This window comes from Zea mays, chromosome 3, assembly GCF_902167145.1.
Source record: "Zea mays cultivar B73 chromosome 3, Zm-B73-REFERENCE-NAM-5.0, whole genome shotgun sequence".
Taxonomy (NCBI): Eukaryota; Viridiplantae; Streptophyta; class Magnoliopsida; order Poales; family Poaceae; genus Zea; species Zea mays.
The window spans coordinates 209,427,711-209,488,658 of record NC_050098.1 but is presented as its reverse complement, the minus strand read 5'-3'; the positions used below and the strand labels follow the sequence as shown (position 1 = coordinate 209,488,658).

General features: G+C 45.1%; 3 protein-coding genes and 2 long non-coding RNA genes across 12 annotated transcripts; all 5 read left to right on the top strand.

The window, feature by feature from the left end:
- The first annotated feature begins 19,744 nt into the window (after nt 1–19,744).
- On the top strand, nt 19,745–21,780 carry LOC118476821 (uncharacterized). The gene is made up of 4 exons (XM_035966594.1): nt 19,745–20,028; nt 21,127–21,295; nt 21,377–21,670; nt 21,769–21,780. The coding sequence occupies exons 1-4, from the start codon at nt 19,745–19,747 to the stop codon at nt 21,778–21,780; spliced, it is 759 nt and encodes a 252-aa protein (XP_035822487.1).
- Nucleotides 21,781–21,914: 134 nt separating this feature from the next.
- LOC103645136 (uncharacterized) lies at nt 21,915–22,437 on the top strand. Its single transcript, XR_002268476.2, has 3 exons — nt 21,915–21,970; nt 22,045–22,251; nt 22,319–22,437. It is a non-coding gene; the product is annotated as an uncharacterized lncRNA (long non-coding RNA).
- A 144-nt stretch (nt 22,438–22,581) lies between these two features.
- Nucleotides 22,582–23,096, top strand: LOC109945331 (uncharacterized). The gene is made up of 3 exons (XR_002268475.2): nt 22,582–22,677; nt 22,760–22,872; nt 22,957–23,096. It is a non-coding gene; the product is annotated as an uncharacterized lncRNA (long non-coding RNA).
- A 4,948-nt stretch (nt 23,097–28,044) lies between these two features.
- On the top strand, nt 28,045–30,341 carry LOC100281948 (uncharacterized). Of its 2 annotated transcripts, XM_023301886.2 has the most exons (5): nt 28,045–28,147; nt 28,247–28,444; nt 28,595–28,724; nt 28,978–29,093; nt 29,360–30,341. In XM_023301886.2, exons 1-5 carry the CDS (start codon nt 28,099–28,101, stop codon nt 29,941–29,943), a joined length of 1,077 nt encoding a protein of 358 aa, XP_023157654.2. In that variant the 5' UTR covers nt 28,045–28,098; the 3' UTR covers nt 29,944–30,341. The 2 variants fall into 2 exon arrangements, with proteins under 2 accessions (XP_023157654.2, NP_001148338.1); NM_001154866.1 differs by lacking the exon at nt 28,045–28,147 and having other exon boundaries at nt 28,199–28,444; nt 29,360–30,149.
- A 21,486-nt stretch (nt 30,342–51,827) lies between these two features.
- Nucleotides 51,828–55,741, top strand: LOC100280755 (acid phosphatase). Of its 7 annotated transcripts, none has more exons than XM_008674582.4 (11): nt 51,828–52,337; nt 52,835–52,929; nt 53,036–53,103; nt 53,211–53,254; nt 53,331–53,408; nt 53,513–53,666; nt 54,356–54,508; nt 54,593–54,703; nt 54,850–54,915; nt 54,988–55,157; nt 55,326–55,594. In XM_008674582.4, the coding sequence occupies exons 1-10, from the start codon at nt 52,036–52,038 to the stop codon at nt 55,129–55,131; spliced, it is 1,215 nt and encodes a 404-aa protein (XP_008672804.1). In that variant the 5' UTR covers nt 51,828–52,035; the 3' UTR covers nt 55,132–55,157; nt 55,326–55,594. The 7 variants fall into 7 exon arrangements, with proteins under 7 accessions (XP_008672804.1, XP_008672800.1, XP_008672803.1 ...); XM_008674583.4 differs by having other exon boundaries at nt 51,860–52,337; nt 53,211–53,245; nt 55,326–55,613; XM_008674578.4 differs by having other exon boundaries at nt 54,850–55,157.
- Nucleotides 55,742–60,948: the final 5,207 nt, after the last annotated feature.

Below are 60,948 nucleotides of genomic sequence, written 5' to 3'. Positions count from 1 at the left end.
AGAAGCGACAATGGGACGGAGTTCAAGAACTCTCAAATTGAAGGCTTTCTTGAGGAGGAGGGCATCAAGCATGAGTTCTCCTCTCCCTACACCCCACAGCAAAATGGTGTAGTGGAGAGGAAGAATAGAACTCTATTGGACATGGCAAGAACCATGCTTGATGAGTACAAGACTTCGGATCGGTTCTGGGCCGAGGCGGTCAACACCGCCTGCTACGCCATCAACCGGTTATATCTACACTGAATCCTCAAGAAGACATCTTATGAACTCCTAACCGGTAAAAAGCCCAATATTTCATATTTTAGAGTCTTTGGTAGCAAATGCTTTATTCTTATCAAAAGAGGTAGAAAATCTAAATTTGCTCCTAAGACTGTAGAAGGCTTTTTACTAGGATATGATTCAAACACAAGGGCATATAGAGTCTTTAACAAGTCCTCCGGACAAGTTGAAGTTTCTTGTGACGTTGTGTTTGATGAGACTAACGGCTCTCAAATAGAGCAAGTTGATCTTGATGAGATAGGTGAAGAACAGGCTCCGTGCATCGCGCTAAGAAACATGTCCATTGGGGATGTGTGTCCTAAGGAATCCGAAGAGCCTCTACATGCACAAGATCAACCATCTTCCTCCATACAAGCATCTCCACCAACTCAAAATGAGGACGAAGCTCAAGTTGATGAAGGACAAGATCAAAGAGATGAGCCACCTCAAGATGACGGCAACAATCAAGGGGGAGATGCAAATGATGAAGACAAGGAGGATGAGCAACCAAGGCCGCCACACCCAAGAGTCCACCAAGCAATACAACGAGATCACCCCGTTGACACCATCCTCGGTGACATTCATAAGGGGGTAACCACTCGTTCTCGTATTGCACATTTTTGTGAGCATTACTCTTTTGTTTCCTCTATTGAGCCACACAGGGTAGAGGAAGCACTCCAAGATTCGGATTGGGTGGTGGCGATGCAAGAGGAGCTCAACAACTTCACGAGGAACGAGGTATGGCATTTAGTTCCACGTCCTAATCAAAATGTTGTAGGAACCAAGTGGGTCTTCCGCAACAAGCAAGACGAGCATGGTGTGGTGACAAGGAACAAAGCTCGACTTGTGGCCAAGGGATACTCCCAAGTCGAAGGTTTGGATTTTGGTGAAACCTATGCACCCGTAGCTAGGCTTGAGTCAATTCGTATATTATTAGCCTATGCTACTTACCATGGCTTCAAGCTTTATCAAATGGACGTGAAGAATGCCTTCCTCAACGGACCGATCAAGGAGGAGGTCTATGTTGAGAAACCTCCCGGCTTTGAAGATACTGAGTACCCTAACCATGTCTATAGGCTCTCTAAGGCGCTTTATGGGCTCAAGCAAGCCCCAAGAGCGTGGTATGAATGCCTTAGAGATTTCCTTATTGCTAATGGCTTCAAAGTCGGCAAGGCCGATCCTACTTTATTCACTAAAACTCTTGACAATGATTTGTTTGTATGCCAAATTTATGTTGATGATATTATATTTGGGTCTACTAACGAATCTACTTGTGAAGAATTTAGTAGGATCATGACACAAAAATTCGAGATGTCTATGATGGGGGAGTTGAAGTATTTTCTAGGATTCCAAGTCAAGCAACTCCAAGAGGGCACCTTCATTTGCCAAACGAAGTACACTCAAGATATTCTCAACAAGTTTGGGATGAAGGATGCCAAACCCATCAAGACACCCATGGGAACAAATGGGCATCTCGACCTCGACACAGGAGGTAAGTCCGTGGATCAAAAGGTATACCGGTCGATGATTGGTTCATTGATTTATTTATGTGCATCTCGACCGGACATTATGCTTTCCGTTTGCATGTGTGCAAGATTCCAATCCGACCCTAAGGAATCCCACCTTACGGCCGTAAAACGAATCTTGAGATATTTGGCTTATACTCCTAAGTTTGGGCTTTGGTACCCTCGGGGATCCACATTTGATTTGATTGGTTATTCGGATGCCGATTGGGCGGGGTGTAAGATTAATAGAAAGAGCACATCGGGGACTTGCCAGTTCTTGGGAAGATCCTTGGTGTCTTGGGCTTCAAAGAAGCAAAATTCCGTCGCTCTTTCTACCGCCGAAGCCGAGTATATTGCCGCAGGCCATTGTTGCGCGCAATTGCTTTGGATGAGGCAAACCCTGCGGGACTATGGTTACAAATTGACCAAAGTTCCTCTTCTATGTGATAATGAGAGTGCAATCCGCATGGCGGATAATCCCGTTGAGCATAGCCGCACTAAACACATAGCCATTCGGTATCATTTTCTTAGGGATCACCAACAAAAGGGGGATATCGAGATTGCTTACATTAACACTAAAGATCAATTAGCCGATATCTTTACCAAGCCACTTGATGAACAAACTTTTACCAAACTTAGGCATGAGCTCAATATTCTTGATTCTAGAAACTTCTTTTGCTAATTTGCACACATAGCTCATAAGTATACCTTTGATCATATCTCTTTATATATGCTATGACTAATGTGTTTTCAAGCATATTTCAAACCAAGTCATAGGTATATTGAAAGGGAATTGGAGTCTTCGGCGAAGACAAAGGCTTTGACTCCGTAACTCACCCTTCGCTGTCACTCCGAGTCACTCTCCATCTTTGGGGGAGAAAGCAAAAGGACTTCGTCTTTGGTATAATCTTAACTCATTTATTTATGACCAAATGGGAAGAAAGTACTTTAAGGGCTCTAATGATTCCGTTTTTGGCGATTTATGCCAAAGGGGGAGAGAGTATGAGCCCAAAGCAAAAGGACCGCACACCACCCTAACTTTTAAAATTAATGATTTTCAATTAGTAAATTTCAAATTGGTATCTCTTTGTGTTCTAAAAGGGGAGAAAGTAGCACTTTTCAAAGTTGATATCTTAAAACCCTCTTGAACACTAAGAGGAGAATTTATTGAGGGGAGTTTTGTTTAGTCAAAGGAAAAGCATTTGAAACAAGGGGAGAAATTTCAAATCTTGAAAATGCTTTGCAAAATCTTATTCATTTACCTTTGACTACTTGCAAAAGAACCTTGAAAAGGATTTACAAAAGAATTTGCAGAAACAAAACATGTGGTGCAAGCGTGGTCCAAAATGTCAAAAACAAAGAAACAATCCATGCATATCTTGTAAGTATTTATATTGGCTCAAATCCAAGCAACCTTTGCACTTACATTATGCAAACTAGTTGAATTATGCATTTCTATACTTGCTTTGGTTTGTGTTGGCATCAATCACCAAAAAGGGGGAGATTGAAAGGGAAATAGGCTTACACCTAGTTCCTAAATAATTTTGGTGGTTGAATTGCCCAACACAAACAATTGGACTAACTAGTTTGCTTTAGTAAATAAGTTATACAGGTATCAAAGGTTCACAACAAGCCAATTAAAAGACCAAAGTTGGGTTCAAAATAGAGAGCTAAAGGCATCCCGAGAGGCTCCCTGGTCTAGCGCACCGGACTGTCCGGGGGACCTCGCGCAGAACTCCTCAGCCTCGGGAATTTTCAGAAGCCAGCGCGCTATAATTCACCGGACTGTCCGGTATACACCGGACAGTGTCCGGTGCTCCAAGAAGACGCGGCTCTGGAACTTGGCAGCCTCGGGAAATCATAACGGCTGCTCCGCTATAATTCACCGGACATGTCCGGTGTACACCGGACTGTCCGGTGTAACAGCGGGGCAACGGCTACTTCGCGCCAACGGTCGCCTGCAACAGCAATTAATGCGCGCCAGAGCGCGCAGGCGTCAGGCACGCCCATGCTGGCGCACCGGACACTCTACAGTACATGTCCGGTGCGCCACCGGACATCCAGGCGGGCCCAGAAGTCAGAACTCCAACGGTCAAATTGTAACAGCTTTGGTGACGTGGCTGGCGCAACGGACTGTCCGGTGCACACCGGACTGTCCGGTGCACCATCGAACAGACAGCCTCCACCAAACGGCTAGTTTGGTGGTTGGGGCTATAAATAACCCCAACCACCCCACATTCAAGTGATCCAAGTTTTCCAACTTCCAACCACTATACAAGAGCTAGCATTCATTGCAAAGCACACCAAAAGGATCAAATCCTCTCCCAACTCAACACAAAGCCTTAGTGACTAGAGAGAGTGATTTGTAGTGTTCATTTGAGCTCTTGAGCTTGGATCGCTTCTTTTCTTTGGCATTCTTTCTTGTGATCAAACACTCACTTGTAATTGAGGCAAGAGACACCAATTGTGTGGTGGTCCTTGCGGGAAGTTTGTTTCCCAAGTGATTTGAGAAGAGAAGCTCACTCGGTCCGAGGGACCGTTTGAGAGAGGGAAGGGTTGAAAGAGACCCGGCCTTTGTGGCCTCCTCAACGGGGAGTAGGTTTGCGAGAACCGAACCTCGGTAAAACAAATCCACGTGTCACACTCCTTATTCGCTTGCGATTTGTTTTGCACCCTCTCTCGCGGACTCGATTATTATTTCTAACGCTAACACGTCTCGTAGTTGTGTTTATATTTGTAAATTTCAGTTTCGCCCTATTCACCCCCCCTCTAGGCGACTTTCAGTTGTAATGAACTCAGTCTATTTCCCATCAAAATCCTCTAAGAAAACCTTGAATTTTGATCGTGGATGCTCTTGGTAAAGCTAGTCGAATTCCCTACTCAACTAGCCCCAATTTTGGGTTCAGTTTTTTGAAAACCAACTCAACCGGTTTCTGGACCAGCTCATCCGGTTTTGGCCCTAGTCCACCTTTCTACTCAGCCAGCCACAAGTTTGGGTTCAGTTTTTAGAAAACCAGCTGAACCGGTTTTGCCCTGGTCCACCTTCCTACCCAACCGGTCACTGGACCGAAATCCAGCCTCCTAAAAACCAGCTCAGCCGGTTTCAAAACCGGCTCAGCCGATTTTCGAGCAGAAAAGCCCAACGACCACCAGCTTTTGGGGGCTCCTTTATATACCCCTTTGCCCCCTCTCTCTTGTTGGATCTTTTATGGGCTTGGCCCATTTATTGAATAAACTCTAAGGTATGTAATGGTGGAGAATACCAATAGTACCATATTGGAAGTCCAAGGGTCTTTTGCCTTGACTTATATGGTGGGATTTATTCCACTTAACTTGAGAAGTCAAGAAATGGACAAGGGCGTGCCACACGCGCGCGCGCGCCGCCGCCGCCGGCCGGGCCGGGCGTAGCGTGGCGTGGCAGGCAGGCAGGCGGGCGGGCGGGCGTGGTGTGGTTGTGTTAATTGTGGTTGTGTTAATTTTTAGCACTCACTAACCACGTACATCAGCCGAGTGACCCTGTCTCTTTGTCTGCCGAGTGACCCTGTCTCTTCATCAGCCAGCCGAGTGACCCTTCTCCTTCAGCTGCCGACTTATGGCGTGACTCGGCAAGAGCTGGCCGACTCATGGCATAACTCGGCTAGAGCTGGCCGACTCTTGGCGTGACTCGGCGACCTTTCTCCTTCAGCTTCCCTCTACGAGAGGTTAAATAGAGGAGCACCCCTGTCACTCGGTACACGCGAGAACACTTTCAGAATCACAGTCCAGCCGCCGAGTGAGGGTATTTCCATCTCGTGACTCTGCGCGCACAGAGAAGCGAGAGGGCAGGTGCCTCCGAAGCCAGTGTCGTTCGAGACCTTGCACGGGGATCGGCAATTAGGTTTTTGGGGAGCGTCTACGCGACTGCCCAACGTCTGTCGTTGTCTTCATCGCTGGTTCTTGGTGTCTTCATCTCGATCGGATGACAAGAGAAGTTGGACAAGGATCAGGATCCTCGGAGCGCATGGGAGGGTATGATCAATTCAGTTCATTACAGTTTTATATTCTGCATATTATATATGTCGTATGTAGTTTTGTTCTATCATATTATAATATGTTATATCTGTTTGTCTTAATTTTACAGTCATCCTGTTTATATTATTATCTGTTTATTTCCAGTTGTTCCGCAATAATCCATGAACCATGTTTATATACTTATTTTATTTATATGATTTACATGCTTCATATGCTTTGTGTTCTCATGATCCATATTGTTATGGATATTTTTGAGATCATGTTATCTATGTTTGATTATCTATTATATGTCATCATCATAATGTTAATTTATGGAATTAAAATGGTACGGAAAATGCCTATAATTCTAACAATCCAAAAACCTAATGTTAGGCATTTTTCTGTCAGAGGTTTTGCTGCTGTGCTAAAGCCTGATCCTTTTGATGGTAAAAACTTCTTGATATGGAAAGCTAAGATGGAATTGTGGCTAACTGCAATGTCTTGTTTTCATGCCGCTGAGGGCAAGCCTGCCAACTTACCTCCTGAGGATGAGGCTAAGTTTAAGGCTGAAGACAACCTCTTTCGAGGAGCAGTAATTAGCGCACTGGATACAAAATTCCAGAAAAGCTATATCATCCTTCCCACAGGGAAAGAGCTGTGGGATGCACTTGTCGGAAAGTTTGGAGTAACTGACGCTGGTAGCGAGCTGTACCTCATGGAGCAGCTGTATGACTACAAGATGGTTGAGAACCGATCTGTAGTGGAACATGCTCATGAGTTTCAGGCACTAGCTAAGGAACTCGAACTTTTTCCTTGTCCTTTGCCTGACAAGTTTGTGGCTGGCGGTATAATCGCCAAGTTACCACCTACTTGGAAGGACTTCGCTACCTCTCTCAAACATAAGAGACAAGAGTTCAATGTGGAGGAGCTCATTGGTACTCTTGATGTTGAGGAAAGAGCTAGATCAAAGGACAATGGAAAAGGTGTGGAGACCTCTACTGCTAATGTGGTGCAGAAGAGAAACTTCCGCAAGTTTAACAAGAAGAAAAACCAGAACAAACCAGAGAACGCGAATAAACCTGTTCAAACAGCACAATTTAAAAAGAAGAACAACAATAACAAGGGAAAGGGAGGATGCTTTGTCTGTGGCAGTGATCAACATTGGGCAAGAGAGTGCCCTGATCGCAAGTTCACTCAAGACAAGAAATCAGCTAATGTTGTAACCACTGAAACTGAAGGAGGAACATCTGGGTATGGTAATTCTTTACCATTTGTTCTTTTAGTCTGTAATTCACCTGAGTGGTGGATGGACAGTGGTGCAAATATTCATGTGTGTGCTGATGCCTCTATGTTCTCCTCCTACCAGGTCGGGAGGTCTGGCGCCTTGTTGATGGGAAATGGGTCGCGTGCTCATGTTCTTGGTGTTGGTACGGTCATTCTGAAGTTTACTTCGGGAAAGACGGTGCCATTGAAGAGCGTGCAGCATGTGCCCTCTATCAAGAAGAATCTCGTTAGCGCTTCTATGCTATGTCGAGATGGATACAAAGTTGTTCTTGAGTCTAATAAATGTGTTGTGTCGAAACATGGTACTTTTGTTGGTAAAGGATATGACTGCGGAGGCTTGTTCCGCTTATCACTGCATGATGTGTGTAATAAACTGGTGAATTCTGTTCATTTTTCTGATGAGTCAGATTTATGGCATTCATGTTTTTGTCATGCAAGCTTTGGCTGTCTTATGCGGTTAGCAAATATAAATTTAATTCCTAAATTTAACTTGGTCAAAAAGTCTAAGTGCCATGTGTGTGTTGAATCAAAACAACCCCGCAAGCCTCACAAGGCTGCTGAGGCGAGGAGTTTGGCACCTCTAGAACTTGTTCATTCTGATCTGTGCGAGATGAATGGAATTTTGACCAAAGGTGGTAAAAGATACTTTCTCACTTTTATAGATGACTCCACTAGATTTTGTTATGTGTATCTATTAAAAACAAAAGATGAAGCGTTCAATTATTTTAAGGCCTATAAAGCTGAAGTTGAGAACCAACTTGAGAGGAAAATAAAACGGTTAAGGTCTGATCGAGGTGGAGAATATTTCTCTAATGTGTTCGATGAGTTCTGCGTGGAACATGGTATTATTCATGAGAGGACACCGCCATTCTCACCACAATCCAATGGGATTGCTGAAAGGAAAAACCGCACTCTAACAGATTTGGTGAATGCCATGTTGAGTACAGCGGGATTATCCAAGGCATGGTGGGGTGAGGCGATTTTGACAGCATGTCATGTCCTGAATAGAGTTCCAACAAAGAACAAAGAGATCACTCCATTTGAGGAATGGGAAAAGAGAAGAGTAAATCTCTCGTATTTGCGCACTTGGGGTTGCTTGGCTAAAGTGAATGTGCCAATCAACAAAAAGCGTAAACTTGGGCCTAAAATTGTTGACTGTATATTCCTTGGGTACTCTTTTCACAGCACTGGGTATAGGTTCTTAATTATAAAATCTGATGTGCCTGATATGTATGTTGATACTATCATGGAATCAAGAGACGCAACATTTTTTGAGAATGAGTTTCCCATGAAGAATACACCTAGTGATACAAGTCATGAGACTATAATTCCCCATGAGCACGAACTGTTGATTCCTATAGATCATGCTGAGGATTCTCACGTGCACATCCCTGAGGAGGATGACACTATAGTCACTCGAAAGAGCAAGAGACAGAGGGTTGCAAAATCCTTTGGTAATGACTTTATAGTGTACCTTGTGGAAGACACACCAACTACCATTAGTGAGGCATATTCCTCTCCTGATGCTGACTTATGGAAGGAAGCAGTAAGGAGTGAGATGGAATCTATTATGTCTAATGGAACTTGGGAGGTCGTTGACCGTCCTTATGGTTGTCAACCTATAGGTTGCAAATGGATCTTTAAGAAAAAGCTTAGGCCTGATGGTACAATTGAGAGGTACAAGGCAAGGCTTGTGGCCAAAGGATATACCCAAAAGGAGGGTGAAGATTTCTTTGATACCTACTCACCAGTGGCTCGATTGACTACAATTCGCACATTAATAGCCGTGGCAGCCTCTTATGGTCTTATTATTCATCAGATGGATGTTAAGACAGCTTTCCTAAATGGAGAGTTGGATGAGGAGATCTATATGGATCAGCCAGAAGGGTTCATTGCGGATGGTCAAGAGAACAAGGTGTGTAGGTTGATAAAATCGTTGTATGGCCTAAAACAAGCACCTAAGCAATGGCATGAAAAGTTTGATAATACTCTTACAGCAGCTGGTTTTGTTGTAAATGAATCTGACACGTGTGTGTATTATCGGTATGGTGGGGGTGAGTCTGTTTTGCTATGCCTTTATGTTGATGACATCTTGATCTTTGGATCAAATCTCAATGTGATTGAGGAAGTTAAAAGTCTTCTATCGAGCAATTTCGAGATGAAAGATTTGGGAGAGGCTGATGTCATTCTAAACATCAAGCTTGTTAGAGAAGCTGATGGTGGGGTAACTTTGTTACAATCCCATTATGTGGAAAAGGTATTGAGTCGCTTTGGTTTTAGTGACTGTGATCCTGCTCCAACACCTTATGACCCCAGTGTGCTATTAAGAAAGAATCGGAGAATAGCAAGGGATCATTTGACATACTCCCAGATCATTGGCTCGCTCATGTACCTTGCAAGTGCAACAAGGCCAGACATCTCTTATGCTGTGAGTAAGCTAAGTCGGTTTGTGTCGAAACCAGGAGATGATCACTGGCGTGCTCTTGAGAGAGTGTTGCGGTATTTGAAAGGTACTATGACATACGGTATTCATTATACCGGAAACCCAAAAGTGCTGGAAGGCTATTGTGATGCCAACTGGATTTCTGATGCTGATGAGCTTTATGCCACAAGCGGATATGTGTTTCTGTTTGGAGGTGGCGCTGTTTCCTGGAAGTCTTGCAAGCAGACTATCTTAACGAAGTCTACAATGGAAGCAGAACTCGCAGCATTAGACACTGCTGGGGCTGAGGCCGAGTGGCTTCGTGATTTCCTATTGGACTTACCGGTAGTTGAAAAACCGATACCGGCTATATCCATGAACTGTGACAACCAAACGGTGATTACAAAGGTTAACAGTTCTAGGAATAACATGAAGTCTACAAGGCATGTTAAGAGGAGATTGAAATCTGTCAGAAAGTTGAAAAACTCCGGAGTTATAACTGTGGATTATGTCCACACATCAAATAATCTGGCAGATCAATTCACTAAGGGTCTATCACGCAATGTGATAGAAAGTGCATCGAGGGAAATGGGTATGAGACCCATGTGAGATCTACTCTAGTGGTAACCTGCTCTATGATCGGAGATCCCGTGAAGTAGAGTGGAGAAACAAGCTAGGAGTAGATTGTGAGGAAAGATCCCTTCTTTAACTCATTTCTGATGCACATCTTTCCTATCTGTAAGGCAGGATGGTTTTTATCTTAATGTATTCCAAGAGTCTTATAAAGGTGAGATGTTGTCCTACAGAACATCTTCTGAGGAATACACCTATATGAGTCAGACTGCTAGTCACAGTCTATGGGACTTGGGTAATCCCTAAATACTCATGAAAGGCACTGAAGTGTGACTTATATGCTTCTAAACAGCGGGAATACCCTTTTGCAGCCTAGTATCAGCAAAGGATTTGAGTGAATCTTATTTCGCACAAAACTGTCAATTCAAGGCATAGTCCATTGTTCAGTTGTGAATGAGTGAAACTCTTATTCTAGATGGATGTTCAACTTAACAGTCTCCATCGAAACACTGGTATATCAAAGGATTGTGATTCTGATACTTCATCATTACAAACCCTAGAGTTTGGTGGGGATTGTTGGATCTTTTATGGGCTTGGCCCATTTATTGAATAAACTCTAAGGTATGTAATGGTGGAGAATACCAATAGTACCACATTGGAAGTCCAAGGGTCTTTTGCCTTGACTTATATGGTGGGATTTATTCCACTTAACTTGAGAAGTCAAGAAATGGACAAGGGCGTGCCACACGCGCGCGCACGCCGCCGCCGCCGCCGGCCGGGCCGGGCCGGGCCGGGCGTGGTGTGGCATGGCGTGGCAGGCAGGCAGGCAGGCAGGCGAGCGGGCGGGCGTGGTGTGGTTGTGTTAATTTTTAGCACTCACTAACCGCGTACGTCAGCCGAGTGACCCTGTCTCTTCGTCTGCCGAGTGACCCTGTCTCTTCATCAGCCAGCCGAGTGACCCTTCTCCTTCAGCTGCCGACTTATGGCGTGACTCGGCAAGAGCTGGCCGACTCATGGCATAACTCGGCTAGAGCTGGCCGACTCTTGGCGTGACTCGGCGACCTTTCTCCTTCAGCTTCCCTCTGCGAGAGGTTAAATAGAGGAGCACCCCTGTCACTCGGTACACGCGAGAACACTTTCAGAATCACAGTCCAGCCGCCGAGTGAGGGTATTTCCATCTCGTGACTCTGCGCGCACAGAGAAGCGAGAGGGCAGGTGCCTCCGAAGCCAGTGCCGTTCGAGACCTTGCACGGGGATCGGCAATTAGGTTTTTGGGGAGCGTCTACGCGACTGCCCAACGTCTGTCGTTGTCTTCATCGCTGGTTCTTGGTGTCTTCATCTCGATCGGATGACAAGAGAAGTTGGACAAGGATCAGGATCCTCGGAGCGCATGGGAGGGTATGATCAATTCAGTTCATTACAGTTTTATATTCTGCATATTATATATGTCGTATGTAGTTTTGTTCTATCATATTATAATATGTTATATCTGTCTATCTTAATTTTACAGTCATCCTGTTTATATTATTATCTGTTTATTTCCAGTTGTTCCGCAATAATCCATGAACCATGTTTATATACTTATTTTATTTATATGATTTACATGCTTCATATGCTTTGTGTTCTCATGATCCATATTGTTATGGATATTTTTGAGATCATGTTATCTATGTTTGATTATCTATTATATGTCATCATCATAATGTTAATTTATGGAATTAAAATGGTACGGAAAATGCCTATAATTCTAACATCTCTTCATACACTTCTGCCCATCCACGAATTTTTGGCTGACCAACACTCAAACAAGTGCATTTACTTCATCTCCCACATTCCAAATCACATCCCCTTCAATCATTTATAGGTACTATCTTTTTTTTACTTGGCACTCAATTGTTCAAGTGTATACTAACAAATGTCAAATAAAAAATTGGAGGGAGTACTTTTCATGGAACCTCAAACCACTGAGAGCTAGATGTTATATTGTTTTTTCTGTATATCAAATAACCTACTCCTACCGTGCTACTTGATTAATTCATCATCTTTAGCCAATTATCTATGAGTTGTCACATGTGTGTTGCTGATGATCATGTTTCTAGAAACATCTACTTATCTCACTTTTTCCTCACTTTTTCCTTAAGCGCTTTGGACAACTGTATGTTGGATTCTGTATAGAAGATCCTCTACAACAACAATTATGTATTGTTTGTGTTGAAATTCACCCCTGCCATTTTTTCTGATTTGTAAATGTTGTGTTTACTATTGTTACCTCTGCCATTCTGATGTTCCAATGTTCTAAAAAAGGTTGACTTTTCACTTGCATTAATTGTTCTTTTCGAATTTGGATCTTTGCTAGCAAGATTCTTTTATCATATTGATTTTGTAGCAACATATTGCACCTTACTATATCTTTTAAGGTATATAAACATCCACTTTTAGTGACGCTAATAAAAGTATAGAATAACAATTAGAGTTTTTGTATATCAATGTATTTTATCATATTGATTTCGTAGCAACGCACGTGCATATACCTGCCTCTCCCTTCCGTCGCCGCAGCGTGAAGCTCCATCGGACACCGACCCCGACGCTGCTCTACCGCCCGCTGTGTCGTCCATCCGCCGGCTCCCACGTACACCTTCTCGACTGCGTGTCGCTACTCCACCACCGTCCCTCGGAGATTGCCTCCTTCCCGAGACTGCCACCCTCCACCTCGCGTGCCTCGTAGACGGGCGACCTCGCACCGCAGGCTTGGCGCTCGACCGTGGTCTGAGTTTCGCTTCGACGTCATCCCGAACAGCTCAAGGACACCATCTTCTATCTCATAACAGTATAATACACATTTGTTCATAAGTTATGTAATATTATATGTTTTCATTGCAACGCATGAGCATTGTCCTAGTATAGGTAAAAGTTGTAAATCGAACGTCCCGTATTTCTTTTTCCCTCGATCCGACGAGGGAGGCTTGCTGGTAAACGTGGCCTGCCTATTTTGCATGGAAACCCAAAACTTTTTAGAATATTAAGATTCGCCAGCTGGGCGAATTGGGTAAGAGACCATTCGCCTTACCCAACCTTCTGCTGACCGCAGATTTACCAGAAAAAAATCATCATGGTGACGATGGGGGCGATGGCCGCAGTACTACGTTCTGGCATGCATGAATGCTGGCTACAGCTGGTACTGGATGTGTCACTGGCCGACTTGATGCCAGAAGTTACTGTATCTACAACCACTTGGTCGGACGTGCAACAGCTATATATTGCAGATTAGGCGGAGCGGGAACAGCTAACCGAACTGCTTCTGGCTTCTGCGCACCATCTCCATGTCAGAGGGCCTAGACAGACGACGAGTCCTCCTGCTGCTTCTGCGAAGACGAGCCACGTCGCTTGCTTTCACGGATGATGTACACTCGGTGTCGGTGACCATACCTGCGACGATGGTGATGAAACTACGGGCCACATCTCTTCTCCGGTCGCCCGTGCGCCTTCTGGGAGCTTACTGTTTTTGGTGGCCGGGCAGATGGGATCAGAATCACCAAAGCAACGGAACTGTGGTCTGTGGAGAACCTCCAGTCCTGAAGGCAGTACCTCCACTCCGAAAAAGATTTGGAAGAATTCGGAGTGTTATTGCAACCGGACCACACAACGGGGACGTTTTGGCTGCGTGCAAGGAAACGGCGAGGCTCTGGAGCTGCCGTGTCCCAAAGATCGAGATACGCTGATCGAATGTAGGAATGTAACACTAGGTAGCTAATCCTTCCCTCCGCTCTCAGACTCTTGACTTTTGTAAGAACTGGTGCCGCGCGCTTTATTTATTAGCCCCACTTCAACGATCTGAGTTAGACACTATTTATTTACCCTCTATATTATATAATACAGCTTATTAAGTTGAGAGTTAAATAAACAACATAGGTTATTGAGTGGATTATGTGGTTTAAATACCTAGATTATAATAATCCATAAGCAGATCAATAAATGCTTATATAATCATTCATAAGCTGGATTATATAATCATAGGCCCTGTTTGGCACAACTGCTGCTTGTTGAAAAAGCAGCTTATCTGAGAAGTTGGTGAAAAGCAGCTTCTGCTTATTGGCTGCTTTTAGTGTATTCTGAGAAGCAGCTGAACTGATAAGCTGCTGCAGAAGCTGGCTGTTTGGCAGAACTTCTGCTTAAATTTATGAAGAAGCTGAAAATAAGTTGTGCCAAACAGGGCCATAGAACAAAAACAATCATGGCCTTACATGGACAGATTTTCCCGTTATTAGGTATCGTGTCTTTCGCGCCAGTGTTACGCTGTAGGTTCTAATACAACGAGGGTGGTTGGAAGAATTGTCATGCGTTACAACGAACTAGGGTCGTTACAAAATATATCCCTAAAAACAAAACGTAGGGGTGTTTAGTTTCCATAAACTAATTTTTAGTCCTTCCGTATAATTACATTTTTATTTATTAAATTGCTACATACGAAAATTAATACTCTATTTTTGTTTCTATATTTAATAATTTAGAGACTAGAATAAAATAAAATGATAGATTTAAAAGTAGTCCTAGAAACCAAACTAAAATATATAATAATTGATCATATTAATTATACGTTCCCTAACTAAGTTGTATAGTTTAGCGGTAAACAGTAGGAGAGCAGAGCAGGTGACCATCCGCCGCGTGTAGAAATGGCAATGGGGACCCAATCCCCGATTCCCCGTGGGGAATTCCTCTATTAGGGGACGGGTATGGGACTAATTTAGTCCCCGCGGGGATCTAAATGGGGGAAATTTAATCCCCGTCGGGTTCACGGGGACGGGGACAGGAAACCATCCCCTGTCCCCGTTCCCCGTGTACACCCCTCACGAAATTATTTTATCCAAGTTAGTTAATTTACTTGTTAAATTATAGTAAGAACTCAGTGCATAACATGTTATAAAATAGAAAATTAAACTCTAAAGTAGATGTCTCTTGTAATTTTCAATCTTGTTTATTAAATTTGTATTAATTTGATATAATCAATTTAAATTTATTTTTAAATATTATACTTCTAGTGGGGACAGTTTCACCGTGGGGTTCCCCACGGGGATAAATTCCCCGACGGGGACGGGGATGGGAGAAAAAGCTCCCCCGCGAGTGTTCACGGGGATGGCCGGATGGGAAGCCATTCGGGGAAATCCCCGTTGCCAATTGCCATCCCTAGCCGCGTGGCGACGCGACGCGAGCGGCTGTATCGGCGAGGGGATTCGGCGCTTGTCCAGTTCCCGGCGCCGACTAACGGCGTCGACGACGTTCCTGGGCCCCCTGCAAATGCGACGTGCCGCGCGCTCTCGCATCGCATGGTCAGCCGATCGTGAAAACTTGGCGGGCGGAAAACGACTAGTAGGTCCATTTGCGCGTCGTCCGCCAGCTTCGTCGGGCTTTTGGCCGGCGCGTATAACTAATTAATTAAGCAGTGGCATGCATCATGCATGCACGCTTGGATTTGGATGCGTGGAAGCTGATCGGTGTCAAGCGAAAGCGCTGGGGATTGGGTTGGGTGACATGCCTGCTGGAGGTTGCATCGCATACTTGCATGATGGATTGGGCCGGGCGGGCCGGCCATATATACGTGATAAGCCCAGCCCGCTGCATGTGGCAGCCAGTGCTCACGCTTTATTATTATTATTATTATTATTATTATTATTATTATTATTATTATTATTATTATTATTATTATTATTATTATTATTATTATTATTATTATTATTTATTTATTCTGTTCTAGTCTCGCCTTTTGCAGTTTCGTGGGTAAAAAGTTGACGCGAATGAAGGCTAGCCACGCCCACACCACAGGCGGAAACGAAATTATGCGGCGCGGTGTACTTTCGGTATATCCACTCCACTACTAGCTAGCTGACCCCGGCCGGTCGAGATCGATTCCTTCTTCTTGACCTGTTGTTGCGCTGCGCGCGTAACATGCATGAGGTTGTGAGTAGTTAGTTGTTGTCCCAGCACCGAACAACTCTTCCATTGTCAGCTAGCTCGTCCCTAACCACTACAGGAAAACGCAATTTTTCCAACGGCCGACACTATTTTCGACGGTACTTAGGGTACCGTCGGAAATAGCGTTATTTCCGACGGCCCACGACCAGCCGACGGAAATAACGCTATTTCTGACGGCCCCGGTAGTGGCCGTCGGAAATAGGTGGAGGCCCTAACGGCCGTTACGTACCGCGCGGCCCCCCGGCCGCACACACACAACGCACACACGCTAGCTTACAGCGCCGCCGCCGCGCCCCTGCAGCAGCCGCCGCCCGGTTTTCCGCCGCCGTCGCCCGGTTTGCCGCCGCCGCCGCCCGGCCGGGGCTCGCCAGAGCCGCCGCCGTCGCCCGGGGCGCGCGGACGTCCCCGCCCCCCCGGTTTGCCCGCCGCCGCCCGCCCGCCCGGGGCTCGCCAGAGCCGCCGCCGCCCGGCCGGGACTCGCCAGCGCCGCTGTTGCCCCTCGAGCCGCCCGCCGCCGCCCGGACGGAACTCGACGCCGGCCGCTGCCCCTCGAGCCGCCCGCCGCCGCCGGCCGGGGCTCGCCACAGCCGCCGCCGCCGCCCGGGCCCGTCGCCCCCGCGTGGACGTCCCCACGCGACGCCTGCCGCTGCCCCTCGAGCCGCTCGTGCCCCGGTTTGCCCGCCGCCGCCGCCCGGGCCCGTCGTCCCCGCGCGACGCCTGCCGCTGCGCCACCCGTCTCAGGTTTGCGCACCCATCACATAATCTTACTAGGTAAATATAATAGTTTAAAGTAGTCGTATATTAAAACACTGATGGACAATTAAAATCTTACTAGGTAAATATTAAAACACTGATGTACCGTCTCTAATGATTATATTTAGACTTGGAGAGTTGTAATCCAAGTATAAAAAGTAGACAATTGGATATCCTATTGTCTAAAATCCATTAGGTCATCAAAAGAAAAAAAATCCATGTCACAACCTCTACCACTGGCAAGGGTGAATTTGGACGAGAGACTCCTATTTGAGACGATTGCGCCAAGTTGCTCTAATATGGCTTGTATAATATGTTGGTGGTGCATAACATAGTATTAGTAATAGGTCTATAGGCGATACTATACTAAAATAGGTTTAAACTTATGCGTCACCCGTTTCGGTCCAACACATTGCTTAATAAAGTAGTGTGTTGTACCGAAATTGTCCCTTTTTGGACAGCCTTAGAGTGAACGACATATCAAATATGATTTATGATTAGTCAATGAGTTTGAGCGAGATTTCGACAGCATAACCCTCTTGTTCTCCGTTGCACCATTACGGGCGTGCAATGGAGAACAACGGGGTTATGCTGCCGAAATTTCGTTCAAACTCATTGACTTATCATAAATCTGTGATATGTCGTTCACCCTTAGGTGGGTTTAGGACCTATCCTTTCCTATAATTGTAGGACCACCGGCTGATAATATATCTAGAAATTAATGAACTTGTCTTGATCTTCAATTAGTCGAACGATGGGTGATAGTCGTCGCTGGATGTATGAAGGCTGGCGAAAAAATGATCCTTCGCTTGAGTGGATACAGAAAACCGAAGATTTTATCAATCGTGTTTTTTCTTCGTCAAGAAATGGTCGAGTGTGGTGCCCATGCAGTGTTTGCAAAAATTATCAACGTCAAACCAAGAAAGAGATGTCTGGTCATCTTTGCAAAAATGGCTACGTGCCAAATTATGAAGTTTGGGTGCATCATGGTGAGGAGCTTCCCCGTGGATATGCTCCAGAAGGTCACGACGATTTTGACCCGGATTTAGACCGAATGGAGGAGATGGTTCAGGATTTAAGAGAGGATCCCGATTTAGTGTTTCCAGATAATCCTGAGGATCCTCAACCGCCGGAAGTTAAAAAATTCTTTGAACTTCTCAAGGCAGCAGAAGAGCCGTTGCACGAACACACGAGAGTAACCATTCTTGCTTTTGTGACGCGACTTATGGCTATCAAGTCTAAGTTCGCATTCTCCATCAACTGCTTAAATGAACTTTTGAATTTGATCAGCGACGTATTACCACCAGATCACAAAATGCCCAAAGACGTGTATCAGTCAAGAAAGTTACTCTCTGGCTTAGGTATGGAGTATCAAAAAATTGATGTTTGTCCAGATAACTGTATGCTTTTCTAGAAGGAAAATGAAAAATTAGACAAATGTTTGAGATGCAGCAAATCAAGGTTCATTGAGGTCGTAAATGAAGATGGAGATAAATTGACAACAGAAGTAGCAAAGAAGCAACTTCGTTACATGCCTCTCACGCCTCGTGTAAAACGGTTGTTTCTCTCAAAAAACACCGCTAAGCAGATGAGATGGCACAAAGAACGTGACCGCGAGAACCCTCAAGTTATGATGCACCCATCTGATAGTGATGCGTGGAAGGCGCTTGATGATTTTGATTCGAATTTTGCTAGTGAAGCTAGAAATATTCGAATCGGGTTGGCGACGGACGGGTTCTCACCTTTCAATATGACCGCATCGCCGTATTCTTGTTGGCCTGTATTTGCAGTTCCATACAATCTTCCACCTCACCTTTGCATGAAATACGATTACATGTTTCTGTGTCTAATCATTCCTGGACCAGAACACCCTGGAAAACATCTCAATGTAATGTTGGAACCTTTAGTCGATGAGTTGAAAAAATTGTGGGAAGGAGTCGAAGCTTACGATTGCTACAAGAAAGAGAGATTCAATCTTCGAGTTGCGTACTTGTGGTCGATTCATGATTTCATGGCCTACGGTATTTTTGCTGGATGGAGTTGTCATGGAAAGTTGACATGTCCAATATGTGGTAAGGATACAGATTGTTTTCGTCTTGAGTTTGGTGGGAAGATCTGTTACTTTGATTGCCACAGATGTTTCTTGCCTCTCGATCACCCGTTCAGATTTGAGGCAAATCAATTTCGAAAAGACACCATTGTTACCAAAGGCCCACCGAAGCGTTTGAGTGGCGCAGAGATTCATGCTGCGCTCGATAATTTGAAACCAGACGGTACTGGTTACCTGGGATTTGGAATAGAACATAATTGGACACATAAATGTTCTTTGTGGGAACTCCCTTATACGGAGGCTTTGATTCTGATGCACAACATTGATGTCATGCACCAAGAGCGGAATGTTGCTGAAAGCATTATTAGTACATGTATGGATTTTCCCGATAAAACCAAAGATAATATGAAGGCCAGAAAAGATTTACAGAAAATTTGTAACCGACCAAGCCTAGTCTTGCTTCAGAGTGGTGCTAAGCCACGTGCGTCATTTTGTCTAAAATCTAAGCAAAAGAAAGAGGTGATGGTGTGGTTGAAAAACTTAAAATTTCCAGATGGGTATGCCGCGGGATTCAGAAGGTCCGTGAATTTGAGGACAGGAAAAATGAATGGATTGAAGAGTCATGATTATCACATTATTATGGAAAGATTACTTCCTGTAATGTTTCGGGGTTACTTGAATAACGATGTGTGGAAGGCGTTAGCTGAGTTAAGCTACTTCTATAGACAACTTTGTGCTAAAGAAATTAAAAAAGATGTGATGGAGAAATTAGAGAAGGAGATTCCGGTCCTTATTTGAAAATTGGAAAAAATATTTCCCCCTGGATTCTTCAATCCGATGCAACATCTACTTGTACACCTTCCATATGAAGCTAAGATTGGGGGTCCTGTGTAGTATAGATGGATGTATCACATAGAAAGGGCACTTAAGAAGCTTAGTGCAATGGTTGGCAACAAGGGAAGAGTTGAAGGGTGTATTGCTGAAGAATTTAAATATAAAGAGATATCAGCCTTCACGAGTGTATACTTTGCAGAAGAACACAATGTAAATGCACCTACATTAAGGTATAATGTTGATCAAGCTGGTCCATGCAGTAAACTCAAAATTTTGTCATTCGAGGGAAAGACAGTTGGAGCATCAACTGAATATCACATTGGACGTGAAGAAAAGTTGGATGCATTACTCTACATGTATGAAAACATGGAAGAGATGACTCCATACTTCAAGTAAGCATAGATTTTCAAAATTGAAGAGCAACATGTGCTCATTACTCCTCGTAACTCTTTTATTTACTTTTTTTCAACAGAGAGTACGAACGACAGAATAAGGGTAAACTGTCGACGAGGCTGTATGAAATCATGCTTCGCGAAGGAAAAGAAGGCACTCCCAATTTCATTAATTGGTTTCGAGTTCATGTAAATATCACATCTGTTTTCTTATGTGTTCATATAGTTTATCTTTTTAATAGTTCCTCCTATTGATCTATATTCGTAACTGACAGTGCAAAAAAACTTCCAACGTTGACGAGGACTTACGTCAGATGTCACGTGCACTTGTCAAAGTCAGAAGCTATGGTCGTTATGATGTCAAGGGATATCGTTTTCGTTCAACCAAATTTGAATGTACTCGACCGTTAGCTGCGACAACAAATACTGGTGTGGTATGTTGGTCTTTTGATGAGCAAGGAAGGGAGATGAATTATTATGGAACTATCAAAGATATATTGGAATTCGACTTCGCTGGGGGAAAAAATCTGAAAGTTATGTTCTTCAAATGTGATTGGATCGATCCTAAACATGGGATACGACAAAACCAATTTGGTATGGTAGAAGTCAAACACGAGCGTATAATGACTCGTGGTTGTAGTAAATTTGTTCTTGGTTTTCAAGTGGACCAAGTGTATTATATGTCATATCCCTGTATCGATCTTAAAGACTGGTGGGTAGTGTACAACGTAAATCCCCGTGAAAGATTATATTTAAAGGGTGATACAAGTTATCGACAAAATGAGGTGGAAGCTGATGTTGAAGAAATTTATCAAGAAATTGAAGTTCCACCCGTTTTTAATATAGAAACAACAATGGAGCCAGATTCAGTAGCGGGCGATCTTAATGATGTAATAGTTCCTCCAAAAAGGAAACGAAAGTCGAAGAAGAAAAAGACGCCCGAGAGAAAGTCGACGCGCTTGAGAAGACAACAAATTAATCCTGATTTCGAATATGATTAAGAAGTAAATATTTATTTTGATGAATTAAAATTTAATTTATTGTTATACTATGTTGTTATCTCTTTATTGTTATACTAATATAATTTTCAATATGTAGGATGGCGGCTCGAAAGTTGAAGAATTTTGTGAAGGGCATGACGAAGGGCTCTTCTTCTTCTTCAGGAAGAAGCAAAGCACAGGAGTGTCTGTTCCAGGGTACCGAGTCGCTCTCGAGCAACAGACGACAGGCTTTGATGGAACATCTTCCACCTGATATGCATGGACAGGTGTGATTACTCTAAATTATTATTTTATTTCAATATAGTAATGTTTATATGAATCTAATGATTAAAGTGTTTCATGTGCAGGATGTTAACGAGACTCGAGAGGAGGAGGCGAGGGGTGAGGATGCGGCTGATTACGATGCGGCCGATGCAGACTATGAGCAGGAAGATGATGCTGGAGGTGGAGGTGGAGATGGGTGGTCTTCCGGTGGTGGTCAGTTTGAGGGTGGATGGTCAGCAGGCGGATGGGACTCATGGCCTAGCAGTGATGCTGGAGCTTCTAGTGGTGGAGGGTCTTCTCGGGCACGGAAGTCGAGGAAAACACATTGGGTGCCTCCTCCTAAAGTTCCTGCTCGTGAGGAGGATAAGATTTTGATCGTACCGTCTGGCGACGAGTGAGTTGATTCTAATGTTAAATATTTGTTCATGCATTATATGAAATTTGTTAATGCTTCTTTTGTACAATGTGGTTGCAGGTCTTGGATTGATGCATCTTTTCAAGGTCAAGGACGTCGCACACAGGTGAATAAAGTTTTGGGAAGTATATGCAAATATCTCTGGCCTGGTGTAGTGATGGAGAAAGGCGTTGAGGTGCCTTGTATGTCTTGGGATCAGTACGGGATCGCGTTCAATGCGGAACATAGGAATGCCCAAGGTGCTGTGTGGCATGAGTTCTGGGTATGTTCTCTAGCCCAACTTGAATTGATTCAACTATACAATGTGCTAAAAATCTTGTTTCTTGTTTTTTTCAGAAACGTTACAAGTTGCCTGAAGATGGAAGTATGAACGATCGTGCACGGATCGTTTTTAACAAGAGCGCGACTACCTTGGTTAGGGATCAGATGTATTATGCTCGGATCCAGGTCACTTCTGATTACATATTAAGGCAGGAAGGACGTCGACCACGTTCCAAAAGTGAGGCATCAAACAAATACTTAACCGAAGAAGAATATCTTGAGGTAAATTGTTTTTATCCTAATTCATGTCCAAGTGTTAGTACTAACAATACATTGGATCGAAATAAAGTTTTCAGACTCGGTGCCATGGATGGCATCAAATGAGGCTGGTTGGCGGGCTGTATGCAAATATTGGGCAACAGATGGATTTAAAGGTGTTTCAATGAGAAACAACTCAAATCGTGGGCATGATGTTCACCACAGATATGGTGGTGATGGCCACGTTCGTTTGGCAAAGCGCATGGTAAGTGTAATTTATGGTCGTGCATATCATGAATCTTCTATGTGTTTTATGTTATTTTCTTTTGCCTGTAGGAAGCTAGTTTTGGTGTTACGCCGAGTGATGTTCAGGTTTACCTTAGAGGTCACAGGGGGTCGGATCCTACAAATCCAGAACAGTTGTGTTCTCAGTCAGCTGCTGAGCGTGTGGTGAGACTTTCGCAACTAGTTACAATGCACTTCTATTCTAAGAGTCGAGAAAAATATAACTGCATTGTTTATTATTTGTCAGGCCTCATATGGTGCTTCCATGATGTCGGAGCATGGGCAAGACTATGATTGGATGAATCAGCCTATCGATCCTCAGGTTGTGTATGCTAGTGGAGGCGGAAAACCTCATGGACGGTGAGTTTGCTATTATTAATTCGTCGATTTGATCTTTTCTAACATGATGTGTTGCGTGTTTAACTTCTTTCTATTTTTTTCTAGTTACCCCATGTTTGGTAGTGTTATCGACTCGACTCAGGTGAGGCCTGAAAGGTCTCGTCCATCGAGGTCGTCTAGCCGTGGTCCTCGCTCTAGTACCCAAGGAAACGCCGAGCTGATCCGGATGCAGGAAGCTTTGAGGCGACAGGAGGAGTATAACAAGCAACAACAAGAGTACTGGGCTGCTCAATTTGCACGACAGCAGGAGATGATGCAGGTAATTAGATCCTCGTGAGCCTCTACTATAATTGGAGCACATATTTTCTAATATATCCTCGTAACATAGCTTTCAATTTCTTTCAGCAAATAGCACTAGGGCAACATCCAAATTTTTTAGCGATGACTATGCCACCTCCTCCACCTATCCCGCAGTTTGTACCGACTCCACAATTTAGTTGGCCCACACCTGCACCTCAGGTTATATTACTTGACTTTTTCTTTTGACGTTGCATAACAAGAATTTAACTACTAACACATTTTTTTGAATGTTGTAGGTCCCTCCAGGAAACTTGCTAACTCCGGGAAATGAGGACTCTGAAGATGCGGTCGCTTCTTTTGTGGACGGTCTTCTAAACAGTGGAGGAGCTAGCGGATCAAATCAACCACATCCATTTGATCAACCTCCTCCATTTGAGTAGCCTGTCTGCTTGTGTTTTTCTCGTACTATGGACTTGTGAACTTGTGAACTTGTGGTATTGGGAACTTGTGTTATTGTGAACTTCTGAACATGTGAACTTGTGAACTTGTGAACATTGTGAATTTGTGCTTTAACTTGTGAACTTGTGCTTTAACTTGTGAACTTGTGTTATTGTGTGTTTCATGTGGTATTGTATGTGATTCTGGATGAATTATTGAAAACTGGATATTGTGTGCAGATTGAATTTGTGTGGTTGTTTGTAAAACAAAAAGCAGGCAAATTCTGTTTCTCTGTTTTTTAATTACTTCCGACGGTCGCTTATTTCCGACGGCCCCGTCGGAACTAAGCTGTGACGGCGTCAGGCGCCGGCGGCCGGCCGTCTGCGGGGCCCACCTCGCTTTATTTCCGACGGCGCCACCCTGGCCGTCGGAAATAAGTTTACTTCCGACGGCCCCGTCGGAAACGCGGATACTTCCGACTGGGTATCTCCTACGGCGTTACTTCCGACGGGACCCGTCTTAAGCCGTCAGAAGTAACTACTTCCGACGGTTCAGGACTTATTTCCGACGGTTTAGGCCGTCGGAAACTGGGCGTTTTTCTGTAGTGAACCGCACGTACAGCGCACAGATGATGGTAGATGCCAGCGCCGTACGAGGAACTCGAGGCAGACCGCATGCGTGGATCGCACGCTTCAAGTTGTACCCATCCATATGCATATGCGTCAATGCGTGCGTACAATTTATTTTACCAATATTTGATTTTGTGTATTTGGGACACGACGGCGTATGTGTATAGTAGACATCAGCATTCATTCCCCTAGCTTGGCTTACAAGCGCAGCAAGATCGAGCTAGCTCCTCCGGTCCGCGCCGGTCGTACTTTTTCTCGGCACATGGAGCGGTTTCTACGTACTGCCGTTTCTGTGGAGCGCGCGCGCCGCTATGGCTATGCATGAGTACGTACCGGATCGGATATGCATGTATAGTTGTATACCTAGCTAGCCTCTGGCCTACCTGCGTGGCTCGTATCAAGCTTCACGTCTCGCACACGTACGTACCGTTATCGTCTCTACTACTCGTTGCTTCCAACGCAAGTTTGTCCACAAAACATATACGTCCTGTTATTGTATATAGACTAATTGTATATATTGACCACCCAACAGTTAAGCAGCATATGCATGTCCAGTACCCTTCTTGTGTGTGAGTGAGAGAGTAGCAGTAGCAGCCGAGCTGATCGAGTGTGCATGCATGTACACACGACGCACGGACACTACAGGGCAAGCAAGAGCTGAAGGATCGTCGATGCATGGTGGGAGGCTTGCCCTTGAAACAATCGATCGGATCGATAGGCAGTTGGGGAATCACATCACATCACCTCGTCTGCTTTGCCCTTTAGTACGCACGTACGGAGCACGTATAGCAGTATTTCCGTAGAACATGGCTGCAACGCATGCAAGTACGACGGGCGTGTGTGTACGTACGCGGTACACACTACAACAACACAGGAGGAGGATTGTTCTCCTTCTCCAGGTTCCTTTTCGATCGCGGCAGTGGAAGAGAGGAATGAAGAGGAGCAGGGCCAGCAGGGGGTCGATCGATCGTACGCGTACTTGCTGCCGTGCCATGTCGCGCGGGCCCCCGGCGCATTGATTGCGCGCCAGGGACGTGCACATGAGACCCGGCCCGGACGGGAATGGGACGTGTGGTGCACGCCTCGCGGGGCTGATCCGGGCAGATCAGCGTACGGCAATTGCTACGCTCCGCGTTCTGTCGCGTTTCCTATAAAAGAGCACGTAGATCTCTGCGTGGCCCACGTACGCATGCATGCATGCGCGCGCGCGTGTGTGTCCGCTGTTGTGCAGGCCCGGTACCGTGTTCTGGCATGTCCGTCCGGTCCGGAAACCACTCGCTTATGTCTGGTTCTTTTGTACCGTAACGATGGGTTGGAACGATTTCTAGCCGGATTGTTTCTTTAATTTATATAAATTTTAATTAGTTAGAACGATTCCGAGTGCAATCCGACGTAAACGAACAAGTCCTTAATGTCATTGGAACATCAGCCAACACGAGAAACACGCTTAGAACCAGGCCCCATGCGCAGGGCATGCAAGAGGTTCGGGTGCACAGGGTCTCCAAATTTCAGGGCCCCTACCACCTAAATATTAATACGATATCCGTTATAGTTATATTAATTAGTCAATTTTGTATCTCACACACATTCTTCTTAATTCCATGACATAAAGGGTTCTAGAGTAGACTTTCAAAGAAAGGTCCCATTGAAAAATACTGTAGACGATTTTTTTTTCAATATTGTATAGTAGTACTCCACATTATTATTGTAGTTTTTTTCTTCTTAGTGAGATAGATCTCGTTTCAGCCCCAGAAATTACCGGCACGAACATACTGGATGGACCAAGAACTGTCTCTAAACGTGACATCATTGAGATTACACGCGGCGGCATTCCCGGCCCATATCTTCCATACATAATGTGTGTGTGTATATATAGCTATGCGTTTATCCTTATTTTGTTCTACGAAACTTTGCTGAATACGTAGAGAAGGCTACCTAGCTACTTAGAGGATGTTTAGTTTTTAGAAACTAATTTTCAGTCCATCTATTTTATTAAATTTTAGTCTCTAAATTATTAAATACGAAAACTAAAATTTACATATTTGGTAACTAAAATAGAATAAAATAAAGGGACAAAAATAGTCTCTAAAAATCAAATACCCCACCCCTTACTCGACTTAGTTTCCATACCGTCTTTTTTAAGGAAGCTACCCTATTAGGTCCTCGGGTACGTGCGTACGTCGGTACGTGCATGCATGTATGACCTTTGCAGTTATTGTTTCTTGTTTTTGTCTCCGGCAAAACTATACCATAGCTAGTACGTCACCGGAAACCGTGGTTTCTTTTGTCAACAAAATGGAACGGGTGTGGGACGTACGTGCTTATGATTTTTCATACGCGCAACACATAGGGCATCATAAAATCCGCAGGTTGATACGTACTCCCTCCGTTCGTTCACATAAATTTGTCGTTTTGGTTTTGACTTAAATCAGTCACTATCAATTCTAACCGGTTATATCAAAAGTTCCACAAGATTTTAATAACAATAAAATTACTAGATTCATCATTACTTAAACTATCATAATAATATGTAGTTCTTTTAGCTTAAAATAATTTAATCTTATATATATTGTTGGTCAAAGTTTCAATAATTTGGTTTAAAATAAATCTAGAAAGGCAAACTCACGTGAATGAATGGAGAGAGTAAGGTAGTGTTTGGTTGAAGAGTCAAGTAGAACGGAACCGTTCTGTCCCAGTTTTGTTGTTGTTTGGTTACAAAGTAACTAGAACGGAATGACTCCAATTAGGGAATATTCTCCTCAGATCTGGAACCATTCCGCTCCAAAAAATCAATGGGACGGAGCCACTCTGTTCCAATTCCGCTCTCACAGTCACGCTCCGTTCCGTTCACTCTGCAACCAAACAAAAAACAGAACCGCTCCGTTCCAGATTACCAAACACAGAACAGAGCGACTCCGTTCCTAGAATCAGGGATGGAACGACTCCGTTCTACTTGACTCCTCAACCAAACACTACGTAAGGAACATTTTTTTCACGGGACATACGTGCAGTACGTAGCGGAGGTACAGGTGGTCCCTGTGGGCCATGGATCACCCTAAGGCTTATTCCATCATACAAAGCCCATAAAATTGCAGAAATTTTGGCGTCCATCTGCTCTCGGCCCATAGAAAGTCCTTCCTAGCGCGCTCGCCCGCCCGGGTTGTAGATGGTAATGGTATGGTAAGTGAGAGCAATGAATGTGCTAGAGAGCATCTGGACTGTCTAGGGCTCGAGATGGAATCCAAATACAGAGACGCGATAGATGAATCACACATATATAGATGAGATTGAGAACGCATCGGTCGGTCACCATTTGGTCTGCGAATTCATACTAGTCTAAATGGTAGCTGCACTGCCACCCATGTACTAGTACTAGTTTGGAGAAAGTTGCATTGCAATTGCAAGCTGAAGCAGCAGTTAAAGTTACGCCGCGGACGTACTGGTAAACAAAGCAGTGAAATTTCTCACTCTCTTTCTCTCACTCGATCACGGCCGGCACAGGAATGCAGGATGGGCCGGTACGTTTCCTAAAACTAACCAGGCATCGGCGGTGAGCCCCGTCCCACAAGTCTTGTCCCAATGAAACGCCGCGGCGCGAGACTAATTACCGGAGTGCCCTCCGGCGCGAACCGGCCTCCTCCTCCTCCCGTCCTCCGTCCAGCTCCCTTAGCCATGCATGAAGCCCTCGGCGGTCCAGCCACTCACATTTGAGGCAACCTAGAGCGTGTGCAGTAACATGCCTGCTCACACGCCTAGGCTCATAGCTAGCTAAGCTTAGGGTTCCAACTGCATGCACAGGTTTGGGCCGACTTTTCCTGCCCGTGCTTTTACCCTGCCTGCCCAGCCCTGGCCCTGGGTGCGTTTGCATTGCAGCCACTGCATGGATGCATTTGGCATGCCGCGGTACTGCTGCTCGCTCGCCCCTTCCGGTCCGGCCCTCGTCGTCTTCTTTATAACCACGCGCCACTGAAAGCTCGAGCGCTTCTGGCACTTGAATCCGTTTGCGTCGTCGTCGTTCCTGTGTGCAGTGCGCGGTGCGCCACTGCTAGTGAGAAGAGATATAGCTAGGCTTCAGTGCGACGACGACGACGAGATGGGGCACCACTCCTGCTGCAACAAGCAGAAGGTCCGGAGGGGCTTGTGGTCGCCGGAGGAGGACGAGAAGCTCGTCAAGTACATCACCGCGCACGGCCATGGTTGCTGGAGCTCAGTCCCAAGGCAAGCAGGTACTACAGACATGTACATTTGTGTGCGAGGTCGTGGTTATTGTTTAATTTCATGCACCGAAGCAGCGCGCGCGGGAAAAAAAAAGGAGCAGTTCAGTTCAGTTCAATGCATGATTACGTACCATACCATGTGTGCTTGCTTTCACGCAGGGCTGCAGCGGTGCGGCAAGAGCTGCAGGCTGAGGTGGATCAACTACCTGAGGCCGGACCTGAAGAGGGGAAGCTTCTCGCAGCAGGAGGAGGCCCTCATCGTCGAGCTCCACAGGGTGCTTGGGAACAGGTAATCAATCCTTGGTCGTCCGTCGCCGCCGCCGCCGCCGGCCGGCCCCTACTACACGCAAATCAGCTATGCATACATGCATGCCACTCTGCTGCTTAATTTCCCTCTGCATGACGCAGTTGTTCCTTTATCTCTACATGCAACTGCCGCCCACATATGTCGCCTTAATAACTTGCTTGGGAGTTTGGGACAAAGGAAAGAGACGCGAATGGAAAATGCAGCTAGCTAAAAATGCGTGCCACTGCACACACAGGTGGGCCCAGATCGCCAAGCATCTGCCTGGTAGAACGGACAACGAGGTGAAGAACTTCTGGAACTCCACCATCAAGAAGAAGCTCATCTCCCAGGCCGTGGGCAGCCTCCACCCAGGTAATGACACGTCCCTCCCCCAGCAGGACTCTGTATATGTGAACTGTGGTGTCAGATCTTTTGGCTTCTAATATTACTGTTTCCTCTTTTACGATCTACCTGCATCGGAGATGGGAACAAAGTTAATCAGAGAAACCGACGACACCGATGTTTTTTTTTTCTCTCCTGAAGAAACACAGACTGACGACGACACAAATTTATCGAGCATGCGACGGAAACACAACTCTAACTCGGCTTCTTCTGCTGCAATGCAATGCTCGCTGCAGACCTGTACTACAACATTCTGGATGGAGGAGCCGCCGGAGCACAGGACCTCGCGGCCGCCGGATGCGCGCCGCTGAACGGGGCGGACAGCGCGTCAGCAGCGGCGGCGCAAGCAGTGGGCGTGACGACGACGCAGCCTTCTCCTTCCATGGCGCACGTCGACCCCGCGGCGGCGTGGGCGGCGGACTTCGGCTCCCAGACGCTCTTCCTCCCCGGCGGCGCGGCCGCTCTCCAGTACGCCGCCGCCGTCGAGGGGGAGTTCGTCAAGCAGTGCCGCACGGCGGCGGACGCCTGCTACCCGCCGGAGCCGGAGGACGGCGGCGGCGGCGCGAGGCAGTGCAACAACCAGGCAGCTGCCGATGTCGTGACGGCGGCGGTGCAACCGGAAGGCGCCGGCCTCCCGGTGTTCCTTGAACCCAAGTGCGCCGGCAGTTTCATGCCCGAGCCTGCTCTGGCTCCGGTGATGGACTTCATGGAAGCCATCCTGGGGTCGACGGCGGCGGCGTCGGCTGCCAGCGCTTCGTCTCTCGACGACACCTGCTTCTCGGCGAACGCCGGCATGCAGTCCCACTGTTGGATTCCCTGAATTATTCACCCTATTTACTTCCATCGGTAGATGCATATATACATGCATGGATGACTCTTCATCAAGCGCGCGCGGAGTATCAGATATGATTAAGTATAGAGTTTATGAAATAATTAATATAGATATAGTAGGTTTCTCTCACTCTCATCGATCAGGGTAGTAACAACATGGGTTACATGTAAATATGTTTACGTACGTATATATAATGTCTAGTGAAGGCAAGGGCAAGCATATATATATGAGTGGGTGTCAGTCACGCGCCAGTAAGGAATAGTACTTGAAACTCCTTTACAGCTAAGCTATATGTTTGTAGCGTGCATGTTATTGCATTGGACACGGATGCGCGGCTAGAGATTCTTACATTATTCATGAAAATGTGTCTGCCTCCCTTTTACTCACATTCTTTTCAGAGAGCCGCTATATATTTTCAGGCGCTTGATTTTTTTTATTTTCTGGAAACAATCTTATACAGTAAACTCGTACGGTTAAAGGACAAAAAAACACACTTTACTGCTAGTGGTAGTGGCATGCTTCGGTGGAAAATAGTTGGAAAAGTCTCGACGAATCTGCTTGCTTAATTATGTGGTGTTTGGTTTCTAGGGACTAATGTTTAGTCCATTCATTTTATTCCTTTTTAGTCTATAAATTGCTAAATATAGAAACTAAAATAAAGTTTTAGTTTCTATATTTGATAATTTTGGAACTAAAATAAAATAAAATGTAGAGACTAAACATTAGTTCCTACAAACCAAACACCCCCTTACTGTTACTGAACTGATAGTTTGGATAGCGATGGCCAAATCAAAATTTACATCAGACAACTGGACAAAATGTTGCCACAAGTTTAATCTCGATGATCCTTGATGTGCGCATGCAGCGCGCATGCATGCAAGAATTAAAAAAGCACACGTACGCTCAAAACAGCTAGAACTAAAATTTATCGAAGCTTATCAAGAAACAGACCGGTACGTGTGGGTACATTATTCTACTCTAAAGAGATACAAAACTTAACCCCTTTCTTCCACGCAAGGTTTTTGCCATGCTAGTCGTCAGCAAATATCGTCTCAACGATTGTCACCAAACTAGAGGGGCAAAAGGTCACGAAACTTCTGCGGCTGTAGAAATCTCACCAATATAATGCAGATTGGACTGTCGACATCGATCACGAGATCAGATAATCATCCCTTACACAGGAGCACAAAGGACGACGCCTTCAAATCATGAAGCCTGCATTGCTTGCGTTGCGTGCAGCAAACATAAGCGTGTCACTGAGTTTGGCCTTGCTGTTTCCGTCACGCACGTCCGGCCCGGGTCTCTCGCATCATCACCGTCACTGCACGAACGCCGCCTGTTCCGTCCGTGCCCCCGTGACGCGCGCGCCCTGCGACCACACTCGGACAGGCCACTGGCGGACCGCGGACAACACCGGGCAGGCCGGCACCCGCGATGACAATGAGCGATCCACCCGTGCCAGCACTGGCAAAGCCCGCCACGGCCCAGCCGCTGAGACGGCCGCCGCCCGTGGTGGTTCGGCGGCCCCATGGGGACGCGCGCGAGAGAGAGAGGTGTTGGCCTGGCAGCAAAAGGGTGACTCGCTTTGTGGGCCGATTTTTGCTTGGTTTTGATGTTATATATACGGGTCCAAGAATCATATGCTTTGTTTTTTGAATAGATGCGTACAGCAGAGCACTATACAAGAATGTCACTCATGCCTACAACGGGTACGTACGTATTGTCTACCCATACTCATACCTGCAAAAATAAAAATCTAACCGACACAATACCCATACCCGGCCACGGTTTCTTGGTGTTTCCGCGGGATCATTGAGAAAAGGGGTCTCAGGGCACGTACATACCACATGACAAAGACACACACAGCAGGAAATTCACGCACACGACGGGAACACAGATGACGCGGCCGGGCCGACCGGCGAGAAACGCGAACAGTAGGCATCGTCGATCACATGGCGCCAGCGACACAAGACGATCGCAGAGCGGGTGGCGCCGTGTGTCGTTCAGTCCAGCATGTGCGCCTCGTCGGGGGTGAGCGCGCGGCTCCACCTCGCACCGCACGGCTTCATTGTAAACACACGCGATCACACAAGGTAGTTTCTCTCACGACGAGTTAATTCACTCGTTATCTCAGACCGACGATCAGGGATCGCGGCCGCCACCAGTTCGCCGTATTCGTACAGCCTACTGTTCACCGAATTGGACAAGGATTTATATATGAATCTATTACAAATGGGTTCAATTATCCCATTGTGGGCCGTAGTATTTGGCGTTGGGCTTTGGAAGACGTTTGCTGCATCTGGGCCGCCTTTCCGCTATGGCGCCAGACCGGGCATCCTCCTTCTGTGCTTCGTCTGCTCCCGCCAGGTTGCTGACATCTCCTCCTCCTTTACAATTGGCTTGTCCCCAAGCCGGTGACGATGGAAACTGCATTTGTACCTCCAGTTCATCTTCCCACGTCGCCAGCGATGCGGGCCAGCCGGACCAGCGCACGAGAAGCTGTGGGATCACCTTGTTGCCGCGCTGAGTGAGACGGGAGTCGAGCACCTCTTCTGGGATCTGCACTGCCTGTGACAGGTCAGGAATAACAGAACTGACAGGAGTGTTTGCACCTATCGCCGGTTTAAGTTGTGAAACATGAAAGACAGGATGAATAGCACTGTTAGCAGGCAGGGCGAGCTGATAGGCGACTGGATTGATTTTCTTGACAATCTGGAACGGGCCGAAGAAGCGAAATGCCAGCTTGTGGCTCTTGCGTTCTGCTACTGAGGTCTGGCAATACGGTTGCAACTTCAGATACACTTGAGCACCCACCTCAAATGTCCGCTCTGATCTTCCTTTGTCTGCTTGCCGCTTCATCCTCTGTTGTGCACGTAGCAAGTGCATTTTGACTTGTTGCAACATCTCCTGCCTGGTGTGCATCAAACTCTTCAGATCCGAGACAGTGCACTGGTCGACGGTGTCCAAGCCAAAGTGAGATGGAGCATGACTGTATAGAACTTCAAATGGAGATTTACCCAGTGCTGAGTGGTAAGAAGTGTTATACCAGAATTCCGCGACAGACAACCAGGATGACCATTGCTTCGGACATGCATGAACAAAACACCTCAGGTAAGCTTCCAGACATTGGTTGACCCTCTCCGTTTGTCCATCTGACTGCGGGTGATACGCACTGCTAAGGCACAGCTTTGTATCCGTTAGCTGGAACAACTCCTTCCAAAGTTTACTGGTGAAGATGGGGTCCCTGTCTGAAATAATGGTTGAGGGTAAGCCGTGCAATTTATACACCTCCGCGAGAAACACCTTAGCAATCATCAGAGCAGTGAAGGGATAGATCAAAGGAATGAAATGCGCATATTTCGAAAATTTGTCCACTACCACCATGATACAGCTGTACCTGCGAGATTTGGGTAGGCCTGTTATGAAATCCATGCTGATGGTCTGCCAGGAGTGGTCCGGCACAGGTAGTGGAACTAGCAGCCCTGGATACTTGGCACAGTCAGGTTTTGCACTCTGACAGATATGGCACGATTGAACAAAGGCCTTTATCTGCTCTTTCATCCCTGGCCAGCTGAAGATGGATTTGGCTCGCCTGTAGGTTACAGGAAAACCAGAATGGCCCCCCAGAGCACTATCATGTAGTGCCTGCATAACCTTCGTTTGAAGTGTTTCATTATGGCCCAACCAAACTCGTCCCTTATGTTTGATCACCCCATCAGTCAACTCATACGGAGGTAACTCACCCCCTGTTGCTAGCACTCCAAGTATTTTCTGGGCTTGGGCATCATTCTCATAACCCTGCATAACCTCTTCCAACCATTTAGGCACCACCGACGAGCTAACCAACTGATTTAATGTGGCTGTGTCTTGATCTATGTCTGGTCGGCGCGACAATGCATCGGCCACCCGATTTTCTGCTCCCTTTTTGTAGCAGATCCGATATTGCAATCCCAGCAACTTCGTCAGAGCTTTCTGTTGCCAAGGGGTGGACAACCGCTGGTCATCCAGGTGTGTCAAGCTTTTCTGATCAGTTTTGATTATAAATTCTCGGTGCTGCAGGTATGGGCGCCACCGATCCACCGCGAATAAAATAGCTAGACACTCCTTCTCGTATGTAGATAGGCCCAGATTTTTCGGACCTAAGGCCTTGCTTATATACGCTATCGGGTGTCCCTCCTGCTGTAGGACAGCGCCGATTCCTTTTCCACTTGCATCAGTTTCAATGGTGAAAGTGCATTCATCCCTTTTGTGAGTTTTGGTGATTTGGATAACAACACATTTAAAGGTCTAACGAGTTTGCTAAGTGTTGAACAGGAAATTCAGTATGATGAACATACTTGAATAGTGTATAATGATCAGTGAACAAAGGTTCAACACGAGGTCAAATAACCAATGAGACAATGCAAATGGATATAATATGGTCTCTGTATTGGTTTGAATATATATGGACAAGACCTGAGAAATTCCTACATACATATGATCAGAACAGAGGATGAAGTGATTAAGAGGATTGGTCAAGACAAAGTGAATAAGATATGAGGAATCGTGAATTGGCTTGACCATATTACTATCAGTCCATATATGCTTCTATGAGAATCAAACAAGAGCTTGATTGATCTTAACGGTTATATCTAGAAGACATTCAAGCAAGGTTCACAATATTGAAGAAATGATTCTCTCAATGGATGCTCAATATGATGTGACTCAAGAATGGCTTGATAGGGTGAAGATAGCAAGGAAAGGGCTTCGAGGAACTAAGCGAAGGTGAAGGCCAAGCAACGGCTTGTAGACCGAGGTACCATGGCTAAGGTGAAGAAGAGAGTACTTGCACTAAGTCGATGAACTAATCAGCTATGAAGAGTTATAACATGTTGATGCATCAGCAAGGTGACTTGAAGCCATGTTTTGAACTCATACATGGTGATATGGTACAAGTCACAGGGTTTGATTTATGTTTGCTTCAAAAGGTGAGACAGAGATGTTTGTGATCCTTATGAAGCAACGCCATGGAGAAATCACACATGAGACACCAATGACTCAAGGAGTTTACTTCATTATATTTTATTTAACTTGAGTATAGGAATCGTCGTACTATAAAGGGGGATCCAAAAAGAAGGTTGGTGTTTGCCAAAGCTCAAACCTCTCTATTCAAAAGCTATTTTTGAAAAGCAAAAATCTCTTTAACGTTCTATGGTTGACCGTGGTTAGGGTTGAGAAACCTAGAGTGTTCTTGCTGAAAAGCAGCTGAACTTCTTCAACTGCAGCTGAGCTTTCCAGCTGAACTTGACTTCAGCTGAGTTGAGCTTCTTCAGCTGCAGCTGAGCTGAACTTCAGCTGAGTTGAGCTTCTTCAGCTGCAGCTGAGCCGAACTTCAGCTGAGTTGAGCTTCTTCAGCTGCAGCTGAGCTTTTCAGCTGAGCTAGACTTCAGCTGAGTTGAGCTTTCTCAACCTCAGCTGAACTCAACTTCAGCTGTGAACCTCTTTGACCATACACCAGCTGAACTTGCCTCCGGGCAGTTGAGCTGGGGTTTTCTCTCCTAAACTCACTGGTCAAGACCAGTTGAACTGGTCCTGAGGGGCAGTTCAGCTGGTCTCTGACCCCTCTGACCTCTGATCTGCAGTCTGCCAGTCAGACTGGCAAACAGATCGCCAGGAGCTGTCAGGGGCGGTTCAACCGCCCCCCCTGGGCGGTTCAACCGGTTTTGGTCAACTTTGACCAGTCTGCGGTCAGTCTGCGCGTCAGTCTGCCAGTCAGACTGGCAGACAGGCTGCCAGGCCTGCCAGGGGAGGTTCAACCGCCCTGGGGGGAGGCTCAACCGCCCTCAAACAGAAAAATCGGCCCAACGGCTAGTTTTGAGCTCCAACTATATATACTCACTCCTACCTCTCACCCCATAGCAGTGAGCACGATTTGAACTCCATTTCTAACCCAAGAAACACCTCCCTCTCTCTCACACACATCTCTTGCCTCTCCCATTTCAAATCTTTGGAGAGGAATCTTTGAGTGAGCTTGAGAGCTGCGGTTTTTGTGCTCCATCTCTAAATCTCTCTTGCTCTTCTTCATTCGAGCTTTGGTACTACATCGAGTTCTTTGTGGATTCATTACTCTTGGAGCTTCTAGCTCCTAGACGACTAGGTGTCTCTTGTGAGTCTCCAAATCTTGTGGAAGACCACAAGAAAGTTTGTATTACCCGCTCGTTTGAGCAAAGATTATTGTGTGGGCTTGACCTTTGTGGTCGGCAAAGGGAGGATTAGGGTTGAAAGAGACCCGGCTCTTTGTGGGCGCCTCAACGAGGAAGTAGGGCACCTTTTGTGGTGTGACCGAACCTCGGGATAAATCTTGTGTATCTTGTGTTCTTGCTCATTGTGTTTGTTTGTGTTCTTCGTTCTCTCACCCTTCCGTGAAAGATTTGTTCATATCTTTTTGGTGTGTGGATTTTGAGAAGTGCCCTTCTCTGATCTACTACTTTGAACCCTGTGGATCATTTAGAACATCTCATTTCCAAAGTTAACTGGGTGAATTTCGAGATCAATTCAGTTTTACCCAGTTTGCTTCTAGTTTTTTTTGTTGAAAAAGTTTTAACTTGCCTATTCACCCCCCCTCTAGGCAACTTTCAATTGGTATCGGAGCCTAATCCTCGTTCTAACGCTTAACCGCGTGAGGAAAAGATCATGTCGGGGGGACTAAGAAACGAAAGTGCTTCTAAGCTTGAAAAAGTTGAGGTTGCCTCGACTTCATCTTTTGGTGCAGATGTTGATCCTAGGGCAATAGACCTTGCCATGAGAATCGCCGAAAGGATGTTCCTCAAAATGAAGGAAGATGAGGCGAAGAACATTATTGAAGAAGAAGAAAATGATCGATGGAGACCAAACGACGAATCCACCTCTTCACAAGGTTCGTCTTTCAAATCCACTTCTCATATGTGCTTTGTTGCTAATGAGAGTGACAGTGAAAGCGAAAGTGAGGATGAGGAGGAGCATGAAAGTGATAGTGAAGATGAGGATGATCTTCAAAAATTCTTCGCTCAACTAAGTAAGAAGAACCGGATGAGCTTGCTCAAACTCATGAAAAGGGCGGAAGAACAAAAGGAAATGCTTCATAAGCAAGAAGATATCCTCATCGAAAAAATCAAAGACTTGGAGAAGTTGACCAAAGAGCATGAAAAGCTAAAGTGCTCTCATGATGATTTGGTCCAAAGGTATAAAGACATTTCAATTGAGCAAATTAAAGCTGTTAATCATTCATCATATATTGCTCAATTAGAAAATAAAAATACTATGTTCAAGAACACGATAGAAAGGCTAAATATTGAAAATCTAGCTTTGCAAGAAAAACATGATATGCTTGTGTGCTCTCATAATAAATTTATGGATTCACATATCATGTTAGAAATGGCTCATGAGGTTGTGTTAACTAATTTGAAATCATACCAACCTCACATGTGCACATATGTTGAAATTGAAACTATATTACCATGTGCTAACAAATGTTGCTCTCAAGAAAGCCAATCTTCCATTGAGCTAGAATTTTCAGGAACAAGTAATGTTTCCTATGCAAAAGAAAACAATGAGCTCAAGGAAGAAAATGAGAGGCTAAGAAGGAGCTTGATTCAATTGAAGGGAAAGTGTCATGCTCAACCTTCTCAAGATAACCGTGATAACATGGTGAAGAAGCTTGAAAAGGGGACAACCGTAGCATGCACAAAACCCCTTCAAAAGAATACCAAGCTTTCCAAGAAAGTCATGATCAAACATCAAGATAAGAAATCCAAAGCTCATGACAAGTGCCTCAACCACGTCTCCACATGCTCCACACAAGGTAACAAACAAGCCACTCTTCCAAATAAGAGAAGATGCACTAGAAAGTGTTATCAATGTCATGAGAAGGGACATGAGATTAAGTCATGTCCCTACATAAAAGATAGTGGCTTAACTTTAGAAAGAAAGAGGCTCACTAACCATGTAGCAAACAAGAAGCAAGGCAAGAAGGAGTCTTGCAAAATTAAAAATCAGATTTGCTACACTTGCCAAAGAAAGGGACACATATGCAAGGATTGTCCCATGAGTAAGTATCCTAAGTCTACCATGTCAATTCATTCATATTCGCTTAGGAGACCCAAAAATGACATTTGTGCTAGAAAGGTAATTAGTTCACCTAAAACTAGCACAAAGGCCATTTGGGTGCCTAAGTACTTGTTAGCTAACCTTGGTGGACCCATCCAAAGATGGGTACCAAAATGTACTTAATAAGTTTTGCAGGTACCCAGAGATGATATGAAGCTTTGGGGTGCTTGAGCGGTTTAACTCAATTCTTATCTCAAGCTATCAATCTTACATTGTCTATCCTTTAAGATTGACCCAAAGATGAATTGAGTTGTTATATCACTAACTTCATATTCATCTCTAGCAAGAACTTGTGTTGTAGGGAATAAGGATTAATCTTTGTGGGAATCAAGCAAAAGGCCTACAACCAAGTGATATCCAAAGGATGGTAACAATTAATTCTTAAGTGCACATTGCTTTTAATTGGTATATTCCTTTGTGTCTTTTGTATCCACATAGGAAAAATGAAGCACTTGAGAATGAACTTAAAAGATTTTACCTTGCTTTGGAAAGGATCTAATTATATGGTAGATTGCAAGTTCATATTTTTATATTGTGACAATCTACATGCTTTAATTGATTGTATGTATCTTGGGGCATATTTCAAGTTAATCATCATATTATTGCCATGACCTAGACATAAAGAGTATTATCCCATGTTCTTAAATGAATAGAGTGCTAAGTAAGAAATTCAAATTCTTAAAGCACTTATCAAAAAGGGAATTCTCTATATGACTAGAGTTGTGAGACTAATGTTTTTATCTAAGTGATTTATGTAGTTTCACAACATGAGAATGTGTTTCCCAAATGGAGTGTGACATTCAACGTTCAAAGAAGATCGAACCAATACTATGTGATGTATTCATTCTCATTTAAATTGGTTTTGAGTCTTCTACATTAATCACTCACCATGCTATGAATTAAACTTGCCATGTAAACTTAAGTAAATAATCATGTTTTTTTCACCTTGTTTAATTTTGGTGTTATGCATGATGCTTGTAAGGGCAATTTAGTTCATATCATGAAGTTTCCTTATTTTAGTAACCTTCTTGTCATTCATATACTAGAGGTTTCTAAATAGGAAACTATTGTTTGTGTTTCTACTGCAATCTCTTTTAAGCCATTTCATGGAAATTTATAAGTAGAGATTGTGCTCTTTCATTTGGTAAAATCACAAGCATTAAAGGTTAATCTTCAAACAAAGAAAGATTAGGAATGCTCAAGGCAAAGGTATGGAACTAGTTGTTTCATTTGGCATGTGACCAATAATAGTTCCTTTCAAGTGGCATTCTTTCAATTGGTAATAATCTATTTTTTTGGAAAGAAATGCCAATATGAAAGTTAAATTCTTTTTGGCTTAAATTTGTAAATTGGTGCATATTATTAATTCACTCATCAATGTGCATTAATTTAAAAGGAATTTAATTTATGCCTTTACGCCTAATAAATGATGATTTGCTTGCCATTCATATATAGATATCATCATTCATTAAATACTTCCTTGTACTACTAATACCTCTTTTCAAAGTGTTTTATCGACTAGTTTTAAAAGGAAAAGAGATAACAAAGAAGGAAGTCTTCACAAATGATGAAAAGAAGAATGCTAAAGTGACACCACCACAGATAGTAAGATCTATCAAATTGGTATAACAAATGGTACATTCTATATGGTGGTAAGTATTCTTAGGCATAAGTTAATTCATTGCAAATTTGTCATGCCTTGACCATTATATGTAATGTACTCCTCATGAGTCTCTTAACTGAATTGAAAGTGCATGTGGCAAGTCATTCAAATACTTGATGCACATATCTAGTGGGAGAACATTATATATCTTGTGTCGTAGAGAATAAGTTTCCCTTGAGTAAGCTATACTAAGACAATCCAAATTGGTAAATTTGTATCTCATTCATATGGATTGTAATCCTTGTTTTCTAAATAGCTACTCTTGATGCAGTTTAAAATTCCCTTATCGTTAATTCTAAAAGTGCATAAGAATCTTTTTGTTGATATTCATCACATACATATGCACTAACATGGATATGATTTTTAAACTGTAAAAGGTACAATTAGTGATCCATACTTTCTACATTTTGGAAACCCATATTTTGATATCTTAGAAATCAACTTCAATCGGTATCCATATGCTTCACATTGAATTGGATCACTAAGTTGTAAATTCCATGCATAACTTGTCTTTTTGATATGAATGCTTGTGCGACTAACCTTGATAAGCTAGGTGCACCCAAGGTCAAGCTAGGTTCATCATCAAGAAGGCAACACAATGATGTATCAAGAAAAGGAGAAAAGGCTCCTATTCTTAACTCTAGCTTTTATCTGTGTGATTAAATATTGACTTGAAACCATGTAAGATGGTTGTCAAGTATATGTGGGTACTCAAGGCTCTTACTACTAATCTCAAAGGACCCAATTCAAATTGGGTACCAAGATATGAAGCTTAAACTTGTTTTGCAGGATCACTCCTTCAATGAATCAAGTTGGGTGCTCGATAATGGATGCATAAATCATATTTGAGATAGTAGCAAGGGTGGTAACAACGGAATCTCAAGTGCATATTATTTTCAAATCTTATATCTTTTATGACTTGTGTAGCCACTAAGGAAGAAGAAGCACTTGAGGATACACATCAGTTGTTGATAATGAAATAAAGGTCAAATTGGAAGATGAATGAATATTATCATATGGTCAACAATCCAAAATTATGTGATGTATTCTCTATCGAGTTAATTTGGATTTGAGTCTTCTATATTAGACACTCACCATAATATGGATTAAATCAGCCCTTTAGACTTCATTGAATAACCATGCATATTATCCATGTCATTCAAAATATATTGTGCATGAGGGCTCAAGGGAAATTTAGTTCATATTATGATGTTTCTCTATTTTGGCAACTCGTTTGCCTTTCACATATAAAGGGTTGCTAAATAAGAAACTAGTGTTTGTGCTACTAATGTCATCTCTTGTGTTGAGTTTATCCATAGAAAATCTATGTTAAGAGATGGTACTTGTTTTAAATTGGATAAATCACAAGCTTAAAGGATACTATTCAACTAAAGTAAGAAGAAGTTGATAAGAGGCCAAGGTATGAAAACTTTCTATCCTTCAGTTGTTTAAGTATTCTATCCTTAGTGGGATGTACCATAGTACAGGTTAAATTCCTTGCAATATAAAATGTTCAATAGTGCATATAACTTTGACATCAACTATATGTGTGCACTAATTTAAAGGAATTTAGTCTATCCTTTTGGGTTTCAATAATGATGATTCATTTGTCATCCACATATAAGGATCATCATTTGTGAAACCCTCTCTTGTGTTTCTAATGCTCTCTTTTCTAAGTGTTCCAACAAGGTCCTCCCAAGTTCTTTGAAGATGAATTCAAAATCTATAAATATAAGAGTCTTGGTTGTTTCAATCATTGAGTTTCAATGGGTCTCATATCAAGTATGATCGAACCAAGCAAAGATGAATAAAGTTCAAGATCACTTGGTTGGATGAAATCATAAAAGAAAAGAAAGCATAGTGATTCAAGAAGGGAGTTACACTTTTTTGTCAACCTAATAATGAAGATGTGGTGACATATTTATATGATATCCTTCATTATGAGGTTGAGGTTCATATTAGCATGCTTTACCCTCCAAGATTTCAATTGATGTACTTTTAGTTCTTAAACTTTTAATTAGTTTAATTTTCATCATCTATGTAAAGCATGTTATGTTAAACCAAGATATAGTGCAAACATCTCCTTTAACCTCGCATTGTTAATGTGCATAAGTGTACTTTGTGTACTCTTGCATGCACAAATTGAGGGAGAGTTTAGCCTATATCTTGTGAGACTAATGATTTCTTTCAAGTTCATGTTGTGTAGTCTCACACCTTGGAGAACATCAAATGAGGATGAGTGGTTCCAAGGAAATGATCAAATATTTACCACATGTCACCCCATTGATTAGTTCTATTGGGGAATGATATGTGTTCTCTAGCATAAATTCAATTGTTTCATATATATTATGCCTTGACCAAGATATATGATGAACTCCTCTAAGAATCTTAATTGAATCAAGTGCATGTTACAAGTAATTCGAGTACTTGATGCATACATTTAGGGGGAGCTCATTCCATATCTTGTGTCCTTAAAGACTAACATTTTCTTTTAGTGAATTTGTGTAGTTCTTTGAAGAGAATGAGTTTCTCTTGATCGTTTAAAGAGGATAAGTTTCTCTTTGAAATGTCAAGCCTATCAAAAGCTAAGATAGAAATTCATGATTATAATGAAGACCATATGGCATGGAACAAAGGTGTGTCACTCCATGAACTACTGTATTACATTTGTATATTTAGGCTCTTACAAGTTAGTGTATGCATGTATATGAAATATCTTAAGTCACGTCATAAGGTTGCACTTGAATCTTGGCTTAAAATATTGCATATCATGTCTATTAGTATACCTTTTGATTATGAGTAATTCCTTCAATTGGTACAATTTCACATTTTCATACCTTATTTGTACCAAGGTTCAAATTGTAGAACTTAATCTCCGGGCCTCACAAGTCCAAGTGCATAAGCTAAACAAGTATTCATCACTTGTATGCACACATTTAGGGGGAGAATGGTCTATAATTTGAATCTTTGAGACTAACTTCATTTTCAAGTCTATTATGTGTGTAGTCTCAAATTAGAAAGGAATCTTCAAGCAAAGACAATAGCTTCCACTGCAAATTTGATGGGTATCAAAGATTCTTTGCTCCAATAAATGTATCTTCTATACATTTCATAAGAGAATGAGTTTCTCTTGTATATGCTACTCCAACGTCATCTAAAATTGGTAAATATGTATCACATCTTTTTGGATTACAAATATCTGAAGTAGCATAGCTTATAGATTCTCCTGTCTAGAACTTAATTGATTAAATAGTGCACATGTTTCTTATGTTGCATGATTATGTTCAGTTGATACTCCTTTTATGCTAATGGTACTTTAAATTTCAAATAAGTACTCTCAACATATATCAATTGAATTCATATATATATGTGTGCACTAAAACTTGAGGAGAACTTAGTGTAATATGCTATTAGTGATCTATTTATCTATCAAATTGTATCAATTGGTGTTTTTCAATTGATATTTTTCATACATGATCACTAGTTGCATAATCCATACTTGTGCAATTTTCATGTTGCCTCTTGTTATGATAAGAAAATGCTAGGTGACATCTAGACTCGAGGTATCAAGATTTATCTTTCAATTAGTATGTCAATCTTCATTTGATATCTTGGACCTATGTCACAATTATGCCAACAAGAGCTTGCAAATGAATTCTAAACCCAACACAAGTCTGGAAACCCCTTGAAAAGGTAAAACGCAAAGGTACATCACTTATGACACTTATCCATTACTTTTGTGCCATCTAAGGATCCCTTTCATGATAGTGTGTTCACATCTCGCTTAATCATAATTTCGATCCTTTATATTCTTTGTATCCTTTTTGGAGATTTATGACAAAGGGGGAGAAATTGTGCATTAAAGCTTACCTTTAGTCTTATGTAACTAAGTGTTAGAAGACTTTTAAAAAGGGGAGAAATAATTAACAAAAAGGGGAAGTCATAAGAAAAACATAAGATGAAGAAAGTTGATAAGTGCATTCCATGTCATGAGCATCACGTTTATTTTATGACACACTGCATCCTATGAATAGTATGATATAAGTTGTCTATACTTTGACCTAAATATGTGCTTTTGTCATTTGAGTACAAAAGTGATATTTTCTGAAATGCACATATTTAGGGGGAGGAAACTATATCATAGGATTTAAAATCTTATTTATCAAATCTTATGTAAGCTTTAAATGTGTTGTCATCAATCACCAAAAAGGGGGAGATTGAAAGTGCATTCATCCCTTTTGTGAGTTTTGGTGATTTGGATAACAACACATTTAAAGGTCTAACGAGTTTGCTAAGTGTTGAACAGGAAATTCAGTATGATGAACATACTTGAATAGTGTATAATGATCAGTGAACAAAGGTTCAACACGAGGTCAAATAACCAATGAGACAATGCAAATGGATATAATATGGTCTCTGTATTGGTTTGAATATATATGGACAAGACCTGAGAAATTCCTACATACATATGATCAGAACAGAGGATGAAGTGATTAAGAGGATTGGTCAAGACAAAGTGAATAAGATATGAGGAATCGTGAATTGGCTTGACCATATTACTATCAGTCCATATATGCTTCTATGAGAATCAAACAAGAGCTTGATTGATCTTAACGGTTATATCTAGAAGACATTCAAGCAAGGTTCACAATATTGAAGAAATGATTCTCTCAATGGATGCTCAATATGATGTGACTCAAGAATGGCTTGATAGGGTGAAGATAGCAAGGAAAGGGCTTCGAGGAACTAAGCGAAGGTGAAGGCCAAGCAACGGCTTGTAGACCGAGGTACCATGGCTAAGGTGAAGAAGAGAGTACTTGCACTAAGTCGATGAACTAATCAGCTATGAAGAGTTATAACATGTTGATGCATCAGCAAGGTGACTTGAAGCCATGTTTTGAACTCATACATGGTGATATGGTACAAGTCACAGGGTTTGATTTATGTTTGCTTCAAAAGGTGAGACAGAGATGTTTGTGATCCTTATGAAGCAACGCCATGGAGAAATCACACATGAGACACCAATGACTCAAGGAGTTTACTTCATTATATTTTATTTAACTTGAGTATAGGAATCGTCGTACTATAAAGGGGGATCCAAAAAGAAGGTTGGTGTTTGCCAAAGCTCAAACCTCTCTATTCAAAAGCTATTTTTGAAAAGCAAAAATCTCTTTAACGTTCTATGGTTGACCGTGGTTAGGGTTGAGAAACCTAGAGTGTTCTTGCTGAAAAGCAGCTGAACTTCTTCAACTGCAGCTGAGCTTTCCAGCTGAACTTGACTTCAGCTGAGTTGAGCTTCTTCAGCTGCAGCTGAGCTGAACTTCAGCTGAGTTGAGCTTCTTCAGCTGCAGCTGAGCCGAACTTCAGCTGAGTTGAGCTTCTTCAGCTGCAGCTGAGCTTTTCAGCTGAGCTAGACTTCAGCTGAGTTGAGCTTTCTCAACCTCAGCTGAACTCAACTTCAGCTGTGAACCTCTTTGACCATACACCAGCTGAACTTGCCTCCGGGCAGTTGAGCTGGGGTTTTCTCTCCTAAACTCACTGGTCAAGACCAGTTGAACTGGTCCTGAGGGGCAGTTCAGCTGGTCTCTGACCCCTCTGACCTCTGATCTGCAGTCTGCCAGTCAGACTGGCAAACAGATCGCCAGGAGCTGTCAGGGGCGGTTCAACCGCCCCCCCTGGGCGGTTCAACCGGTTTTGGTCAACTTTGACCAGTCTGCGGTCAGTCTGCGCGTCAGTCTGCCAGTCAGACTGGCAGACAGGCTGCCAGGCCTGCCAGGGGAGGTTCAACCGCCCTGGGGGGAGGCTCAACCGCCCTCAAACAGAAAAATCGGCCCAACGGCTAGTTTTGAGCTCCAACTATATATACTCACTCCTACCTCTCACCCCATAGCAGTGAGCACGATTTGAACTCCATTTCTAACCCAAGAAACACCTCCCTCTCTCTCACACACATCTCTTGCCTCTCCCATTTCAAATCTTTGGAGAGGAATCTTTGAGTGAGCTTGAGAGCTGCGGTTTTTGTGCTCCATCTCTAAATCTCTCTTGCTCTTCTTCATTCGAGCTTTGGTACTACATCGAGTTCTTTGTGGATTCATTACTCTTGGAGCTTCTAGCTCCTAGACGACTAGGTGTCTCTTGTGAGTCTCCAAATCTTGTGGAAGACCACAAGAAAGTTTGTATTACCCGCTCGTTTGAGCAAAGATTATTGTGTGGGCTTGACCTTTGTGGTCGGCAAAGGGAGGATTAGGGTTGAAAGAGACCCGGCTCTTTGTGGGCGCCTCAACGAGGAAGTAGGGCACCTTTTGTGGTGTGACCGAACCTCGGGATAAATCTTGTGTATCTTGTGTTCTTGCTCATTGTGTTTGTTTGTGTTCTTCGTTCTCTCACCCTTCCGTGAAAGATTTGTTCATATCTTTTTGGTGTGTGGATTTTGAGAAGTGCCCTTCTCTGATCTACTACTTTGAACCCTGTGGATCATTTAGAACATCTCATTTCCAAAGTTAACTGGGTGAATTTCGAGATCAATTCAGTTTTACCCAGTTTGCTTCTAGTTTTTTTTGTTGAAAAAGTTTTAACTTGCCTATTCACCCCCCCTCTAGGCAACTTTCAAATGGTGAATGACTTACTGAAGTCAGGTAGAGCTAATACTGGAGCTTGGGCCAGGGTCAATTTCAAAGTGCGAAAGGATTCTTCTGTTTCGTCAGTCCAAGCAAAAATGGTATCCTTACGCAGCAAGTTGGACAAGGGACGACTGATGATGCTGAAACCCCAGACAAATTTACGATAATAACCCGCCATGCCGAGGAAACTTCTTACATCTTTGACACTGGTGGGACGTGGCCACTCTTGTATTGCTTGTACCTTGGATAGTTTTGTGGACAACCCAGCTGCACTAACTATGTGCCCTAAGAACTCCAGACTATCTCGGGCGAACTGACATTTCGAACGTTTCAGTTTCAGTTGATGCTGATCCAACAGCTTGAACACTTGGTCCAGATGATCCACATGCTCGGTCAGGCTCCTGCTGTAAACCAAGACATCATCTAGAAAAACCACGACACATTTTCGCAACAACGGAGCTAAGATTTTGTTCATGAATTCCTGAAATGTGGCAGGTGCTCCCGTCAGGCCGAAGGACATGACCTTATATTCGTAATGTCCGTGGTGCGTCTGAAATGCTGTTTTATACTCGTCACCCTCTTTGATCCGAATCTGGTGATACCCCGATCTATGGTCCAGCTTAGAAAATACCTGGGCACCATTTAGTTCATCGGTGATTTCATCGAAGATAGGCATGGGAAAGCGATTCTTCACAGTATATGCATTCAGCCGTCGATAGTCCACACACAATCTCCATTCGCCGTCTTTCTTCTTAACAAGCAGAACAGGCGAAGCAAACGGACTTGAACTCTGTTTGATGATGCCACTGGTTAGCATTTCTTGGACTTGACTCTCAATTTCATCCTTTTGCTGCGGGGTGTAACGATAGGGCCTGAGCCGAAATGGTGGAGCTCCTGGCAGTAAAGGAATTGAATGATCGACCATCCTCTTCGGAGGTAGACCTTGTGGTGTTTGAAATAGATGTTGAAACTTGTGCAACAACTCTGTTATGGCTTCTGGTAACTCCTCCTGACTTTCTTCCTGCAGAGATTGTAACTTCAGTAATTGTTCCACTCCTTTCTGTCTTGCCAACACCTCTAGTTGTGACATGGACAGGGCGCTGCACTGCTGTAACTTGGGTGAAACCCCTTGCAGATGTACCCATGCTCCCTGGTGTTCAAATTCCATCCACTTTTCAGCCCAGTGGACTGCCATTGGACTATGCCCCTCTAGCCAGTCCATGCCTAGGATCAGATCGTACCCACCCAGCGGCAACACCTTGAAGTCTGTACGGAACGTAGTTCCTGCACACAGCCATAAACAGTTTTGGACTGAATATTTGCTCCACATGATACCTCCATCGGCCACCTTTACTTTCATCGGTCTATCTAGTAACTTCACTCTTGGTATGATGCCCATGAGATGACTGCCGATGAAGCTAGCTGAACTTCCCGAATCAACCAATATCAGCACCTGTTGGCAATGGATCGACGCCCACAAGCGAATGGTTCGGTTACCCTCACTACCACTGACTGCTGCCACTGAAATAGCCAGGATGCTTTCATCGACCCCTTGCTCTGCTGACTCTCCCTCCTTTGTACCTAGGTTCTCCTCCTCATCGGCCACTGCCATTGCCCACATTTCTTCGACCAGGTGTAGTGGTACGCTGTTGGAGCACTTATGGGTGTGACCCCAACGCTCCCCACATTTGAAGCACAGCCCCTTCGCCCGCCTGTATGCTTTCAAGGCTGTCAGCCTGTTATCCTCAGCTCAGTTGCCACTGTTAACTGAACCTCGCCTTTCTTCAGAAGAGTTATAGACCCTGGTAGTGGTCACAGCCGAGGGCACACCGGAGGAGTAATGGGGCTTCATATTTGGCTTCAGGGTTGCTCCATGCTCCATCTTCCTTCCATCGCGCCTTCCCATGTGCAGCAGCACGTCCTCCTGTAACAAGGCGAGCGAGCAAGCAGTATCGAGGTCGGGAGGTCGTTGAATCACAACAACAGATTTAATTTCATCTCTAAGCCCGTCTACAAATCTAGTGGTGATCATGGTCGGGGTTAGCTGGTTTTCATGGGCGAGCAGCTAGTGGACCAACTGATCGAACAACTCAATGTACTCCCCCACTGAAGAGTTCTGTTGGATGTGATAGAATTGCCTGATAAGTATACTGTGTTGGTCCCTCCCAAACCGAGTGGTCAAGGCTAGGCATAAATCATCCCAGCTCATTTCTCTGATTCTAGACTCAACAGACTGCAGCCAAAACAATGCTGAGCCCTCAAAATGCATGGTTGCTAGTCTGATCCACCTTTCCATGGGCACAAAATAAAACTCAAAATAGGTCTCACAACGATGTTTCCACAATTTAGGATTGGATCCGTCGAATACTGGAAAGTTCATCCCAGGCATTCCAGATCCCGATCCCTGAGACCACCCTCCCATGGATCCACCCACTGACTGTTTACCAAACGACCCAAATTCAAATTGCATAGGACCATGGTTCATGGATTGGACCGTACCTCCGACCGGAGGGGGTGTCCGGGTCATTTCCGACCCAGTACCCGATCTCCGGTATGGATCAACAGTGAGGTGGCGAACTTGCCCATGTACCGCCTCGCCAGAAGGCGCTCCCAGTTGGATAGGAGCCGGTACACCATCTTCCTTCAACGCATCGTTGCTTGGCGCGTACGTCCATGGGTTGTTTCTCGACGAACCGATCAACCTTGCCTTGGATCGTGATCAGCACGTCGGCGATCTCTTGTACCTTGGCCTCCACCTCTGGCTTCCACTTTCGGAACTCCCCTTGTTCGGCCATCACAGTCTTCACGGTGGTTTCCATGTTCGCCATCGTTTTCTGCATGTTCTCCATCCTCCGATGCGTCTCCCTGTTCCCTTCTTCAAGCTTCGCCAGAATCTGCATCACTGGGTCGTCGGGGCGCGGTGGAGCCATCTCCGTCGTCTTCGCTTGGAGCCGTGTCCAGTGCTCGTGTGGTGGATCCAGCTCTAGCTCTGAATACCAAATGTAAACACACGCGATCACACAAGGTAGTTTCTCTCACGACGAGTTAATTCACTCGTTATCTCAGACCGACGATCAGGGATCGCGGCCGCCGCCAGTTCGCCGTATTCGTACAGCCTACTGTTCACCGAATCGGACAAGGGTTTATATATGAATCTATTACAAATGGGTTCAATTATCCCATTATGGGCCGTAGTATTTGGCGTTGGGCTTTGGAAGACGTTTGCTGCGTCTGGGCCGCCTTTCCGCTATGGCGCCAGACTGGGCATCCTCCTTCTGTGCTTCGTCTGCTCCCGCCAGGTTGCTGACATTCATGCACTAGCTAGCTCGCAGATGCAGTTCTGCTGCCCGGCCTCCCGCGCGCGGCACTGCAGCCAGCGCCACCACGTACGGCGACCACCACCATCGCCGCCGCCCTAGCCATGTCGGCGCCGCGCGTTCGTTTTTCCTCAAGCAATAACTTCCGACGACGTGCGTACGACACCGGCACCGGCACCGGCACGCGGCGCTGCCCCCTGCAGCCTGTAGGTCGATCAGGTCTCGGCGTTGGCTGCTTTCAAGGGTGGATGTGACGTGTGCATGCGCCATGTCTCGGATCCGTAGCCCAGCTAGGTTCCACTGTTTAATTGGCTATAGTTGCACCGGTCGGCCTAGCTAGCTCCAAACAAGGCACCCGTGGCCGTGGTTAACACTTTAACAGCTTGTGTGTTCTCTGGCCTGTGGAAAAAAAAGATAAACCGATGAAATTTCGTACGTTACGGTACATGCGATAACTGTGCAGAAATCTTCGTAATGCTCCGGGAGTGTTAACTCCCAGCTGTACAACGCGAGGAGTACAGGCTGCAGTACAGACATGATAATGCTGGCCAAGCCTCATTATTGAACGTGCGGCACCAGGCCACCAGCAGCAGCTCGAGGGGGTGACGAAGTAAAAGAGAACACGAGGACAGGACTGAAAGCAAAAGAGAGCAAGATGGTCCCATGTTCGTGTTCCCATCCCAGTGGGACGTTTGAACGGTATACTGTAAAGTTTCGTCAAATCTCATCCATTCAGCATGCATGCATGTGTGCGGTAACTGTGAATCGGCTCGCTCTTTTTACGCGCGCGTTAACTTGGCACCTTTTGACGCGTCATGCGTGCATGGCACCTGTATCGTAGAAATCAGCAGACCGCGCGTGGCGAGTGGATTAGGCCCGTGCCCCAAAAGCCGCCGACCGTGCATGCCTGGTCCTGCATGCGGCGGCGGCGGCTCGGGCGGCATTGGAACGAGCCAACGGCGCGCCCGACGCGAACGCGTCAACGCGATCGATCGGCTTCGGTTGTGCCTCTAGCGCCCGCGCCGCGCCGGCTGCCCGCCTTCAATTCCTGGCGGAGACTATCCATCGCGCGCGGCCGGTACTGTATCCGACGTCAGACAGCGGCGACGTGCCGACGTCAGACAGATCGACTCCTACTCAACGGCCCCGGCCGCTAGCTAGCTGTCGCGCGGTGCTGCTGCATGCTGGCTCGCCCAGAAGGGGGCTCATGCTCATCAGTCATCACATGGCGATGCCCTGGCCCGGCGGCCGGCCGGCGCCACCACCGTCGTCGCTGGCCTTCGGATCCCAATTTTATTATGCGATCCGGGCGCAGATACAACCGATCGGTACATACAGTACATGCGTGCGCCCCCACGTACGTACCAGTAGTACTCTCCATTATTCTGCCATCGGGCGTACCAAACGATATAGCATCCTATACTTTAATTATTTTGACGAACGAGTACACGAATGTATATATTTTATTTTCGGATGCTGCGTCAGCGTTGCCGTCTAGCTTGCCGACGAACCAAACGTCGTGTCGTAAATGCTGGAACGGGGACATGTTTGTAAATGCAAGTTGAATTTGGTCTCAGGACTAATGTGCATGCCCACAAACAACCTACATATGTATTTATTTATTTATTTATTGTTTTTCCAAAGCATTTCGAGCGTGGATTTCACATCTCGTAAGACGCATTTTATCCCAACTGTGAAGTGCCGCGACCTCTACTTCTTTACTCTGTTTCAAACACTGCAATTCCCCAAATCATAGGATACCTTCGGTGACAGTGGTTTAGGTTTCATCAAGTTCCAAATGAACGACTAATCATCAAATGACGACACAACCGCATATTCCCCAAATCTGTGCAGGCAGAAAATGATACTCACCCTACATACAACCTCAATTCACATATATTTGGGTGTTATTCACCTCAATTCACATACATTAAGATAGATTGGAATTGGAATACAAATTTAATTTCATCTTAATCCAACCATAACCAAACGAAGCGGGTCCGGCGGTCCGGCCTTGAAATCCATAAGGGCCCGTTCGGTTCTTACGGAACCATCACCTGGAATAGTTCCTAGCTGATTTGTTTGCCTAATTTATATAGGTTTTGGTCAATTGGATTGGTTCCTGGATGGATCCGGGACAAACGAACGAGGCTTAAAAAGAACGCGCGCCCAGCCCATTTGGCTATTTCAGTCCATTCCCACCTTCGTCCAATCGTCCCCGTCAACACCGGCGCTTCCTTCCTTCCTCCCTCCGTACATCCCTCTCTCTCTCCCTCTCTCCTGCCCTCTTCGCCTCTTCTGCCCAGCCATCCCTGACGACGCGAGGCGGCAAATAACCTCTCCGGGGACGAGGCCGATGGAGTCGACTTCCGGCGAAGACGCTCCGAAGCGCAACCCGCTCCCGTCCGCGCTCGTCTCCAACCTCGAGTCTGTGCTTGCCGCCCGCCGCCCGGCCGCGGCCGAGGTCAGCACCGCCGCCGCAGCCGGCGAGGCTGAAGCCTCGGCTCCCGAGGATGCCCCCTCTGGAGATGGGGCGCCGGCGAGGCCCATCGTGCTGCTGACCTGTGCCGGGGGGATCCGGTCCGCGGGTCTTGCGGCGCTCGTCGACGCCCTCGTTACCGGCGCCCGCTGCGACGTCCACGTGTGTGCTCCCGAATCGTACGTGCTGCAATCCGAAAATCCAGACGCGTTAATGTCCACCTTGCATTGCTCTCATGATCGCAGAATGTTGGCCCTGATCGACTGGGCTAAACGGCCGCCGCCGCTGCAGGCTGTGGCTGTGCTTTCTCTATTTTGTACCGTAGAATCCTGCAGCGCATCCGCTATTCCGCTGTAGAGACAGCCGATTGGATTTGTTGGGAGACTCATGGTGTGTTTGGTTTGATGAATCAATCCATTCTAGATGAAGTGGTACATTAAAGTCTATTCCATAAATTTGGTGCTTATTTCTGATATTATTACGAATTATTAGCATATGAGGAATGAAATGTTGATGGATCAACTCATTCCATTGTACAAAACAAACAAAAAAATGAGGAGTAAGTAGCCCGCGGGTTTGGGTTTGGGACGCCCTGTTTGGTGACATTAGTAATTTTGTTGGCGTTTTCCTGTGATTGTGGAACCGAACTGATTTGGAACCATTTGTTTATTTGAAGGGACAAGCCAGCCTGTGGCTACTCAATTACCATCCGTGAAACCATCACTGCGACATCGGTGGATTTCACAGGTGCTAAAGCTTTTGAGATATCAGGTGAGACCCATTGGTTCATTCAATTCTGCACAATTCGGGTCACACGTTCCTGAGCCCGGTGGTCCTAATATTTTATCTTTGCTGGCTTTGTTCATTGCAAACTTAGGCACGCCGGTTGACTGTGTCTCGTTGGCCTTATCTGGGAGGTTGTTTCCTTGGTCGTCTCCTGCTTTGGTATCGCGCTTGTTTATTTTTCTGGGATTGGATCCTCAAATGTTACTATCTTGAGTATATTTCGATTTGTGGTTTGGAAAATAATAAATTTATTTTTGTTTATACAGGTGATCAGCGGTATCAACACAGGACCAAACTGTGGGTATGAGATGTATGCTCTTATTTCAGAAATGATCATTTATTGTCCATTTTCTACTGTATTATTGATTCATTTGGGAACTCTGTAGGTTTCACTCTTCTGCCATTGCTGCTGCAAGGGAGGCCTTAGTGTATGGGGTGCCTTCAATTGCAATCTCATTGAATTGGTGAGATGCTTCTACCTGTATTGAATTTATATTTCTAATTTTCATACATCATTAATGTGATTGGTCCATGACAACAACAATACGTGATGGGTTTATGTGACTAGGAAGAAGGATGAAACCAAAGACAGCGACTTCAAGGATGCAGCTCAGGCATGCTTACCATTGATAAATGCTGCCTTGGATGACATTGAGAAAGGAACTTTCCTCAGAGGATGCCTATTGAATATTGGAGTTCCAAGTGCACCATCTGCAATTAAGGTCATTTTCTCAATGATACTCTGAATCTTGAACTCCACTTTATCCACTTTAGAGGGAATGGTAAACCAAACCTCTAGGATTACGTCATTACGTGAACTCATTTGGTTATTGTACTTTGGCACTCGGTTAAAATCATGTCTTGGCCCCACCATTTTGACCGGCTAGAGCAATAAAATGCAATAATAAGGTCGGGTAAGCATCATATACTGCTTCAGTTTCCTCACTATTACTTAGGACTTACCTCACTTGTCATATCGACTTAATACATCATAATAATCATGTGGATCTATCTGACATCTTCGCTCTGAACTTCCTTGAGTACCATGTTGCCATGTTATATGGTGTAGCCTAGTGTGGCAATCTCGACTGCAGAATGCTAAGCCTTGTAGTCGTTACCTTAGTGGTTTATCTACAAGTGCACCAATATTCATCAAGCTTTCGTCATAAGAATATACTAATCATATGGTTATTCAATTATCTGCAAAACATGTCAACATTTTGCTAAGCAGAAGCTAATTATTATCTGTAGACATAATGATAATAGTGAAGCGTATCACTTGAATTTATCTCGAGTTGGTTGCATTCTTTTTTACAACAGTGATAGAAAAAATAATTTGTACCACTGATGGTAGCATGGTACTCCCTTTAAATCTAACTACTATTAAATTTTATATCTCTTCTGATGCCAGGGTTTCAAGTTGACCAAACAGAGTGGATATAGTCCTGCTCAAAGTTGGCAAGCTGTGTCAGCAAGCAGGCCCTCATCTGCTACTCACTTCATGGGCATGCACCAAAGCCTTGGTATTCAGCTGGCGCAGCTTGGGAAGGATGCATCTGCAGCAGTAAGATGATATATCTTTATGCCATGGAAAATTTTCATGTCCTGGCCAGCACATTATTGAACTGGTTGTTGCCTTCATATTTAGGCAGCTGCACGTAGAGTTAGTGGTCAACGAAAGGCGGTCGAGGTTGAGTCTGTTGCAACTGCTGGTAAACAAGAGACTCGAGAAGTAGTGAAGAAGTTATTCCGTGCTGAGGTGATACACTTTCTAGCCAATTTGACACAGCAATTAATCACATTGTTGGTTGTGCAAATCGCTTCTTTGACTCGAACTGTTTTACTGTTGTTTATATTTATGAATCTAGAAAGAATTCTGAGAACTGTTTTCTTCTCAAAATGCAGTTTGTCGAGAGGCAACATCAAGGTTTAGATGAGGATACCGATTTGAGAGCTTTGGAGAATGGATTTGTGAGCTCTCATTTCTCTCTCTCTCTCTCTTTCCCTCCTTTCAAATGGCTAAGTATTCACCCCACTCTACAGGTATCGGTCACCCCTCTGAATGTTCATGGGCAAGTGGAGCCTGAAATCCAAGCCCCAGCTTCAGATTGGCTCTCAGCAGCTGTATCACTAGAGAAAGAAAAGGAAGCTGCTCCAGCTACAGCTGAAGCTCATTCAGCAGCCTAACAAACACGCAGACATGTACACACTCCGTAGGTGCCTTAGTTCCTGTGGTGATGGCGCTCTTTTCTCTCTTCCGTTTATCAGTTCAGTTTGTTTAGTATTTCTCCCGCAATATTTGTTTGGCGCAGTGTCTATTTTTTTGTTCATCTTTTCAGCCGACTATCGGCTTCCTTGGCCGTGCAAATGATTTGATGCAGGTGGCCCTACATTTTGGATGCAACCATGTAGGCTACGGCAACTACCAGATGAATACTGCCCAGCCCCCCACTATTTTTTCAGTGTGGTTTGTTCTAGGAAGGTGTTGTATTCAGCATGGGATATAGTTGATTTTGTCTTGCACCGGTCTGAACCGTGGCCACCAAATATGTTTTGGCCGCTTGTAACCAGAAATGCAATCGCAACCATTCAAGGGCCTGTTTGTTTTATCTTAATTCACATTGATCGGAGAGAATTTTAGGAGTTTAAATCTATAGCAAATCAAAATCTGTCGACCTCTCCTAGTCCCCTCCAGTCTATATGGGATATAAATAACTGAACAAGGTCTAATTCTGCAATTTTACTTTTGCATTTAGGTCATGGCTATCAAGGTGATTATACTATTCGTTGGCCTTGCAATTTTGATATTACCCTTTATTTTTCAACTTTATGATTTTACCCATCGTGTTTTGATAATGAAGTTATTGTTTGCCCCTTCCTCTTAACGATGTTAGAGAAATTCAGAATTAGTGATTAAAAAATAAAAAATATGAAAAGTAATGAGTGAAAGGTTTGGACTACTCTCCTATTTTGTATGGGCTCAAATGTAAAATCATAATTACATAATATAATGAGGGTGTCAGTGTTTCGTATCTTGCCGCGACAAATAAATTTATTGTGCGTGTTCCAGGCTTTAGAGCGTGTCCGAGGAAGGCCCAAGATTTATATTGGTTCGGGTACAATGTCCCTATATCCAGTCATTAGTGACTTGCGCTACCGAAATTATTGATGATTAAAATTGTAGTAGGGGTTACAATCAGTCGAGAGAGGGAGGAGAGGCTCCTAGATCTCTTATCGGCGTGGAAGTGGAGCTTAGATGCTGACAGGTCGAGTCCTAGCTAAGTCTTGGCTTGGCGGGGTTCTAGCCTCTTGGTCCTCATTGGTGCTCCTCCTCCTGTTTGTCCTTGCTGGTTCATCTCCCTCTAAAGGCGTTCGGTCGTCTCCAAGTGTCGTTCTGTTCCTTTTCCTGATCCCCTTCCATAGAGGCCAGTCTCTCTTTTATAGGCCGAGATAGGGGTCGGCCATCGGTGGCTTCCTTGGGAAGGAGCTATAAGGCAAGGGTAAAACCAACGTTTTATCCCGAGTGAGTCCACGCATACTCGCGGGGCCAGGGTTACTTGGCTATCGTGTATTTATCGCGGGGGCAGTGATGGTCCCAGGTGTCATCATTCAGGCTATGTCGACCCATAGCTTCCGTAGTTTAGGGCGCGGTGCAGGCCGTCGTGTAGTGCCTTGCGGGAGGTCTGCGCACTTGGGCCTAGTCTGATAGGCCATAAGTGCGCCATAGCTCGAGGGTGCGTGGACTATTAATGCACCGTAGTTCGGGGCTCATAGGTCATGAGTGCTATGCGCCCCGAGGGGTCCGTAGGTCATGAGTTGGAAGCGGTCCGCGCCCACGCTGTGGCTTGGTGCCAGACGTGGTTAATACGGTCAGTCATTTATGGCGGTTCAATCCGGGCCCGGGCGCGAGACCCACTCGAGTGATTCCCTTTTAACACGCATGTCCTCCCTTGTCATGCTCCACCACGCCTGACCCTAGGCTCGATGTTGTAGGGTTCGATCGGGGGCGAATCCTTCCGGGGTTGGTGCACCTGCCTCTTCCGACTAACTAATGTGCCCAGCGATTAGGGGCTCTTCCCATAGCGCGCTCACTGATCGGCGAGTCCCATGGAAAGTGATCGGTGGAGAACCTCATGTGTCGTCTCGCGAGGTTGCATCCTCGGCCTTTCCGCTGTTCGCGATCGCCGACCTACGCTCACTGACCGGCGAGTCCCATGGAAAGTGACCGGTGGAGAACCTCATGCGCCGTCTTGCAAGGTTGCATCCTCGGCCTTTCCGTTGTTGGCGATCGCCGATCTACGGGGTCGACTGGAATCGTCTCGATCATTGGCCATCGTGGAGGCCCGTGCGGCGAGTATGCCACTCACCCTGCTTCTGAATCCCTTTCTGCCTCTCGGGGGCATCGAAACTAATGTTCCTTTTTGTCTTCTGAACATGACAGGAAACCAAGTTGGCGGAGCTGTGCTGGGAGGTCGATTCGGTGACCCAGAGCATCTGTGCACGTGGAGCAACTCGCGTATAGCGCCTGCTCGACATTCCGAGCCGCGTTCGGAACGTCGTGGACCTCAGCATCCACCGCGGGGCAGCTATTGGGGTTGACATCCGTGTCCTATCGATGCCTTCTCGGGGCACCCCGTCCGTGGTCTTCGAGAACCTTATCAAGGGTACAACAAGGCCGCCTATGAGGTGGTCGGTGCCGTGTCAGCAAAGGACTTCATTTGTTGGACTCCCTAGGGCCCTTCTCTGCCGTTCGACTTTTGGGTTTCCTGGCACGGGCAGCCGCCCTCGTCGCTGTGTCGGGCATCAGGACAGAAGGTGGGGAGACAATCGGGCTTCCCTCCTTTCTTAGTCGTCGATTTCTATTTCTTTTTTTTGAATGTTGGGTTTCGCACCCAACCCTCGAGTCTAGAACTATAGTTTACGGGAGACTTGGGGCCTCTCTATGTAAAGAATGTATTCGTGGGTAGACCATGGTTAATGTACAGTTTTTGTCTCGACGCCCTTCTTTGCGTGAATGAGTATTTATGTTGGGTCTTCCTTCGCGAGGTGGTGGCATGACGTGTTGCCTAACACGCTGGTGGGCCAGGCTTGCTTCCTCGTCCATCGGATCGTTTCCGTTGGTCCCAAGCGGCAGGGTTTTGCAGGATGACCTTTATTTAATCCTGTCGCTCACCCTATCTTGTCGACCTTGCTTTCGGTTCCCCGAACCCTTGTCTTCCTCGCTTGGCCTATCCTCCCTTTGCTCGGGCATTCCGTCGCTCCTCCCATGGCAGACTGGTGCCGATCCTTGACGAGTCAGGAGAACCTTCGGGCCCTCGTCGGGTGTGGTTTACTAGATGAAGGTGGGTGGTTGATTTCGGGTGCCGAGGAGGCCCCGACCCTGCCTCCTGGTTACGTGGTCTCGTTTGTTCGTTTCCACGAGCGGGGTCTCGCCTTCCCCTTTCATCCTTTTGTCATGACTCTCTTCAAGTATCTGAAGGTGCAGCTCCATTTTTTGAATCCGAACGAGATCCAGCATATGGCGCTGCCTTCATCGCCCTATGTGAGGGGTACCTGGGAATCGAGCCCAACCTCACCTTATGGCGGTACTTCTTCTGTGTCGAGCTGTTGCGAAAAACAGAGGAGCAAAGGGTAATGGAAGCGTGGCCAGTCGGATAGCGCATCCGACTTCACAGCGGTAGGTTGCGTCAGGACATCACGATTCCCCTTTCCCTTTCTAACAAGGGCTAGCACAGACGCTGGTTTTATTTGTGGGATGCCGGCCAGGGGTCTTTTCTGGGGCTGTAGCTCCCTGGCGTGGACCAGGGCAATCCGTCCGAGGCCCCCTAAATTGGAGCTGCGATGTTACACCCAAGGGAAAACTCGAATCCGGAGCCATATGTCGGGGGTGCTCTTCCTCCGAGAGAAAGGAGTCACAGGCGCGGGTGTCATTGGCGCCTACCTTCGGCGAGGAGTGGCTCCTCTAAAGGCTCAAGATGGGGAAGGATTTTTCGTCCCCAAGTGTCGAGGTCCTTCCAAGCAACTCAGAGGTTGCCTGATGGGTGAGCCAAGCATTGGACACTCAAAAGGAGGCGCATGGGGAAGCACGACTATACTTTCCTATAGCCCTCGAGTGTCCCCCGATGCATCCCGAGCCGGGCTTCATCGAATTTGTAAGTAGCTTTCGTCGCTCCCTTGGGTGCTTTCCCTTATCTCATGAGTCTGATAACTTTATTTCCTTGATCCTGTAGCCCTTTCTGATTGGGGATCCGGCACTCCAAAGGCGATGTGTGATGACACCTTCGTTCCATCGCCCTGACTCTCCCTGGGGTTGCGGTTTTCAGAGAGCGCAGTGCTCCCGAACCTTTTTTGAGTTTTGCATCACCTTTGGGGAAGACCCAGGCGTTGCTGGGGACCGTCGTCCCCACTGTTCATTCCTTGATGGCGGACCGGGGGCCTGCCTCGATGGGTGTCGTTGACGTTGGGCTTCCTCAGCTGCGGGTCTCGACGCGAGAGGCCATCCCTCTGTTAGACTTCCTCCTGGGAGCACCGTCTGAAAGTAGCCTAGAGGGGAGTGAATAGGCTAAACCTAAAAAATATCACCACAAACTTCGAGATAATGTCAAATCTACAGTTCAACTGGTGCAGGCTAGTTCAACTGCTATAAAGGCAAGTTGAACTACTCTGAACTAGTCCAACAACTAGAATGGAAAACACGAGGGATAAACTAAGTGTGGATGGTAAGAAATACGGGAGTTAATTCACCACCAGATCCACACGACGAATAAATCTATATGCCTATCTTGCCAAAAGAAAATCACAATCACGGATCAAGCAAGAACACAAGACACAAGATTTTATCCCGAGGTTCGGCCACACCACAAAGGTGTCCTACTCCCCGTTGAGGAGCCCACAAAGGGCCGGGTCTTTTGCAACCATAATCCTCCACAACCCGACCACCAAGGTCAAGGGATTCTTTTCTCAAATCTGCTCACAAGAGCGAGGAATACAAACTTCTTGGGGTCGTCCACAACTTTAGAGACTCCCAAGCAACCTCAATCCATCTAGGAACTTTAGGGTTTCAAGAACAACAATATCGCATAAGAGGTGTTTGCAACAAGCTCAAGAGATGAGAATGAGAAGGGAGAGGAAAACCAAATCCGAGGGCACGAGCACAAACCTCACACCAAAGGGGCTCCTTCAATCGATTTGATTTGAGAGCTAGATCGGGTGTGAGAGAGAGAGGGAGAGGGCTTTTGTCTCAAGTTAGGTGAGCAATAAGTGTGGGGGTGACCAGGGTAAATAAGGAGAGAGATATGAGGGGGTATTTATAGTCTCCTCAAAAAGAGTCGTTGGACTCGACTTTTCTGTGGGAGGTCGGTTGAATCGCCCTAGGGCCGGTTCAACCGACTGGGGCAGGCTAACAGTCGACTGGCAGACTACTGGTCAGACTGGTCAAAAGTCCCTGACACCGGTTCAACCGCCTGGTGGTAGGCTAACAAACAGTCTGCCAGTCAAACTGGCGGACTGCAGGTCAGACTGGGCAGATGACCTAGAGACCAGTTGAACTGCCCCTAGGGCCCATTCAATTGGTTTTGACCAGAAAGTTTTGGAGAGAAAACCCAGGTTGAACTAGTCTGGAGGCAAGTTCAACTGGTTTTGACCAAAGAGTTTCACAGTTGAAGTTAAGTTCAACTCAGCTGAACAAGCTCAACTCACTTGAAGAAGTTCAACTCAGTTGAAAAAGCTCAATTCAGCTGAAGAAGTTCCAACTCAGCTGAATAATTTCAACTCAACTGAAAAAGCTCAACTCAGCTGAAGAAGTTCAACTCAGCTGAAAAAGCGCAACTGTTTTTCAATAGGAACACTCTACGTTTCTCAATCCTAACAACAGTCGTACACCGAGTGTTCAAAGAATTTTGGTTTTCAAAATAGCTTTTGAATTTAGAGGCTTGAGTAATAGCAAACACTTTTACCTGTGCGTAAACTACTAAGGGAGAAATAGATCTTGCGACTCAAGATATA

Bases quoted from the DNA above. Each gene is read 5' to 3' on its own strand.
- LOC118476821 (XM_035966594.1), top strand. From the start codon at position 19,745: ATGGTTGGCAACAAGGGAAGAGTTGAAGGGTGTATTGCTGAAGAATTT. The intron at 20,029-21,126 runs GTAAGCATAGAT...TTCAATATGTAG, and splicing joins GAGATGACTCCATACTTCAA to GATGGCGGCTCGAAAGTTGA. The intron at 21,296-21,376 runs GTGTGATTACTC...TTTCATGTGCAG, and splicing joins CACCTGATATGCATGGACAG to GATGTTAACGAGACTCGAGA.
- LOC100281948 (XM_023301886.2), top strand. From the start codon at position 28,099: ATGGATGCATTTGGCATGCCGCGGTACTGCTGCTCGCTCGCCCCTTCC. The intron at 28,148-28,246 runs GTCCGGCCCTCG...TCCTGTGTGCAG, and splicing joins CTGCTCGCTCGCCCCTTCCG to TGCGCGGTGCGCCACTGCTA. The intron at 28,445-28,594 runs GTACTACAGACA...GCTTTCACGCAG, and splicing joins CTCAGTCCCAAGGCAAGCAG to GGCTGCAGCGGTGCGGCAAG.
- LOC100280755 (XM_008674578.4), top strand. From the start codon at position 52,036: ATGGAGTCGACTTCCGGCGAAGACGCTCCGAAGCGCAACCCGCTCCCG. The intron at 52,338-52,834 runs GTACGTGCTGCA...GTTTATTTGAAG, and splicing joins CACGTGTGTGCTCCCGAATC to GGACAAGCCAGCCTGTGGCT. The intron at 53,255-53,330 runs GTATGCTCTTAT...GGAACTCTGTAG, and splicing joins CCAAACTGTGGGTATGAGAT to GTTTCACTCTTCTGCCATTG.